At 43.9% G+C, this 72,089-nt stretch overlaps 1 long non-coding RNA gene across 1 annotated transcript; it reads right to left on the reverse strand.

The window, feature by feature from the left end:
• Positions 1–2,686: 2,686 nt before the first annotated feature.
• On the reverse strand, positions 2,687–23,878 carry LOC141584174 (uncharacterized). The gene is made up of 4 exons (XR_012517112.1): positions 23,855–23,878; positions 22,529–22,592; positions 9,511–9,607; positions 2,687–2,792 (listed from the first exon to the last, which is right to left on the reverse strand). It is a non-coding gene; the product is annotated as an uncharacterized LOC141584174 (long non-coding RNA).
• Positions 23,879–72,089: the final 48,211 nt, after the last annotated feature.

Genomic DNA, 72,089 nt, shown 5'->3' on the forward strand with positions numbered 1-72,089 from the left:
TTTAATGTCAACAATGTTAGTAACACTTATATTTGCATAGAGGTTTATAGTACCTGAAAGGGCTTACAGTTTGCAAAATATCTTCACCCCCTATCTATTGTCCCATTTGATTCTTAAAGCAAGTCTGTAAAAAGTAGGTGTTTGTTTTTGTTTTTTGTTTGTCTTGTTTTGTTTTTATCATACTTTAAGTTCTGGGGTACATGTGCAGAACGTGCAGGTTTGTTACATAGGTGTACACGTGCCATGGTGGTTTGCTGCACTCGTCACCCCATCATCTATCCCCCTGCTATGCCTCCCCTAGCCCCAAGAAAATGTGGCACATATGTACCACAGAATACTATGCAGCCATAAGAAAGGATGAGTTCATGTCCTTTACAGGGACACGGATAAAGCTGGAAACCAACATTCTCAGCAAACTGACACAAGAACAGAAAACCAAACACCACATGTTCTCACTCATAAGTGGGTGTTGAACAAAGATTAGGTATTGTTATCCTTATTTTACAGACACAGAATCCTGTGATGCTGGTAGAAATAAGAATAGAATGGGGGTGGCACTGAGCACTCCAGGAATTATAGGCTGTCCACCCCTGAGAGTGGCCTCAGCTCTGCTTCTCACTATTTCCAGCTTCTACCAGCCCTTCTGCCTGTGGGTTCCAGCTCTCTCAGCTACAAAATAAGGAAGATGCATTACTTCCCTTGGCTTTAAAAATCATATCATCTTAAAATCGGTGAGATCTTGAGAGATGATGAATTGCCTAGGAAGTCTTTAACTTTTTGATCCCCCTGGTTTTTTCCAAGAGATGAGATAATAGTTTAAATTTCAAATGCATCCTCTCTTTCTTCACTTCTGCCCAAAGTAGAAATCTCTGAAATATCCTTGTTCTCTCTTTGGGAATGGTAACATAAGCAGAGCTCCACGCATGTTGACTCCGCATTCTTCCGGCTCACCTCTCTTATGAACAGAGGCTGTGGAAACACTGACACCATTATATGCAATGATTTATTACCGTATCTCAGGGACAGGATGCAGGGCCATGATGAAATACACCCTCGTGGACCTGACAGCAGCTCATCAGAGAACCATTCTCCCAGGCTGGCAGCTTCTTCTCTTCCTCCTTCTGTTATCCAAATAATAGAATAGTAAAATCGAAAGACTGGAGGAGCGCTCAATAGGTCAGCTCATCTAGCGCTAGGACTGGGGTAAGGATGGCTCCTAAATCACCCAGCTTTCTCTCCTTATAGAGGTTCTGTTTGGTTGATAATCAATTCCAGAGCCAGAGAAAAAGGCATCAGAATGTAAAGAAAGGTTTCCCTTTCCATATCCCACTTGCATTAGAGTATAAATTATGAAGGGCACTTTAATTCCACGTCCCAGTTTCCAGCAGTACAGAGACTCTATTGGTTTCCTCTGAAATTACATTCACTCCAGCCCCATCATTTTCTCTCTGTCTCACAAGCTTGCCTGGAGGACACTGATAAATGGCATCCTGCCAATCCGATCACTCAATGTCTTCAGAGGAAAGCTCCCAAGTCTTCTCGGAAACCTTGGTGTTCATTCATAAACATTTATTAAGCACTTACTAAGTGCAAAACAAAATCCAGGGTCTTTTGCTTTTCCTCCTTCCCTTCCTTCTTTAATGGAGAAACGTTGTTTGAGCTTCTACTTAGAGCGTGACAGATGCAGTGTGGAGATAATGACGAATTAATCAGTGCCAAGGAGGAGCTCATGGTCAGTGGGAGGGAGGGGGACGTACAAATAAATACGAGGCGGCAAGTGGAACAGGAGAGAACACAGATGCCCAGATGTCGGAGTCAGACCCACTAGGTGTGACTCCCTGCTTGGGTCCTCATTAGCTGCATGACCTTGTGACAGGGCATGTCATTTCTATGAGTTATGCCCTTTTGTGTGAACTAGAGATGATTATACCACTCCCGAAGGTTTGGCATGCAGATGAAGTAATACAACATATGTAAATATCTAATGCAAAACCTGGGTTATACTAGGCGATCAGTAAATATTAGTCTCCTTCCCTCTCAGCTAAATATGGTATATCATTGTAAGTGCTATGCCATAATTATCTGAGTAATGCTACCCAAGGTTGTATATCCTCAGAGCAAGAGAGAAGACTTAGGCTCTGAACTTCCACCTTTTCAGGGGCACTGTGAGGGTGGTGGTGGGGTAGGGGAACCACAGGGCACTAATGTCATGGGTTTTGGGAGTTTGATGAGTTTCCTGGGGCAGACCATGACTCCATGGAGAAATTAAGCTGTGGCTTCAGCTTTTTATTTTATTTTTTTTGAGACTGAGTCTCGCTCTGTTGCCAGGCTGGAGTGCAGTGGCGTGATCTCGGCTCACTGCAACCTCCACCTCCCAGGTTCAAGTAATTCTGGCTCAGCCTCCCGAGTAGCTGGGACTACAGGTGCGTGCCACCACACCCAGCTAATTTTTTTCATATTTTCAGTAGAGATGGGGTTTCACCATGTTGGTCAGGATAGTCTTGATCTCCTGACCTCGTGATCCACCCACCTCAGCCTCCCAAAATGCTGGAATTACAGGCGTGAGCCACCGCGCCTGGCCCTTCAGCTTTATGTTAAGACATATAAGCAATTCACTCACTAGGTGGTGTCCTTGAGAGACAAGGAACTTACCTTGAGGAGAGACTCAAAATGTCCAATTTTGTTTGGGCTGCTGTGGGGGATTGGCAAGGAGGGATGCTTTTGAAGGTAGTGGTCACAGGGTCTTCTGGTCTCACCTCCTGAGTTTGTCAGATTCCTCAAGAGGGGGTGAGCTACGAGGAAGCAAACAAACAAAGGATAAAGTTTGAATCACAAGAGATGCTACTAGAAACCCCCTTTTATGGCCTAACAAAGTTTAAAGCCAGATATGAGTCAGATGAGGACCTTGCATTCTGACACCTTGCATTCTGTGGTTGCAGGCTAACCCCAGTGAGGTTACCGGCTGCTTCCAGGAGCCATGGCCAGGCAGACAAAGGCAGGAACCTGGGGTCCCATCTGTATGAGGAAAGTGCAGTCTGTCTATGCAGTGCCCGGGGAGCCACAGAGCAAACATCCATGTCATGGGGAACGAGAGTAAATGCCACAAAGTGAGGAAGGTGAGGACCATCCTGGCTGCTTGGGGTCACAGTGTGAGCACATGAGGGATTTCTCCAGACAGAAAGAAGGTGCTTGAACCCGACAAGCCATTGTAATACTTGCCATGTCTCTGGCCACTGCTGACGACTCTGCCTTATAGCTTTTGCAACTCTTTTTTTTTTTTTTTTTTTTTTTTGATGGAGTTTCGCTCTTGTTACCCAGGCTGGAGTGCAATGGCGCGATCTCGGCTCGCCGCAACCTCCGCCTCCTGGGTTCAGGCAATTCTCCTGCCTCAGCCTCCCGAGTAGCTGGGATTACAGGCACGTGCCACCATGCCCAGCTAATTTTTTGTATTTTGAGTAGAGACGGGGTTTCACCATGTTGACCAGGATGGTCTCGATCTCTTGACCTCGTGACCCACCCATCTCAGCCTCCCAAAGCGCTGGGATTACAGGCTTGAACCACTGCGCCCAGCCTTATGACCGTAACTGTTTGGAACACCTGACCTAAGAGAGATATATTAAAGGTGTTCCTGGGGCCTCCAAGGTGGTCTGTTTATGAGAATCTCTGTTGTTGAGAGTATGAATATGAGATAGAGATTTGGTGCCTGGTAGAATGGCAGATATGGATAGACCCAGGGAGAAGCAAACACAGAAAGAATAGCTGAGCTCTAGAATGAGATTCATGAACTCCAGCTGCTAATGGGACCATAAGACAACTCAGTTTCTCAGAGCTCCTTTTGATTCCAGAACAAATTCTCAGCCCCAGTCTCCTGATATTTTGCTGTTCCCCTCTTCAGTCCTTCATGGGCTTGGTTCTTTGACCTAAATGTGGCTACGCATCATTGCCATCATTTTCTGACTTAGCTTTCAAAATACCTGCCGGCAGAGGGTTCATTCATTCTATGCAAACCCAAATGCCTGAAACTTTTTGTTGCAAGGAACCGAGGAGAGGGGACTCTCACTCTGATGATCCATATTCTTCTAGAGTATCTCCAGGCTACCAAGACCAAGGAAAGCCTGTGTTCCATATAAAGGTATTTAGTTGCCCAGAGAGAAAGGGATCTGACTGTTTGAGGGTTGGGAAGAAGACTCTGCAATGGAGGTTTCACTTGCGATAAAGCTGACAAGGGATGCTGGTGTGGACGGGCAGAGAGAGAGGGGATGTGTTCTCAGCAAAGGCAGGACTCCAGCACGTGCAGAGGCATGGAGAAATGCAAGTTTGAGTCATGCGGAGGAGTTGCTCTGCGTGTCTCGGAGGCACGGTGGGAGGCGAGGTAGGGAATACCAGTTGGGTCAGACTGAGAAAGGCACTGAAGCCGCTGTAAGGCTTTCTTCCGGACGTGAGTGGTGGCTTCTAGTCAAGGGAGGTACACAGCCAGTGTCCTATTTGACATGGTAACTCTGGCAGTAACTAGGAGTCCTGGTGGGTGGTAGGCAGGAAGACCATTTGGAAGCTAATGGAACAATTCAGGCAGAAGAAAGTGAGGACCTGAACGGAGGTCATGACAGTGGAGGAGAAAGAGGAGCAAGACTGGGAGAGATTTAGAAAGTCGCCACGGCTGGACTGGATGAATGGCTGCATATCACTGCTAAGAGAGATGAGGCAATGCAGGGAGGGTGACTCTGCTTCTGTTTGGGGCAACAGGAGCACGAAGGTGGGATACACTGAAACAGATAACCTCGGGACAAAGGATACACTTTGGGGGAAAGGTTGATCTCTGGTCAGGAAACACTGAGTTTTAGATGCTTCTAGGACACTGTAGTCCAGGTGCTGACAGTAGCTGGAAATAGCATCCCAGAATTCAGGGGAGAGCCAGAGTTGGAAGTGTGGGTTCGTGAGTATTTGGTGTATATGTGGTTTATGTTATGGGCAAGCACGAGATCACCAGGGAAGAGCAGTGTGATGGTGATAGGATGAGAGGTTCAGGCTAAAACTGATGAAGATCAGTGTGAGAGATGGAGGCCTGAATCTAGGAGACCTATCGAGTTGAAGAGAAGTAATGAACACAGTACCCTTCCAGCCTAGGCTTCATGAGGTTGAGCCCTTTGCTCTGCAGATTTAGAAGTTCGTCTATTAGTTCACCTAAGGGATGATCTGACCAAGGTCTTGACCTCTGATTCATCTAACCAAACTCAAGAATCTGCTTTCTTTTTTTTTTTTTTGAGACGGAGTTTCGCTCTTGTTACCCAGGCTGGAGTGCAATGGCACGATCTCGGCTCACCGCAACCTCCGCCTCCTGGGTTCAGGCAATTCTCCTGCCTCAGCCTCCTGAGTAGCTGGGATTACAGGCACGCGCCACCATGCCCTGCTAATTTTTTGTATTTTGAGTAGAGACGGGGTTTCACCATGTTGACCAGGATGGTCTCAATCTCTTGACCTCGTGATCCACCCATCTCGGCCTCCCAAAGTGCTGGGATTACAGGCTTGAGCCACCCGGCCAAGAATCTGCTTTCTAAACTAGAGTGAGGTTCTATTAATCCACAGGTGGAACTACTAAGATACACAAAACTAATCAGGCCCTGATGAAAGTATAGAAACTCCAAACTCATATTGCTTTCTGTGCTATCTCCTTCAAGGTGGAGACATTTCTATTAAAAAACAAATATTGGTTGTCATCAGTAGTATTCAGAGGTCCTATGGAGTATCTCATTTTACTGTGCTTCCCTTAATTGTGCTCGAAATATTGCATTTTTAAAAATAACTTGAAGGTTTGTGGCAACCCTGAGTCAACCAAGTCCATCAGTACCAATTTCCCAACCACACGTGCTGATTTCATGTCTCAGTTTCAGCATTATTTAGCAGTACAGTTTTTCTAAATTGAGGTACATACATTGTTTTTAAAGACATAATGCCATCGCACACATATTAGACTACTGTATCATATAAACATAACTTTTATATGCACTAGGAAGTCAGAAAATTTATGTGACTTGTTTTACCATAATACGTGCTTTATTACAATGGTCTGGAACCAAACCCACAGTATCTCCAAGGTGGATGCCGGTTGTGTGGCTGAAAGCCCCCAAACCAATTGTGCTATAGTTAAATAAATTTGATAAAACTATTTATAGTTTATCAGTGGCTCACACCTGTAATCCCAGCACTTTGGGAGGCCAAGGCGGGCGGATCACAAGGTCCGGAGCTGAAGACCAGCCTGGCCAATATAGTTAAACTCTGTCTCTATTAAAAATACAAAAATTAGCCGGGCGTGGCGGTGCACGCCTGTAATCCCAGCTACTTGGGAGGCTGAGACAGGAGAATCGCTTGACCCAGGAGGCAGAGGTTGTGGTGAGATGAGATTGCGCCATTGCACTCCAGCCTGGGCAACAAGAGTGAGACTCTGTCGCAAAAAAACAAAAACAAAAACAAACTTAAGTCCTTCTCTTGGATGATCACAAAGTACATATGAATTAAAGACTTTAAGGCGTTCCAGAGTAAAGCAACCTGTTATACTTAACCCGGCATTTCCAAACCCCCTGATCATAGAACTCTCTCACCTATGATGCCAGCCCTCCTTTCTGGGCTGGCACAATCTGTCTAATCAATAGCTCCCCTTGGATATATAACAGACATTTCAGCCTTAACATGCCCAGAACCAGATTCTTGAAATCTGCCTCTTCCAGCTAGTTCTCATCCCCCCCATCTTAGTAAATGACACCTTCACTTTCCAGTTCCTTGGTCCCCAAATCTTGGAGGCTCTCTTTTTCTAACACGCCGCATGTAAAAATCAGCAAATCCTATTGGCTCCATGAAAACATATCCCCAATCTGATGACTTCAGTTTCATTTTCACCATCTAGTCCAAACTGCTGCCGTCTGCCTCCTGGACTGTTACGTTAGCTATCGAAGCGGTCTCCCTGCTTCCAAACTTGTTCCCATCGTCTACTCTTCATACGGCAGCTTTGAAAACTCAAGTCAGATTGTGTCACCCTTCTGCTCAAAATCCTCCAGTGGCTTCCCACCTCAGTCCAGTAAAAGCCAAAATTCTTAGGGTGGTTGATGACGCCCCCTACCTGATCTGGCCTTCCATTACTTCTCTGATGTGACCTCCCAGCAGTGTGCCCTTGGTTCCCTCTGCTGCAGGCACACCAGCCTCCTTGCGAATGCTCCTGCCTCAGGACCTTTGCACTTGTGGTTTTCTCTGCCAGGAATGCTCTTCTCTAGACATCAGCACGGCTCACTTCCTCATTTCGTTAGGGTCTCTGCTCCAATGGCCACTCATTTTCTAACCACCTTGTTTAAAATATATCTGCTTTGCGTTTCTTCACGGCTTCTATCAACATATCAGTGTGTGTATATATGTGTATGTGTGCGTATGTTGTTACTATCTGCACCCCCTGCCTCCCCCACAACTAAGGTATAAGCTCCATGAGAAGGACTTTGCCTTATTCACTGCTGTATCCAGTATTTCAAAGAGTGGCTGACATGGCATAAATATTTTGTTAAAGATCTGAATAAACGAATAACTCCATTACTACATCTGCAGAGCACACCTGAGAAACTGCTTTAGACTTTTTCCATGCCTGCTCTGGGCTGTGATATAGCTCCGCCCCTCCCTTTCGCTCTCCTTCCCTTTCCTTCCTTCCCTTTGATGGAGTCTCACTCTCTTGTCCAGGCTGGAGTGCAATGGTACGATCTTGGCTCACTGAAACCTCCACGTCTTGGGTTAAAGCAATTCTCCTGTCTCAGCTTCCCGAGGAGCTGGGACTACAGGCACCCACTACCACGACTGGCTAATTTTTACATTTTTAGTAGAGATGGGGGTTTTGCCATACTGGCTAGGCTGGTCTCACCCTCCTGACCTCAGGTGATCCACCCTCCTCAGCCTCCCAAAGTGCTGGGATTACAGCCATGAGCCACCATGCCCGGCCCCTTTTCCTTTTTCATATTCCTTATCAATCATGTTATCATAGACGTATTTGGAGTTGCAGTGTTTCCAGGCTGTATTTTATGCTGGTTTCATTTGAGATTGTTTGCATTATCAGATAGAAAACAATCTCCAAGTCATAGGGATGGAGAGCCATTCACAGGAATCTGAGAGGTTCCTGGGAATTGCTAATCTCATCTATTTATATTGTTTTAAAGAATAACTCATGATTTTTGAAATTCAGTTTGTTTTCAAGGAGTACGGTTAGAAACTTGGAAAAGGCCTTCATAAAATGGAGGCTCTGAACATTGAAGACACGAGTGACTTCTGTTTAAAGTATGCTGCACTGTGAGAAGTCAAAAATTGGGGGTTTAAAATAGAAGGATGAAAAGGACCAGAGTCAGCTGATCTAGAAGTGAGTCAACACTTATGTTTGGTTTCAGGTGAATGTCTATACTCAACTCAAGCAGAGTGCACAGTTTTGCCTTATACTTGTTTAACTGTTTACTGCTGATTTCCCCAGCTAGAGTGACAGTCCCATGAGAGGAGGGACTTTGTCTTGTACACTGTGCTTCCAGTGCTTAAATAGTACCTGACATGTAGCAGGTGCTGGTTAAATACTTGTCTCTTGGTCCTGCTTTACACATGTTCATTCTAGTCTTTTCCTGCTGCCTACTAAAGACTTATTCTCTGCTTCCTGACTTACTCATTTGGTGTGTTTTACTTATGATGCTTAACGTGTACTTTCACACATATTAACTCAGGAGACTGTTAAGATTTATTGAGTATCTACTATGTGCTTGGAACAAAGGTACAGGAATATGTGAGGTTAGTATTCTAACCCATAAAAAGCTACTTAGTCTCCAGGGATAGTTTGTATTTTGAAGCAGGAAAAGCCTATATAAAACTTTCTCCTGAAAAAATAGACTCAAAAATACCTAAAAGTGCTATCTGATGCTTCCTTGCTGTTTATGGACCGGAGCAATGGAATGTATCAAATAAGTAGAAGAAATGAAGACAGAGGGAGTATTGACATAAGGAAAAGGTCACATACTTACTAAAGGAATTGCAACACAAGCCAGGGAACTCAGAGCGTCACATAAAAGATACTGCGTTGGGCTCAGTGTCTCCCGCCTGTAGTCCCAGCACTTCAGGAGGCCCAGGCGGGTAAATTACTTGAGGTCAGGAGTTCGAGATCAGCCTGGCCAACATGGTGAAACCCCATCTTTACTGAAAATACAAAAATTAGTCAGGTATGGTGGTGGGTGCCTGTAATCCCAGCTACTCGGGAGGCTGAGACAGGAGAATCTCTTGAACCCATGATGCAGAGGTTGTAGTGAGCAGAAATCATGCCATTGCACTCCAGCCTGGGCCACAGAGCGAGACTCCATCTCAAAAAAAAAAAAAAAAAAAAGATGCTGGGTTTCACTTGCCCTCCTCTGGTGATGATTCAAAAGCCCATTGGCTTGTTTGAACTAAGATGTAAGACAGTGGCCCCAAACTCCCATCTTAATAATAGCACAAGTAAGTACTGAAGGCACCTACTCTTTCTCAAGAGTTCCAAATCCCTCTTAATACGGTTTTACATTCCATGCAATATTTTGTTCTTGATGTTTTCTGATCTTCCAATTGTACTACATCCCTAGGAAACAACAAAACAAGTTTCAATTAGTAAAGCTAATTTTCAATTAGTAAAGAAGAAAATCTTACAAACTTTCCTTCATAAGCACATAGCTATACCCTTGAAAGAACCTTAGCTCATCGTGTGATCACGAAAAGAACACAATATCCTATATGAGTCAAACCCGAAGATGCCAGATGATGATACATAAGCTTTTAAAGACGGTCAGAGAACTGAGCCAACACTTTAGTTTTGTTCTTTAAGGATAGAATGCTGGAGGTTCTGGGTACTGCCGTATTATGCAGGAGGGGTGAGGGATGATGTCCTCATTATCCTTGTTTGCTAGATTTGGGCTGGTTGCAAGGTGGGGCTGGAAAGTCCCCTGCTGGTAACAATGTGAAGTGTATTGGTACTTGGGACTCAAAGGCACCTTCAAAATTGATGTGTAAGTGTGAAGGTAAATGCTTTCTTTAAATATGCTTTCTCTTCTTACTTCTCCATAACCCCCATGGGACGTTTTCCATGATTTAAAGCAGAATGATTTACTGTGACTTCAATGTTCTAAAGAACTCTTTTGTCTACGCTTGACCTCATCTCAGCTGCCACTGTTTTAGTAAGGGTTCTGGTTAGAAATCTTTTCTACCAAGGGTAGGAACTTTTCCATTGTAGGGGTTGGCCCTCTGAAGTTTCACTGAAAAATCAGCTCACAGAAGGCAGGTTAATTGGAGAAAAAGTGTACAAGTTTTATGTGTATACACGGAAGACTTCAGAATGAAAGCCTGAAGATATAGGGGAAATTGTCCTTTTTTTTTGTTGTTTGATTTTGTTTGTTTGTTTGTTTTGTTTTGTTTTTTGAGATGGAGTCTCGCTCTGTAGCCCAGGCTGGAGTACAGTGGCACGATCTCAGCTCACTGCAACCTCTCCCTCCTGGGTCTCGGTTCAAGCAATTCTCCTACCTCAGCCATTCAAGTAGCTGGGGTTACAGGCACGGGCCACCATGCCCAGCTAATTTTTGTGTTTTTTAGTAGAGATGATGGAGTTTCACCATGTTGGCCAGTCTGGGTCTTGAATTCTTGACCTTGTGATCTGCCTGCCTTAGCCTCCCAAAGTGCTGGGATTATAGGCGTGAGCCACGAAATTGTCCATTTTTATGCTTACATTCAACAAAGTATGGCAGCCATGTAAAAATGTATTGCAAGCAGCCTGAGCAATGGAGTGAGACCTCGTTTCTACTGAAAAAAAAAAAAAAAAAGTAGCTAGACACGATGGTGTGTGCCTGTAGTCCCAGCTATTCAGGAGGCTGAGGCAAACTGTTCTTGGCTGCTCCCAGTTTCTGGTGATGGTCAGTATTCCTTGACCTGGGGCAGCAACACTCCAGTCTTTTCTCTGTGGCCAAATTACCTTCTCCTGTAATGTCTGTGTAAATTCCTTCTTCCTCACTATTATAAAGTCACCTGTTTAATGGCCTTAGGGCTCAGGCTCACCTGGATCATCCAGGGTGAACTCCTCATCTCAAGAACCTTAACTTCATAGCATCTGCAAAGACTCTTTTCCCACATAAGATCACATTCGTAGATTCCAGGCATGAAGGCACGGACATGTTTTTGGGAAGGAGCACCGTTCAACCCGCTCTATACACCATATTTATTATTCTGTACGTGTAGCTTAAGTTAGTCTTGACAGCAGCTACAAAGGTTTTTAAATTAGCATTCTGACCTGAACCTTCATAAATCATTATTCCTTGAGGACAGCAGCCAAGGACAAGTCTAGATTAAGATTCTGAACAGGAGAATGGTTGATAGAGGGAGTTAGACACTCAGAACCAATAGCCAGAGACAAGGCAGGAAATTCACATGCGTTAAATATCTTTTCCATTCGCTTTCAAATATGGCCTTGTGGCCAGGTGCTGTGGTTCAAACACAAGTTAATAATCAGGACTTTTATTTTTTCTGGAAAGCCTCAGACTGCTCCTAGAATCCTCAATGTCGGCAAGTGAAGAATATGTGCATTCCTAACACTTTGGGAGGCTGAGGCAGGAAGATCGCTTGAGGCCAGGCGCTCATGGCTGCAGCGAGCTATGATCTTGGTATGCAGGGAGCGCCGCTGCACACCAGTCTGTGCATCAGAGAGTGATCTGTCTCAAAAAAAAAAGGGAGGGGGGCTTGTTCAATTCTTATTACAAATTGGATGGACCTAGTCTAATCCATACTTCTGCAAATAGGGAAAGAGGCTCAAGAAGCTAGGTAGCAATGTTCTCAAGTCCCACCAACCAGTAAGGGCAGAGCCAAGATTCTGACCCAAATCTCAGTTCTTGTCTCCAAAGCATACATCCCCTGTCACCACAAGTGGGGATTTCCGGGTGTATCTGGGACCTCCAAACCAGCTGTTACTGCCATATGCCTATGTCCTCCCTCTGCTGGGGTTTCCAATAAGGAGAAGAGGACAGTGCTGTTAAGGCTTTGACAAAAGTTGGGTTCTTGGTCTAGGTCAATAGTTTCTGGATTTGATACACTGTATTAGGAAAGGAGAGGCAAGAACTAATTATGAACGGTGTTCCTGTCTGTGGCGATCATATACGATTACCATTATTGCGTCTCCACAGCTAGAAAACGGAACAGGTAGGACAGGCTTGAAAAATCCAAATGTGATTTTCAGGGTGGGGGATTGAGCAAGGACATATGAAGGTATCAGTGTGATAATTTAGTAATCAGTTTCTTCTTTCTTCAATAAGTTTAAAGAAAAAAACCCAGGGGCAAGAAATTTTTTTGTGTGAAAACTAATTATGACACTTTGAATTTAAAAACATATTTGGAGGAAAGAAAAGCAAATACATGGAAGATAAAACAACTTGATTTTCAAGATTAACACAAGTATAAATTTTGAATGTCTCTTTGGTGGGTAAGGAAACATTTTCATTCTAACTATGAAGAACTGAAGAGAGAATTTCTTCTCTGGTCATATGCACAAACTTCAGATCCTTTTTTGCTTCACCTTAAAAATAGTTGAATAACATCAGCATCCAAGAATTTGAAGAGACCATTGTTAATAGATGGATGATAATAGTTCAACCTGCCTGAGAGAAACTGCATTTAAGGAGAAAGCTCCTGCCAGCGTAGCCTTTGGTAAGAGTGTATTTCTGCTAAAGATGGAGGTTAAATGCTTAGAATTGCTGAACAGTTACCTCCTTTGCAATGGTTATTAAGCAGGGTAGCCAATTTTTAATTAGATTCAAATGTGTGAATTACTAATGGTTTAATGACAAACACTATTTAATAATCAGGCCTTTTATTTTTTCTGGAAAGCCTCAGACTACTCCTAGAATCCTCAATGTGGGCATGTGAAGAATATGGGCATTCATGGGTCTCCAAAGTTTTTCTGTTTTATCTTGTAGACAAGGGCACAAACAGTTAACTTGATTTTATTGAATGTCTCTTCATAGTCAAGATATAGTGTTAATACCTCAGGCAGCTTGGAGAGCCACACCAGGACACAGCCCCACTGGTTGGCTTAATTGCCTGTGCTCTCACCCTCCTGGATCCAGTTCTTGGAAGTGTTTTACTTTTCACTGGAATACTTCCAGAGGATGTCAACTGATTAGCCAATCAAGCTGGGTGCTGTAAGATGTACAACCCTCCAGGCACATTTAAATCCTATTAGTGGATTCTTCCAGAGAGAAAGCCTGTGAGACGTACAGAGATGAAGCTGTGATAGTGGAATAACAGATCTGGGGTTAATACTTCCTGGCAGGGGAGGCTGCCTGGAGTGTCTCATGTCTCTCCAATGATGGCAGATACTTCCTTTCTAACTAGGAGCTGACTGAACTGGCCATTCTGAAAGCAGTAGCTGTGGCTATAGCTGAAACGACAGTTGCACATGCTCAGCGTAAAAAGAACTCTGATCATTTAAGTCATCTTCACACATGATCATCACTGTCTGCAAATTCCAAAAGCTAAGTGTACTTGGTACCATGGACTCTCCATTCCCTGTGGCTTAAGGCTGTCTCTGGCCCCACAAAGTCTGGGGCATGCTCAGTCTTCTGGAATTCATAGCTATTGGCCAGGATGATGGTGTCTTTCTAGGTTGAAAAAATGTCTTTCAGAAGTTACTAAAATTTTAAACAAATACTGTTTTGGCAAAGATGTCACCCAGAGGCTGTTTACATTTATGATAGCAGGTATATTTAGTACTAATAATCTGTAGCATTTACAGAAAACTTACTGGCCATTAACTTTTGTCTTCAAACAACCCTATGAGGGAGGTAGTATTATCATAATTTACAGAAAACAGACAGAGAGGTTAAGTAACTTGCAGAAGGTGATACAGCTGGTAAGTAGCAGAGCTGGTTCCAAAGCCCACACTCTAGTTAACTATAATGCTAAAAGTCACGTATATTATCTAACTGATTCTTACTTTCAGTTGTGTAAATGATCTTGCCACGAGGATGAAGACGACTTGAACAAGGGCAATATGGACAGCAGGGAGGCACTAGAGCATGATAGTCTAAAGCATGAATTTCTGTGTCACCTAGTAATGAGTTGATCCCCCAGGTCTAGCACATACAGCTGTGAAATCTTGGGCAAAATGTCTTAGGACCTCAGTTTCCTCATCTGCAAAATGGGGACAACAAGGGTACATAACTCATAGGATTGTAACAGTTACATGTGACAATTGTGACAATACCTAACATCAATTAAATGCTTCTTTTTGTGCCAATGATGAGAAAGATAAAAGTGATTAGCTTTGCCCTTGGCATGTAAATATTTACATTAGCTATTATTATTATTATTTTATTACTGCCTGTCAAACCCACTTTGACAAACTTCGAGAGATTATCAACTTCTTTTGCCATATCAGAATTCTGACCCCAGAGGTTCGATCCAATGTGGCCAAATAGGAACAGCTCCAGAGTGCAGCTCCCAGCAAGCACGATGCAAAGGGTGACTGCTCACTGCATTTCCAAACAAGTTTTCACTGCCCACAGACCAGGAGATTCCCAGACCGAAAAGCATCCTGAGTTTTCAGCATGGCTGGTGCCATGGGTTGGTGCACAGAAACTCACACAAATCTGGGCAGCCATTTCAACTGGTACTTGGAATGCCTGGGAGACAGAGCCTCCAAGTGAACTGAAAGGGAGGGGGCTGAGACAGGGAGCCAAGCGATCTGGCTCGGCAGGTACCACCCCCACGAAACAAGCAATCTGAAATGCTTCAGATTGAGAGTTTCGCAGAAAGCACAGCTGGATCCGGGATGGTCCAGCTCAGTGGAGGGAAGGGCATCTGCCACTACTGAGGCAGTCTGTCAATAACGAGGCAGTTCACACAGCAGCTGGGTGGAGACTGCAGCAGCTCAGCAACACTTCTGCTGGCAGACTGTGACTAGACTACTCCATGCCAGGCAGGGCATCTTTGAAAAAAGGCAGCAGCATGTCAGGAACTTATAAATAAAGCCAACCTTCCTAGGTCAGAGCAACTGGGAAAAGAGGAGGTTATGAGTTCCACTGCAGCAGACTTAAAGGTACCTGCCCAGCAGCTCTGCATGAAACAGCAGAGCTCCCAGCACAGCACTTGAGCTCCTATAAGGGACAGACTGTCTCCTCAAGCAGCTTCCTGACCCCCATATACCCAAAGAGACACCTCATAAAGGAGTGCTCAGGCCGATATTTGGCAGGTACCCTTCTGGGAAGAAGATAACAGATGAAGAAACCGGCAGCAACCCTTACTGTTCTGCAGCCCCTGTGGGTGATCCCCAGGCAAGCAGGATCTGGAGTGGACCTCCAGTAGTCCTGCAGCAGAGGGGCCTGACTGTTAGAAGGAAAACTAAGAAACAGAAAGAAATAGCTTCTTCATCAACAAAAAGGATGTCCACTCAGAGACCCCACTGGAAAGTCACCAACTACAAAGACCACAGATAGATAAAGCCACTAAGATGGGAAGAAACCGTGCAAAAAGGAGGAAACACCAAAACCCAGAATGCCTCTCCTCCTCTAAGGCATTACAACTCCTCACCAGCTAGGGATCAAAGATGGATGGAGAATGAATCTGACGGATTGACAGAAACAGGCTTCAGAAGGTGGGTAAGAATAAACTTCTCAGAGCTAAAAGAACATGTGTTAACCCAATGCAAAGAAACTAAGAACCTAGAAAAAAGGATAGATGAGACACTAACTAGAATAAACAGCTTAGAGAAGAATATGAACGACCTGATGGAGCTGAAAAATACAGCACAAGAACTTCACGAAGCATACACAAGTTTCAATAGCCAAATCAACTACTCAGAAGAAAGGATATCAGAGATTGAAGATCAACTCAATAAAATAAAATGAGAAGGCAAGAATAAAGAAAAAAATGAAAATAAATGAACAAAGCCTCCAAGAAATATGGGATTATGTGAAAAGACCTAATCTACGTTTGATAGGTGTACCTGAATGTGATGAAAAGAATGGATCCAAGTTGGAAAACACTCTTCAGGATACTATCCAGGAAAACTTCCCCAACCTAGCAAGGCAGGCCACCATTCAAGTCCAGGAAATATAGAGAACACCACAAAGATATTCCTCAAGAAGAGCAACCCCAAGGCACATAATCATCAGATTCACCAGGGTTGAAATGAAGGAGAAAATGCTAAGGGCAGCCAGAGACAAAGGTCGGGTTACCCACAAAGAGAAACCCGTCAGACTCATAGTAGATCTCTCGGCAGAAACCCTACAAGCCAGAAGAGAGTGGGGGCCAATATTTAACATCCTTAAAGAAAAGAACTTTCAACCTAGAATTTCATATCCAGCCAAACTAAGCTTCATAAGTGAAGGAGAAATGAAATCCTTTACGGACAAGCAATTGCTGAGAGATTTCGTCACCACCAGGCCTGCATTACAAGAGCTCCTGGAAGAAGCACTAAACATAGAAAGGAACAACCAGTACCAGCCACTCCAGAAACATACCAAATGGTAAAGAGCATCAACACAATGAAGAAATTGTGTCAACTAATGGTCAAAACAACAGTTGGCATCAAAATGGCAGGATAAAATTCACACATAACAATATTAACCTAAATGTAAATGGGCTAAAAGCCCCAACCAAAAGACACAGACTGGCAAATTGGATAAAAAGTCAAAACCCATCATTGTACTGTACTCAGGAAACCCATCTCACATGGAAGGACACACATAGCCTAAAAATAAAGGGATGGAGAAAGATTTATCAAGCAAATAGAGAGCAAAGAAAAGCAGGAGTTACAATCCTAGCCTCTGATAAAATGGACTTTAAACGAGCAAAGATCAAAAGAGACAAAGAAGTGCATTAAATAATGGTAAAAGGATCAATGCAACAAGAAAAGCTCATGATCCTAAATACATACGCACCCAATACAGGAGCATCCAGGTACATAAAGCAAGTTCTTAATGACCTACAAAGAGACTTAGACTCCCACACAATAATATTGGGAGACTTTAACACCCTGCTCTCAATATTAGACAGATCAATGAGACAGAAAATTAACAAGGATATCTAGGACTTGAACTCATATCTGGACCAAGCAAACCTAATAGACATCTACAGAAATATCTATCCCAAATCCACAGAATATACATTCTTCTCAGCACCTCATTGCACCTACTCTAAAACTGACCACATAATTGGAAGTAAATCACTCCTCAGCAAATGCAAAAGAACAGAAATCATAACAGTCTCTCAGACCATAGGGAAATCAAATTAGAACTCAGAATTAAGAAACTAACTCAGAACTGCACAACTTCATAGAAACTGAACAACTGGCTCTTGATGTTGACTGGATAAACAATGAAATGAAGGTACAAATAAAGATGTTCTTCAAAACCGACAAGAATGAAGACACAATGTACCAGAATCTCTGGGACACATTTAAAGCAGTGTCTAGAGGGAAATTTAAAGGAATAAATGCCCACCAGAGAAGCGAGGAAAGATCTAAAAGGGTTAGAGGAGCAAGATTAAAAAAATTCAAAAGCTAGTAGAAGACAAAAAATAACTAAGATCAGAGCAGAACTGAAGGAGATAGAGACACAAAAAACCCTTCAAAAATTAATAAGCCCAGGAGCTGGTTTTTTGAAAAGATCAACAAAATAGACCACTAGCCAGAATAATAAAAAAGAAAAGGGAGAAGAATCAAATGTATGCAATAAAAAGCAAAAAAGGGGATATCACCACCGATTTCACAGAAATACAAACTACCAACAGAGGTTACTACAAACAACTCTATGCCCATAAACCAGTAAACCTGGAAGAAATGGATACATTCCTGGACACTTGCACCCTCCCAAGCCTAAGCCAGGAAGAAATTGAAACCTTGAACAGACCAATAACAAGAGCTGAAGTTGAGGCAGCAATTAATAGCCTACCAAACAAAAAAAGTCCAGGTCCAGATGGGTTCACAGCTGAATTCTACCAGACGTAGAAAGAGGAGCTGGTACCATTCCTTCTGAAGCTATTCCAAACAATCCCAAAAGAGGGATTCCTTCCCAAATCATTTTATGAGACCAACATCATCCTGATACCAAAGCCTGGCAGAGACTCAACAAAAAAAGAAAGCTTCAGGCCAATATCCATGATGAACATAGATGCAAAAATCTTCAATAACATACTGGCAAACCGATTGCAACAGGCCATCAAAAAGCTTATCCACCATGATCAAGTAGGCTTCATCCCAGGGATGCAAGTCTGCTTCAACATATGCAAGTCCATAAATGTAATTCACCACATAAACAGAACCAAAGACAAAAACCATATGATTATCTCAATAGATGCAGAGAAGGCCTTCAACAAAATTCAACAGTCCTTTATGCTAAAAACTCTCAATAATCTAGGTATCAATGGAATGTATCTCAAAATAATGAAAGCTATTTATGACAAACCAACAGCCGATATTATACTGAATGGGCAAAAACTGGAAACATTCCCCTAGAAATCTGGCACTAGACAAGGATGCCCTCTCTCACCACTTCTATTCAATATAGTGTTGGAAGTTCTAGCCAGAGCAATTAGGCAAGAAAAAGAAAAATAAAGGGTATTCAATTAGGAAAGGAGGAAGTCAAATTGTCACTATTTGCAGACAACATGATCGTATATTTAGAAGACCCTATCATCTCAGCCCAAAATCTCCTGAAACTGATAAGCAACTTCAGCAAAGTCTCAGGATACAAAATCAATGTGCAGAAATCACAAGCATTTCTATACACCAATAGCAGACTAACAGAGAGACAAATCATGAGTGAACTCCCATTCACAATTGCTACAAAGAGAGTAAAATATCTAGGAATACAACTAACAAAGGATGTAAAGGACCTCTTCAAGGAGAACTACAAGCCACTGCTCAAGGAAATAAGAGAGGACACAAACAGATGGAGAAACAGTCCATGCTCACAGTTAGGAAGAATCAGTATCATGAAAATGGCCATACTGCCTGGAGTATTTTACAGATTCAAAGCAATCCCCATCACCTACCAATGACCTTCTTCACAGAACTTGAAAAAACCACCTTAAACTTCATCTGGAACCAAAAGAGAGCCCACATAGCCAAGATAATCCTAAGCAAAAAGAACAAAGCCGGAGGCATCACGCTATCTGATTTCAAGCTGTGCTACAAGGCTACAGTAATCAAAACAGCATGGTACTGGTACCAAAAGAGATATAGACCAATGGAACAGAACAGAGGCCTTGGAGGCAACGCCACACATCTACAACCATCTGATCTTTGACAAACCCAGCAAAAACAAGCAATGGGGAAAGGATTCCCTGTTTAATAAATGGTGTTGGGAAAACTGGCTAGTAGTGTGCAGAAACCAGAAACTGGACCCCTTCCTGACACCTTACACTAAAATTAACTCCAGATGGATTAAAGACTTAAACATAAGACCAAACACCATAAAAACCTTAGAAGAAAAATAAGGCAAAACAATCCAGGACAAAGGCATAGGCAAGGACTTCATGACTAAAACACCAAAGGCATTGGCAACGAAAGCCAAAATAGACAAATGGGATCTAATTAAACTCCAGAGCTTCTGTACAGCAAAAGAAACCATCATTAGAGTGAACCAGCAACCAACAGAATGGGAAAAAATTTTTGCAATCTACCCATCTGACAAAGGGCTACTATCCAGAATCCACAAAGAACTAAAACAGATTTACAAGAAAAAAACAAACAAGCCCATTCAAAAGTGGGCGAAGGATATGAATAGATACTTCACAAAGAAGACATATATGATACCAACAAACATATGAAAAAATGCTCATCATCACTGGTCATTAGAGAAATGCCAATCAAAACCACATTGAGACACCATCTCACACCAGTTAGAATGGCGATCATTAAAAAATCGGGAGACAACAGATGCTGGAGAGGATGTGGAGAAAAAGGAACACTTTTACACTGTTGGTGGGAGTGTAAATTAGTTCAGCCATTGTGGAAGACAGTGTGGCACTTCCTCAAGGACCTAGAAATAGAAATTCCATTTGACCCAGCAATCCCATTACTTGGTATATACCCAAATGATTAGAAATCATTTTATTATAAAGACACATGTGCACATATGTTCATAGTGGCACTGTTTACAATAGCAAAGACCTGGAACCAACCCAAATGCCCACTGATGATAGACTGGACAAGGGAAATGTGGCACATACACACCATGGAATATTATGCAGCCATAATAAATGATAAGTTTGTGCCCTTTGTCGGGACATGGATAAATCTGGAAACTATCATTCTCAGCAAACTGACAGAATAACAGAAAATCGAACACCACATGTTCTCACTCATAGGCAGGTGTTGAACAACGAAGACACAAGGACATGGGGAGGGGAGCATCACACACTGGGGTCTGTTGGGGGGGCAAGGGAGAGACAGTGGGGCTGGGGAGGTCGTGGAGGGTTAACATGGGGAGAAATGCTAGATGTAAGTGACAGGGGGATGGAGACAGGAAACCACATTGCCATGTGTGTACCTTGCAACGATCCTGCATGATCTGCACATGTACCCCAGAATCTAAAGTACAATAAAAAAACAAAAAAGAATTCTGACCCACTGAATATGATTCTTTATAAGTGGGTCAGGAATAGAGCCTGGAAATCTTTTTTGTTATGTACAATTTCACCTATAATTTATTTTCCATTTTAATCTAATGCATAATTGAAGACACTTTTAGAATATCACATTATACGTTGCTTCTGTTACTCTCAGAAATACTTCATCTTTGTCATAGGATATTACTAAATCTAGCTGAGTTTCCAACTTCCCAAGAACCTGATAAACAGGTTCATTTTTCTTCACAGATTAATAAGAAGGAAATTAACTCTGAATCCTGATTCTTATCTACAGTTTAAGGGGGAAAATACAGTTAAAATGACTTGAAAACATAGTCACAGTCAAAATGATGGGGTTATTCTGCATCTGTCAGAGGTACTCAGGAGCTGCAAAGTAGCACCTGCAATAACAGCCCTGATTTTCTAACCCATTTCACAATCCACTCTTGGCAAGAAGCTCTTTTTACCTTTTGAACTGTCAGATGCTTGGGCCTAGCAAATTGGGTACAGTTTTTCGATTACACAATGAGTTCCTTCCCAGCTTAAAAACTGATTTCACATTACCAGCATGATTTATCAAGGAGAGAGCCGTCTTAAGGCACAAGTCTAAATTATAGAGGTGGCCCTGGGGTATAAGCAAAAGCACTGCAAAATTTCAGATATAATAAAACATAGTGAACCTGCTATTACCTATGTCCTAGATACAAAAGACGCTTAACTGATAGCCTGGGAGAGCTGGCACCAACACCCCACTTTATTAGGGGGCTACTGTTTCATATTTCCAGGCCAGGAAGCCCTATTTCTTGGTAGCTAGAAGCATTCATTAAAAAAACTAAACAAAGTTTGGATCACTCTTACCAAGCAATCAAGCATAGTCTCTTGATTGGGGCCAGCTGGAAGCCAGCTAGTTGGGTCAAGTTAGCTGACTTCTTTCCAATTAATGCTTTTTGCCCCTCCTCCATAGGCCTGCCCAAGGTGTTCAGTGCCTATGTTTCCCTCTTCCTTCAAGCAAAACCAACTGTCACACCCTTTACAGTATATATATATATTTTTGAGATGGAGTCTCGCACTGTTGCCCAGGCTGGAGTGCAGTGGCGTGATCTTGGCTCACTGCAACTTCTGCCTCCTGGGTTCAAGCGATTCTCCTGCTTCAGCATCCCAAGGAGCTGGGACTACAGGTGCCCGCCACCACACCCAGCTAACTTTTTGTATTTTTAGTGGAGACCGGGTTTCATCATGTTGGCCAGGCTGGTCTCAAACTCCTGACCTGGTGATTTGCCCACCTCAGCCTTCCAAAGTGCTAGGATTACAAGCCTGAGCCAACGCGCCCAGCCGCTTTCACACCCTTTAATCAAGCATCAGTACAGCTGACCCTTGATCAATGCAGGCATTAGAGGCACTGACCTAGTGCACAGCAAAAAACCTGTGTAAGTTTTGACTTCTCCAAAACTTTAATAATAGCCTCCTTGGACCAGAAGCCTCACCAAAAACATAAACCAATAGTATATGTGATTAACACATATTTTATATAGATATTAGATACTATATTTGTTGATAAACTAGAGAAGACATTCTTTAGAAATTCATGAAGGGCCAAGTGTGATGGCTCATGCCTGTAATCCCAACACTTTGGGAGGCTGAGGGGGGTGAATTGCTTGAGCCCGGGAGTTTAAGACCAGCCTGAGAAACATAGCAAATACAAAAAATACAAAAATTCGCTGGGAATGATAGCACATGCCTGTTTTCAGCTACTTGGGAGGTTGAGGTGGGAGGATCACTTGGGATGGGAGGTTGAGGCTGCAGTGAGCTATGATTGTGTCACTGCACTCCACCTGGGGCAACTGAGCAAGACCCTGTATCAAAAAAAATCATAACGAAGAGAAAATATATTTACCATTTATTAAAGGGAAGTGGACCATCATAAAGTCTTCATCCTCGTCATCTTCACGTTGAGTAGGCTGAGGAGGAGGAGGAGGGAGAGGCTGAGCTGGTCTTGCTGTCTCAGGTGTGGCAGAGACAGAAGAAAATCCACAATTCACATGTAAGTGGACTTGCACAGTACAAACCCATGTTGTTCAAGAGTCAACAGTACTGTAAGGTGCTTGTATCTTCTTAAGGCTTTTACTTTTGCTCTTTCAATTCATTATACTGTCAGGGGCCAAATCCCTAATTGAAGGGTTGGGGGACAGTGTGGCAGAGGAACAATTGAATGAGAAGATTGGATGTTCAAAGTCTGGGTGTTAGATCTGCTATCTAGCAGGCTTTTCATCCGCCCATTCATCTTGGCCCTTAGTTTCTTTATCTGTCAAATGGCTAGGTTGGAGAATCTGAATTTTTATAACTCTTAGACTCATGGATCATTTGTGATGCTCATTCCAGAGAAGAAGAAACAAAATACAGTGTTCTTTTTTTCTGCTCTGATCTGCAATTCTAACAGAGTTAGAATCTAAACTCATGGGGGAACATTTTCAGGATGTTAACACATTATCCCTGAATGTTCACCTCATCACGGGAGTGGAAATGAGTGAGAACTGGCATGAATTCAGTGTCTTGTGAAGTGCATGCTGTGGCCTATAGGATTCTTACCGCTGCTCTTTGAAGTATATCATGTTATTGTCAAAGTGGAGGTGACGATACTGAGATTTAGGACTTACCCAAGGCTATTCCACCAGAAAATGGCAAGGTCTATCAGTTTTCCCAGTGTCTACCACAAGACTGGCCCCATGCATAATATCTGACTTGAAAGACAATTCTGGGCAAATTCCTGTGATCCCAGGTGGGAAGTCCCAGCTGCTCTGCTTCTTTGCCCATCCCCAACATTCCTGTGTTCAAAGAATCTGGATTTCCTTAGACTCAGGAATCCAGCATAAGATGTGTAGTTGTACCTGAGACAGTGCCAAAGAACACACTTTTCTTGGGCCAGCTTCAACCATGGGTGGTGGGCAGATGACCAGCTAATGTTCTTGGAAGAGGATCAAAGGTCTCATGTTACGCCTCATGGCTTATCTGTTAGGGTGGTCAACTTGTCTCAATCTCCCAGGGATGTTCTCAGTTTTAAAACTGAGACTCCCGGGTCCACAGAATGCCCTCTGTCTCAAGAAAACAGAATGGTTGGTCATTCTGTAGTTTCCAGAGCTCTGAATGTCTGTAATTGGGAGAATATACCTTATACTCTACATTCAGTACAAATAAAAAAAATTTCTGCCTATTGGCACGTTACCTTATCAGACTTGGAGGTTTTGTTTGAGATGGCCTGCTGCAAATAGAGACTTCTACGGAGTATGTAAAGTTTATTTTGAGGCAGGGAGACTCTCAAATCAGCCAAAACCTGGATACAGTGAGAAAACTCGAGATTATTGGTTGGGAAAGCAATGTCACAGGTGTGTTCTCACGAGCACGAGCCACGCTCCCAATTGATGCTCCCAATTGCAGGGTTGATTTGCAATCAAGCTGCTTCCCACCTGAGTAAGTCTGTTGCTTAAGAAGCAGGTGAGTGGCCACAGAGAATTGTTTGTTTAACCAGGAACTACAGTTACTGGTTCTCTTCAGCCAACCTGGGAAAACTGGGTAATTACAATTGCAAGGGGCCGACTCAAACTTAAAGGTACATACACAGGCTCAGATGTGGATATTCTTAGTTTAAATGTGTGTCCCCCTCCCTCCCCAGCCAAATCTCATATTGAAATGTAATTCCCAATGTCGGAGGTGGGGCCTGGTGGGAGGTGATTGGATTGTGGAGCCAGATTTCTCAGAAATGTACACGGAATGAGTTGCCCACCCTTGTTCTAATTGAAGGGAGAAAGTGATTCCTAAAATTCATGAAATGAATGAATTGGGAATGTTCCAGGGAGAAATGGGCACCTTCCAGGCAAAGAAAAGAGCATTGGCATTTGTTGAATACCATGCCAGGCATTTAAGACATATCATTTAATTTGATTCTTTTGGTACATTCCTTGTTCATCATCACCCCTCTACACTGGGTCCATTGCACAGACGAGGAGGCTCAGGCCCAGGGAGAGGGTAAGGGCTTGCGTAAGTTCACATGGCTGGCTGACCTCCATGCTCTATCCAGTCTACACATTTAAACTATGAGAGTGTCCACATCCGAGCCCGTATATGTACCTTTAAGTTAGAGTCGGCCCCTTGCAATTGTAATTACCCAGTTTTCCCAGGCTGGCTGAAGAGAACCAGTAACTGTAGTTCCTGGTTAAACAAACAACTCTGTGGCCACTCACCTGCTTCTTAAGCAACAGACTTACTTAGGTGGGGCAGGGTACAGAGAATGGACTTCATCAGTTTGCCCCAGGAGGCCCTGAGTGCACAGGAATTACCTGCTAATTTTTGAGACTAGGGAAGCCACTGTGGGACAGTTCTTTAGCACAGCTTCATGTGCCAGTGCCAGGAGGCAACAGAGGCTCAGATGTGGATGCTGACATCGTTTGGATGTGTGTTCCCACCCCAATCTCACATTGAAATGTAATCCCCAGTGTTGGAGGTGAGGCCTGATGGGAAGTGATTGGATCACGGGGCCAGATTTCTCATGAATGATTTAGCACCATTGCTCTTGGTGTTGTCCTTGAGACAGCGAGTTCTTGTGAGAGCTGGTTGTTTAAGGGTATGTAGCAGCTCTACCTTCACTCTCTCGATCCTGCTTTGGCTATGTGAAGTGCTGCTCTCACTCTGCCTTCTGCCATGATTGTAAGCATCCCCAGAAGAGGCCTCCCCAGAAGCCAAGTGATGTTGGTGCCATGCTTGCAAAACCTGCAGAATCCTAAGCCAATTAAACCTCTTTCTTATAAATTACCCAGTCTCAGGTATTTCTTTATAGTGATGCAAGAATTGCCTAATACAGATACCAAAGACCAAATGTACCCAGACAGCAAACAGAACTACTGGAAGGCACAGGAACCAGTAGAGGTAGCCAAGCAAAGTTCCCAGGTGGCCCACAGCTGGGGGCTGGAGAGTGGTGTCCCAGATACGCCTGAGCATTGGGATGGGGCATGCAGCTCAACACCACCCTGGCCCTACTCCCTGGAGATTCTGATTCAGGGAATCTGAGGCAGGATGGAAATTCTGATTCAGGGAATTTGAGGCAGGTGCACTTTAAACAAGCCGACTTAGGCACTGCCAGTTTGGGAGCTACTGATTTACAAGGAACCCAGAACCCAGAAAATGAGGCCTGCCTCCTGTTCCTTTCTCAGCTACAGACTAACTTTGAAGAACAATTTTAAATCTTAGGTGCCTTCTGTGATGGTATGAACAAGTAAGTTGCCTTGTGGGTGGTCAAAACATGGCACGGCTTCCCTGAATGCATGATGAAGCAATATCTGAAAGCACTTTTCTGAAATCTCGTGAGGATAAGTTCAAGGCAAACATGGAGTAATATGAGCTCTTTGGAGAAGAGGAATTCCATGTCTATTACAATAGGACTTAATTGAAGTAGCCAAATGAAGTACCATTTTAAAATTCTTGATCATCTTGAAGATACAGTTCTTGAGTCATGAAGCTCATAACAATCTCTTAATTATTCAGGTGAAAATCAGTTGGAACTACGTGCATCATTTTTCTGTACTTGGAGGGGAAAGCAGCTATCAAGGGCCCTTCTCTTCTTTCTTCTCCTGACCACAAGCACTTTATGTAAACCTACTGGTCTGTGTTCATGGGTAGACGGACCACTCCACAACCAGTTCACTTGAGTTCCTATTTCATTGGATAGCTAATACAGGAAACCTTAACAGTCTCTGGTGTGCAGATGGGCTTTGTTTCAAAAGCTCATTTGGAACTTGGAAACCAACAATGTATCTAAACTGCGGTGAGTTAACCTCCCTTCCCTCCCGTCCATAAAAATATCATTTAACAGTTACCCGAAGTCCTGAACAAAGGAGGTGAGAGAACTTGGTGATTACATTTAGCACTGTGTTTGTGGGGTAACACACAGAGCAAAGAAAAAACAGTTTCCCGACACGGTGACATCTGGGATTGGGGACACCTGTCTTCCCCTAGGAAAAAGGACAGTCTCCCTCTTCAGCTGGCCAAGGGGAGAACAGTCAGCTGCACGTCGAAGTTGGCGGTGGCTCCTGTGACCTGGCTGGGCTGGGTTGTGTTTGGGTTTTAAGGTGTAAGAAGAAGATTGTTGGGTCTTCAGTTGTGGGATGGAGATACTCAGAATCAACCCGTGTCCATCAACAGATGAATGGATAAAGAAGCTGGCATATGAATACAGTGGGATACTATGCAACCTTTAAAAAGAAGGAAATTCTATCGCGTGTGACACAAGGATGGACTTAGAGAACATTATGCTAAATGAAATGAGTCAGACACAGAAAGATAAATACTGCATGTTCTCACTTTGTGTGGGATCTAAAACTCATAGAAGCAGAGAGTAGAATGGCAATTACTAGAGGTGGGGGGTGGAGGGGAAGATGAGGAGATGATGGTTAAAAGGTACAAAGTCTCCGTCAAACAGGAGGAATATGGGTTTTTTTCTGAATTCTGTTGAACAGCATGGTGAATATAGTTAATAACAGAGCATTGCACATGTCAAATTGCCAAGAGAACAAATTTCAAATGTTCTCACTGCAAAAAGTGATAAGTATTTGAGGTGATAGAGATGCGAATTAGCTTAATTATCCCACACTGTATTCATAAATCATGTTATAGTCTAATATATATATATATAATTACAGTCAATTTACAATAAAACAAAAAATCCCAAATATTTGGGGAGTTCAGCAATTCACCTGCCAAACCACATCTTCCAAACTTCCTCACACCCGGAGTGGACAAAAAGACTTTAGCACGTTGCAAAACCCATGTTTATAGAAAATATGGGTACAAAAGGCCAAGACTTGCCATCACTTGAAAGGTTTGTGCTTATCTGGCAGCAATTTTTACAAAACAAAACACCCACTCAAGCTTCTAAAGATGCTAGTTCCCAGACATTGCAGAAGAAGGAGCCAGTGAGTTGCCGCAGCAAAGCTGTGTCTGCCTCTGAGGCAGCCTGGCCACTCACTGCAGACGAAAGGGTCAGAGCTCCACGCCAGTGCTCTGATGGACTCAGGGCCAAGGCCTTGTGTTCACTGGGTGTGCTGGTTTCTCTCCATTTGCCCCTCTCCCTCCCCCAAATCCATTCTCTTCCCTTTTCTGCTTTGCTCCGGGCCTGGACAGGCTGAGCCCTAAGAATCGCCCCAGCTGGGCTGCCTTGCCCTCCAGCTTCCTGATGTGTTCGGCCAATGGAAAGCACGCAGAAGAAGAGATAAGTTGGGATGTTTCTTCTCTGTCCATCCTGCATTGGCACCACAGTGGAGACACTGGCTGTGCTTCTTGGTGACAGCAGCTGTTCCGTCACTGTCCTGTCTTCAAGCCCGGGTACATTATGACGTCCTGTTGCTAGTCTCTGGGTGCCTCAACACCTCCTGTTGATTTCTTAGCTCCGCCCATTCCTTCTTTAAATGGAACCACCATTTATCCGTTCTTCAGTGGAACCGCCTGAAAGGAATTCTCTTTCCATGATCTCGACTGACAACATGGAAATACATTATGTTCAAACGACTTTGGTTCAGTAGAATTGAATTCATAGCCATAGCACTTTGCTCCTGCCACGTGCTGTCCCCACCAAGATCACTTTGCTCATCTTTCCGGGCCAAGAGGCAGGAAACAGAGATGATCCTCTGAGACTGTTCTACCCCACCCCACCTCCAGTTCTTTCTTCTTCAGCTGCCTTTCCCTCCCAACTCCACCCGCTCCTCTTGCCCCACACCCCACCCTAGCACCTGTTTCGTTTCTCATTCCTGCAGGGCTTTCCTCTCTCATTGAGCTCTCACCTTAGAAGCCAGATTTGTCAGTAAAAGCCCCAAAGGGTTTTGCCACCACACCTTTATTCTTTCTTGGTTCTGTTGTATGAGGTGGGGTCCAGTGTGGGCAGAATTCCATCACCCAGAAGGGTTTGATTTTTGTCTCCCACACCTCTCCAGCTCCATGCTTTTTAGCTAGAGCATTGAACTTGAGCCAGTGTGTAATTTTTATATGCTTCAGTTTCCATTTATACAATGGAGATCACACTTTCCCTCATTTTCATCTTCTTCCCCATTGAGCTCTTTGCTCTTCTCTCTCCCATGCCCTCCCGATTCTCTCCTCTTCCCATGACTTCAGCTGACGGACATTCAGGCCTTCATCACCTTGAAAGGGATGAATTCGATGACTTGTCCCCAGCCCCGGTCACTGTCCACAGTGGCCTGGCCTGTGCCACTGGGCCACGTTATTTCAGAAGTGCCTCACCCACCACAGCAGTCAAGGTCCCACTGTGTTTGAGCTCAGGGACAGCCCTCAGATGGGGCTCTGGCTTCCCGGCCTTGTCTCCCATTTCTTCTCCTCACATGCTCCCTCTGCTCAAGACAATTCACGCTAGCCTGTTTCCAGAAAAAAACTCACCACTTCTGGCCTGATACGGTTTGGCTGTGTCCCCGGACAAATCTCATCTTGAATTATAGCTCCCATAATTCCCACATGTCATGAAAGGGACCCAGTGGGAGGTAACTGAATCATGGGGGAGGGTCTTTCCTGTGCTGTTCTTGTGATAGTGAAAGTCTCACGAGATCTGATGATTTTATAAAGAGGAGTTCCCTGTATACGTTTTCTCTTGCCTGCTGCCATGTGAGATGTGACTTTGCGTCTCCTTGCTTTCTGCCTTGATTGTGAGACCTTCTCAACCAGGTGAAACTGTGAGTCAGTAAAACCTCTTTCCTTTATAAATTACCCAGTCATGTCTTTATTAGCAGCATGAGAACAAACTAATACGTGGCCTTTGCTGACACTATTTCCTCCTCATGAAATATTCTTTCAGCTCAGCAAATTGAGAGCCTGTCTAATTTCAGCTCAAATTAAATGCCACCTCCTTCATGACATTTTCCTTCATTGTAGCAGCCACAAGTAAGCCCCTCTGCTGCTGTGCTCCCCATCTACAGCGCTCACGTGTGCCAGCTGCCAATGCTGTTTGCAGATCCACTGTCTCCTCTCCGCTGCTAGATAACAACGTGAGCCTAAGGAGTGCAGGGGAAAATGCTGCTTGGAATTAGAAGATGGGGCCCGACATCAACCTGGTTGTTAACACTGGAAGGTGACTTAGCTTTTCTGGCCTTCAGTTTCCTCATCTATTAAATGAAGTGTTTGGCCCAGGTGCCCTTGAAGGTCTCCACCTGTACTAAGTCTCTGTGAACTCATTAGCAGAACTTGAGAGTCCACCCAACAATACGTATCTTCTCTCTGTGCCTCTGCCTCTTCCTGGAAGGGGATGAGAATTAGCTGAGCATTTTCTCAGCGGCCAATGGGCTACCCAGGAATGCAGAGGGCACTGACATGGTAGTTAAGAGAATGGGCCTTGGGTCATTCAGGTTGGAGTTTGAATCCAGCTCTATGCTTTTTAGCTAGAGCATTGAACTTGAACAAATGTGCAACCTTTGTATACTTCAGTTTTTATTTACAAAACGGAGGTCATAACAACTTCTACCCCAGAGGGCTGCTGACAGGTCAGGAAGATCACTCAATGAAGGTCTCATAATACACAGTAAATAGGTGTATGAGTGGTGAAGACCCACCTTCTATCAAGACAGTTGCGGGAGTTCACTTAACCAGGTCTGGGTCTCAGCCATGGATGCATATTAAAATCATCTGGGAAGTTTTTTAAAAAAAATACCGTCACCTGGGCCCTAGTCCAAATTGAATCAGAATCTCTAGGGGTAGCACTCTGGCACTGGTATTGTTCAAGCAGCTCTCCAAGTTTTTGTAATTTACAGCCAAGGTTGTTAAACCGTCATTCTAATGATAATTTAATTGACCCCAAGTGAGGAAAATCCACAGGTTGAATAACAAATTCCTAAGACATGCTTTAGAGAAGCTTGAGATACCTGGGCAAAGAAAGGCCTGCTTTCCCAATGCAGGGGTCATGAAATTCTCTAAATTCATCTCTGTCTCCTGGACTCTCCCTGGTCGGCCTAGATAAAAAGCAACCTGCCCGAGCTAGGAATGGCACTTAGGAAATGTCTTGTGACTCTGAGTCCCAACATTTGAAGTCATTCCGGAGGCCTGCAAATCTCCCAACCCTTTAACTGATTATGTAGATTTAAAATTCAAAATCTCGAGTCAACTACTTTTTCCAGTTCTCTGTTCCAAATGTAACTTAATAGGCTGTCACCATGGAAACAGGTATTTCTCCTTGAGGAGCTATCCTCCCCTTGAAAAATCCGTCTCCTCTATCATTCGATTATAATCAAGGAGGGGTCATGAAAAGCGAGATTTATATCCATGGAATATGTGTAAAGGATCTGGATTTAGACTTTTCTGAGGGATGGTGCAGCACTTTCTCTGAATCTGTTAAGGTTCCATTTTTGATAATAAGATACTCCTGCCCTTCTGGGAAGGAGGCAAAAAAATCCTGTTTCAAGAATATCACTCAGTGCTAGCTAGATGCGTTTCCAAATGCGAGAAAGTAAAATTATCATTTTAATCTGCCTCATTCTCACTTTTCGGGATCCAAAGGGTAGAATAAAAAACCAGTTTCGGATGGGTAGGTACCTGTTTCAGACTGGTACAGGGGGAGCCAGCAGCTCTGGGTGAAGGGTCTGCACCCCAGGTTTCCCACCTACCGAAGGGTAGTGATCCACACAGCCCTGCTGAGGGTCTGCAGGGCTCTTGTGGGCCCTTCTTTTTTTTTTTTTTTTTTTTTTTTGAGACGGAGTTTCGCTCTTGTTACCCAGGCTGGAGTGCAGTGGCATGATCTCTGCTCACTGCAACTTCCCGCTCCCGGTTTCAAGCAATTCTCCTGCCTCAGCCTCCTGAGTAGCTGGGATTACAGGCACGCGCCACCATGCCTGGCTAATTTTTGTATTTTAGTAGAGACGGGGTTTCACCGTGTTGACCAGGATGGTCTCGATCTCTTGACCTCATGGTCCACCCCCCTCGGCCTCCCAAAGTGCTGGGATTACAGGCTTGAGCCACCGCGCCCGGCCTTATGGGCCCTTCTTAATCCTAACAGTTTCTGAAACATGCCCAGTCATTTGGAACTTTGGCCTTGATGGATAATGGAGAAAATGGGAAGGCAGTGAGGGGGGAACCAGGTGGGATGCAGAATGTGAGAAAAGGAAAGAGCAGGAGGCAGAGGCCTCTGGTGAAGAACCACGCAGGTCTGCAGGGAGGAGCCTCGTTGTTCATGGACCGAACGGAGGCTTGGGCTGCTATTTCTCGTGGCCCAATAATGAGATGCAGATGAACTGGGGAGGAAGAGAGTTTTTATTTCTGTAACCGGCTATAGGGAGTAAGGCCTGGAAATTGTTGCCAGACCAACTCAAAATTACAAAGTTTTCCAGAGCTTACCTTCAAGCTATTTATCTATGTGTGAGTGTGCCTTCATCTAAAAACGTAAGTGATTAACTTCTTTCTATCTATAACAAAGTCCTGAAGACCTTCCTCTGGAGCCTTAGTAAATTTACTTAATCTAAATGGATACAGGTGCTGGGGTGATTACCCTTATCCTGTCTCCTGCTAAATCATGGAGATTTGGAGAGTTCCTTCAGACCCTCAGTAAACTGGTTTGTGGAGACCAGGGGAATTTCTTCAGACCCACAATGAAATTTGTTTAATCATAAATGGGTCCTGTTAAGAATTCCTTCGTTATTTTGTCATGCTTTAAGGTTCAGGAAATGCCTAGGCAAAACTCTTGGTGAGCTTGTTACATTCCAGCCTTTGCATAAGGACACCGGCTTTTTTCTGTTTTAGCTTTTAATATTTAACTTAACCACTCAGTCAGTACTGAAACAATTGTTACGGAGGCCTGTATTAGAAAGACCTGGCCTGCCACATTATCACATGTCACCATGGTGAGGCCGAACTGCGCTCTCCAGAATTCCCTTTTCTGCATAATTCCAGTTAGGGCGGGCTGCAAGAGACGTCTTGCTCAAGACCAGAGTGCGTCATATTGTCTGTGCGTTCTGTGCACTCGGCACCGTGGCAGCCGTGCACGTGTTGTCGTGTGTCTGCCGGCTCACGTTGCTGGTGTGAGACGGCAGCAGGCCTGCAGCTACTACACTTCTTCAGGATCCTCTCTCATCTTTTGCAAATCCTGGGCCAGATGGGTGTTTAGCTCCATAAAAAAGAGGCCTGGCTCTGAGTCCTGCTGGGCACCCCATCCTGGAGGTTGGAGGCAGAGAGGGAATGGCATGGATTCAGTCCATCCCGCAGGTTTTGGCTTGTCCTTACTGTCTCCTCTGTCTTAATCAGCTTAGGCTGCTGTGACGGAATGGGGAGTGGGTGGCTTAAACCACAAACATTTATTTCTCACTGTTCTGGAGTCTGGAAGTCAGACCAGGATGCCAGCATGGTCACGTTCTCAGTGAGGGCCCTCTTCCTGGTTTACAGATGCCTGCTTTTTGCTTTTCCTTCCAGGATCATCTCTCTGTGTCTCTTTTTACAAGGACATTAATCCCATTCATGAGAGCTTCATGCTTATGACCTAATCATCTCCCAAATACCTCACTTTCAAAAACCACCAAATGGAGGATTAGGCTTCAACATATGAATTTCAGAGAGTGTACAAAATGCAGTCCGCAGACTCCCCTTTGCATTTATCTTTCCTTCTAGGCTATCTAACTTGCAAATTTCAACTCCCAGCATCGGACACAGAGAAACAGCCTGGTAGAAATTAACTAGTGCCTACAATTGTATAAGGTGAAATCCTTCTGCTAAATTCATACAGGTGTGTGCATGTAAGGCTATCCTAATGGTTCTGTGTTTCTGATCAAATTCTGACTGCGTCAGCAGAAACACATGGAGGGGAGAATGCCGTGAAGGACCAGCACACTTGCTCTGTGTGTGCAGTCACGGGTCCTTCGCCATGTCCAAGGGTGGACCTGACTGAGACCGGCCAGTCCTCCCAGGGTACCTGAAGAACTGGAACTGAGAGAGTCACTTTCTTTCTGTGTGGAGGCTGTAAACAGCAAAATTGGGGTGCTAGGGGGAGGTGTATTTGGCCGTGATGGCTGCTGTAAGAAAATACCAAAAGCTGGGAAGCTTAAGCAACAGAAACTGATTTTCTTAGTTCTGGAGGCCCTAAGTCCAAGATCAAGGTGCTAGCTGGGTTGCTTGCTCCTGAGGTCCTTATCTTTTGCGTACAGATTGCTGCCTTCTCTCCGTGTCCTCGTGTGGCCTGTCCTCTGTGCACGCACATCCCTGGCATCTCTTCCTCCTCTTATGAGGACACTAGTCATATTGGATTAGGATCACCATAACAACCTCATTTCAACTGGCCTCTTTAAAGGTCTTCTCTCCAAATGCAGTCACGTTCTGAGGTACTGAGGGGTAGGACTTCTACCATATGACTATCTGGGGACACAGTTCAGCCCATAACACTGGCTATTCGTGGGTAAGTGTGGTGGATATACTTTTTGTCATCTGGAGAAAGCCTGATTGCAGAGAAAGAGAGGAAACTAGCAGACATTCAGAGAGCCATGGAACTAATATACTGTATAGAGAAGACCACTGCCTTTGGGACGTAAGAAATCCAACTTTGTAAGGAGAGTCATTCACAAACTGCCTCTGCAGATGACTCATGACACAGCTTATAAGGAATGTATCATTCCCAGCATGCAAAGTGTCTGACAGTTTGTCTTGTAGCCTGGTGAGGCCTCTAGGCTGTTTTCCCAGCTGCAGAGCTCTGCAGGTGTCTGTGCGTGAGTCTATTGCAGCTAGAGCATCTCCACGGCCATGAGATAGGGGCTGATGTCAGGATCAGTAAAAACAACTCTACTAGCAACAGCAAGGCACCCTTTTCCCTATGATTATTTAAAATTATCTATGACTTTTTCTCCCTTTTCATGGTATAAACTGAAAAATATTTTTCTAGAAAGTTCTCTGGATGTTTCAGATATTCTTTTTGAAACCTACAAGCTAACTGTATATTAATAAAATATTACCTCCATTCAATCACGTGCCAAACTCGCAGAAGCCCAATTGCTTTTCAGTAACATGTGCCAATGAACCAGTCCACGTTAACTGAGCTCTGATTATAAATGAAACTCAGCAGTAGGGAATGCAGGAGATTCAAAGATGGTGAAGACAAGCTCCTCATTCTCAACAATCTTACCATCTGGATGAGCTCCGGGAGCAAGGCACTGAACCAGCCATGTACACCTCAGAGTCAAGGTCAAAGCATCATTTTAGTTTTGATTCAGTCCCTTGGCCAGAGGAGCAGAAGTGCCAAATTATAACCGGGAACAAGCACTGAAATAGCTTAGCTTTGTCTATAAGAGGATGTCTGGACAGGTGGGCAAATTCATAGCCTTACGAATTTTAGAAGAAAACTCTTCTAGTGTTTACATCTTCATGCTTTTTTTTTAATGAATTCCAAAACAATGTGGCTATGTCACAGAAATGGAAGTCACAAGTCTCTGTTTCCTAATGTACTGCTTGTATACAAGTTGCTTTGGATTCTCTTTATGTCTCGGCCCTGGGTGACCTCTCAGCTGTGACCATGGCAGAGGCTGATACTGCTCTGAGGCTGTAGGAATATTTAGAAGGAGTCAAAAGAGGTACAGATGCAATGAGTAGCACTTGTCTAGTGGGTTGACTGCCAATGTAGTTCAGTGTCTGGTTACTGCTTTGAACATTTAGGTTAAAAAATATCATGCTGATCAGCGCAGCCTGCTGCATGAAGAACACAGAGTAGCGAAGTACAAACGTGCAATTATTATATATGACAACACAGGCCCTATTGGTTCTGTTTCTATGAAGAACCTTAATACATCATCTAAGGAAATTTCTCAAGTGTCCCATCTGAGAAGTGTTCCTAGATAAAATCTAGGATGCCCCGTTAAATTGAAATTGCAGATATACCACAAATAATGTCTTATTAGAAATATGTCTCCTGCAATATTTGGGACATATTTATAATAAAAAGTTGTTTATTTTTTTTTTTTGTCAGGAGGGAAATACTAGAGAGACAAAGAAATTTATGATGCTGTGAGGTATTCTTAGTATCTTCATTTCAGCCTTATTTTAAAGGCATAATTCACATAGAGATTTCTGATCCCTCTCTGGATACCAGGGTCATTTATCATCACTAGGCATTCATTCAGCAAGTATTTACCAAGCAATTTCTAGTCTGAGTGCTGGAGAGATAACTAGAAATCATAAACGACATAAATAAGACTTAGTTTTTTCTAAACCTAATAAATGAATAGTCTACTGATAGAACAGGAACCTTTCTTCTTTCTTTCCTTTCTTCCCTTCCTTCTTCCCTTCTCCCTCCCCTTCCCTCCCCTCCCCTCCCCTCTGCTCCCCTTCCCTTTCTTTCTTTCTTTTCTTTCTCTCTTTCTCTTTCTTTCTCTTTCTTTCTTCCTTCCTTTCCTTTCCTTCGTTCTTCCCTTCTCCCTCCCCTTCCCTCCCCTCCCCTCCCTTTCCCTCTTTCTTTCTCTTTCTCTTTCTTTCTTTCTTTCTTCCTTCCTCTCTTTCCCTTCCTTCTTCCCCTTCCCCTTCCCTTCCCTTTCCTTCCCTTTTTCCTTCCCTTCCCTCTTTCCTTCTTTCTCTCTCTCTCTGTTTCTTTCTTTCTTTCTTTGTTTCTTTGTTTCTTTCTTTCTTTCTTTCTTCTTTTTCTTTTTTTGAGACTGAGTCTTGCTCTGTTGCCCAGGCTGGAGTGCAGTGGCACCATCTTGGCTCACTGCAACCTTCGCCCCCTGGGTTCAAGTGATTCTCCTGCCTCAGCCTCCCAAGTAGCTGGGACTACAGGTGCATGCCACTACGCCTGGCTAACTTTTTTTTTTTTTTTTGTATTTTCAGTAGAGATGGGGTTTCACTTTGTTAGCCAGGATGGTGGCCATCTCCAGACCTCGTGATCTGCCCACCTTGACCTCACTAAGTGTTGGGATTACAGGCATGAGCCACCACACCCAGCCAAGAATGCCTTTCTTTAATGTTAGAAGTCACCTTAGAAGCACCCATGCTGGCTCTGTAATAAATCACTTTTGTGTGCCTGATATTTTTTTGTTTAACTAAGAGCATGGTTTTTGGAGTTATCTGGTTCCTGGGTTTGAATTCTTACTCTGTGATGTACAAGTCAATTATTTACTTGATCTTGAGCAAGTTGAGCATGATAATACCTACATATTAAGGTTGCTGTAAGAATTAAGTGGATAATGAATGAACAATATGGAACTTAGAATCTGATATAACAGTGGCTTTCGATGAATATTAGCTATTTTGATGAAAATGATGATGGTGATAATGATGATTCCTTGGGTTCCTGGTTCAGCCTTTCCTTCCTGATTCTTCTTTCCCATTAATATGACATGGCAAAAACAACAGAGAGATAGAGTTAGGAAGGCATTAGAAGCAAATTGTTAATTGATATGAAGTTGATGGGTTCATAGCAAATAGATGTGGCAAGTCCCACACAGTGTTGGCATGATGTCTTCCAAGCAGTCATGGCTTTTGCAGAGAGAACTTGGTTTTATTGAAAAAGCCATGAACTGTGTCGTTAGTCTTGAATTTTAATTTGCGTTCATTTATTAAAGTAAAATGCCTAAAACGGTGCCTGGTACACAGAAAGCACTCAATAAATGTTTGTGTCATTGCAGGCTATTACCATTTATTCATTTATTCTTTTTTTTAAATTTATTTATTTATTTTACTTTAGGTGCATACTATATCTGGCATTTATCCCCATGTTATCCCTTCCCACCCCCCGCTGTCTCTCCCCTACCCCCCAACTGCCCTCAGTGTGTGATGCTCCTCTCCCTGAGTCCACATGTTCTCGTTGTTCAACACCCACCTATGAGTGAGAACATACGGTGCTTGGCTTTCTGTTCTTGCGTCTGTTTGCTGAGAATGATGGTTTCCAGATTCATCCAAGTCTCTACAAAGGACACGAACTCATCGTTTTTTATGGCTGCTTAATATTCCATGGTGTATATGTACCACATTTTCTTTGTCCAGTCTATTATTGATGGGCATTTGGGTTGGTTCCAGGTCTTTGCTATTGTACACAGGGCTGCAATAAACATAGGTGTGCATGTGTCTTTATAGTAGAACGATTTATAGTTTTTCGGGTATACACCCAATAGTGGGATTGCTGGGTCAAACGGAATTTCTATTTCTAGATCCTTGAGAAATTGTCACACTGTCTTCCACAATGGTTGAACTAATTTACACTCCCACCAACTGTGTAAGAGTGTTCCTATTTCTCCACATCCTCTCCAGCATCTGTTGTCTCCTGATTTTTTAATGATTGCCATTCTAACCTCCGTGTGTGAGATGATATCTCAGTGTGGTGTTGATTTGCATTTCTCTAATGGCCAGTGATGATGAGCATTTTTTCATGTGTTTGTTGGCCTCATATATGTCCTCTTTTGAAAAGTGTCTGTTCATATCCTTCGCCCACTTTTGAATGGGGTTGTTTGTCTTTTCTTGTGTATTTGCTTTAGTTCTTTGTAGATTCTGGATATTAGCCCTTTGTCAGATGGGTAGATTGCAAAAATTTTTTCCCATTCTGTTGGTTGCCAATTCACTCTAATGATGGTTTCTTTTGCTGTGAAGAAGCTCTGGAGTTTAATTAGATCCCATTTGTCTATCCTGGCTTTTGTTGCCAATGCTTTTGGTGTTTTAGTCATGAAGCCCTTGCCTATGTCTATGTCCTGGATGGTTTTGCCTACGTTTTCTTCTAGTGTTTTTATGGTGTTAGGTTTTATGTTTAAATCTTGGATCCATCTGGAGTTAATTTTAGTGTAAGATGACAGGTAGGGGTCCAGTTTCTGCTTTCTGCACATTGCTGGCCAGTTTTCCCAACACCATTTATTAAACATGGAGTCCTTTCCCCATTGCTTGTTTTTGCTGGGTTTGTCAAAGATCAGATGGTTGTAGATGTTTGGTGTTTCTTCTGGGGTCTCTGTTCTGTTCCATTGGTCTATGTCTCTGTTTTGGTACCAGTACCATGCTGTTTTGATTACCATAGCCTTGTAGTATAGTTTGAAGTCTGGCAGTGTGATGCTTCCAGCTTAGGAATGTCTTGGCTATGCGGGGTCTCTTGTGATTTCATATGAGGTTTAAAGTGGTTTCTTCCAGTTCTGTGAAGAAGGTCATTGGTAGCTTGATGGGGATAGCATTGAATCTATAGATTACTTTGGGCAGTATGGCCATTTTCACGATAATGATTCTCCCTAACCATGAGCGTGGAATGTTTCTCCATCTGTTTGTGTCCTCTCTTATTTTGTTGAGCAGTGGTTTGTGTTTATTTTTTATCTCAAATTCAGATTTAGCTGTGGGTCTTGAATTTTTATTTGCTAATCTGGCAATCTGACATCTAGGTACTGCTGTTTTTGTAACATCTGCCAGAGCTACATGCCACAGCCATCACTACCTGCAAGGGAGGCTGGGAAATGTAGTGCTGTTAACAAGAACATGGCTGCAGTCAAGAACATAGGAGTTGTGGTAATAAGGGAGATGGAGGTGATGGATAATGGATATCAGGTAGGTAACTCCTATAAAGTCCAGGTGACCCTTTTACCACATGTGAGATGGGTATAAGTCTGTATTGATTATGTTATTAGCATCTATCACATATTAGGTTATTTGTATCATGAACCATACTAAGATCTTTACATACATTTTCTCATTTAATCTCCAGTACACTATTGCCACCCCCATTTTGCGGATTAGAAGCTTTATCTCATGGTTCTGGCTAAGAGAAATTTAGTCATTTGAAGTCACACAGCAAGTAAGTTGCTGAGTTAGAGCTAGAATCCACATTGATGTGATTCCAAAGCTGATGTTTTTGATATTTTTTTACCAACAACAATTCTGCGTGCTTACCATGGGCCAAGCACTAGAACAAAGCATGGAGTTATTAGAGTAAACAAGAAGACAACATCTTTGCCATCAGGGAGCTTACTTCCCATTATCAAGGCCTTTGGGAGGAGATCATAAGGGTGGGGACCTAATTTAATGAAGTAGTATTTTTATAAAGAGGAGAAGAGACACCATAGGCCTCCTTCTCTCTCTCTACATGTACAACTTAACTTTTCCTTCTAGGATCTGATACAGGGAGTGTCAGCAGCTCTGAGTGAGGGGTCTGTACTCCAGGTTTCCCACCTATCAAAGGGCAGTGAGTTGGATAGATAAGTTGCACAAGTAGAGAGAGAAAGGGAGGTCTCTGGTGTCTCTTCCTTTCTTTATAAAAATACTACTTCACTGAATTAGGGCCCCGCCTTATGACCTCCTCACAAAGGCCATGTGGAGACACGGCAAGAAGGCCACTGTCTACAAACCAGGAAGAGAGCCCTCATTAGAAACCAACCCTCAGAGCACCTTGATCATAGAATTCCGGCTTCCAGAACTGTGAGAAAATAAATGTCTCTTGTGGAAGCCACTCAGCCCATGGTATTTTGTTATGGGAGCCCAGAAGATTAATATACCCGTTTATTAATAGAGAGAAACATAAATAAAATCAGTAAATATAGAATAAATAGGTAGTGAAAAGAATCAGAGGTCATGGGGTACTAAGGATGGTGTCAGCTCTTTAGAAAGGAATCTCAACACTCTTTAGAAAGGAATCTCAACACACTCTGCCCAAATGTGGCATTTGGGCAGAGACTTGAGGGGTGCAAGGGAATGAGACATGATGTCTGGGCAGGAGTGCTCCAGGCACAGGGAGTTCAGAGTCCTCCAGCAGGAGGCTGCACTGTGCCTGGAGAGGGAGAGCACAGGACAGTGGTGGGAAATGAGGATGGAGAGTCAGGGCCAGGTCACGTGTGAAAGCCTGGGGTTCTAATTGTGATGGGAGGCCGCAGGGGAATGGCATGCTCCACACTTCATTTCTGTAAGATCAATAACTCTGACTGCTGTGTAAAAAACCGAACCATAAGCAGAGGATAGTGGGAGTCGGGAGACCAGTCAGGAGGCCACTTCAGTAGTGCAGATGAGAGAGGATGTAGCTCAGAATAGCCTGATAGACTATCAGGGGGTGGTGGAAAGTAGCCAGATTTCAGGATATATTTAGAGAAAGAACCGTCACTAATGAATCTGAGCAACTGGAAGGAATGAATTGTCATCTACTTAGATGGATGCATGTTCAGTGATAGAAATCAAGGGCTCTGGGCATTGGTGGGGGACCTTAAAGGGACCCCTCATAAGTGTCACCCCTCTTCTCTGCCTGAGAAATAAAAGAAAGACTAGAGGTAGACACTGAAATATTACTTTGACTACTGATAGAGAACAATTGGGGTTAGTGACTTAGAGTGAGAAAAAGAAAACCCCGAGCCAAACTCCAGCATTAGGCAAACTTACCTCTCAGCCCCAGGCAGTGCTGTGCAGGTCGAGCTCCTCAGTGAATCTTACAGCACAGAAGAGAACATGTGTTCTCTGCTCTCAAGTGAGTATATACCCTGAGTTTACTCATCAGAACCCCCGAGGCAGTGGAGTGAGTCACGGACAGAGTGAGGCCTAGAGTTCCATGAAGTGAATTCCTTTCACAGAAAGAGAACACCAGGAATGGACATGTCACATTTCCTGCTAATAGATGTGTTAAATTTGAGGCCCTTCAGATGTCCAGGTGGAGTAAGGAGTTGGATGGCTAAGTCTGGTGCTCAGGGCAGTGACTGGATTGATAATAAAGATTTGGGGTCATCAGTGTACTTTTGTTGATTAAGAGCATGAGTCTGGGTGTAAGAACATACAAAGAAGAGGCCTGGGCACTCTGAGACTTACAGGCCAGACAGATGCTTAGGAAAGAATCTAGTGAAGAAGGAGACATAGCCAGCGGGGTAGGAGGACAGCCAAGAACTCAGCAAAGAAACTTTCAAGAAACAGAAAGCAATTCACTGTGTTGAATCCTGCTGAGAGGTACAACTCTGGTCGTTGGATCTGCAAGAGGGGGTTGTTGCATAATAAAGAATTTGTCTGGTCATTATCCCTGTTCCTTGGAGGCAGATTCTAAATTTTTGGAATTTCCCAAGCAATAGGAGTGCCTTTGCTAGTCACAGTGGGCCCTGATAGTTTTTGCTAATGAAATGACTCCAGATTACTGACAAGAGGAAGGGGGCCAGCATGGTGGCTCATGCCTATAATTCCAGCACTCTGGGAGGCCGGGGTGGGTGGATCGCTTTGAGTTCAGGAGTTGGAGACCAGCCTGGCAAATGTGGTAAAACCCCGTCTCTACTAAAAACACAAGAATTATCCAGGCATCATGGCACACACCTATAATCCCAGCTACTCAAAAGACTGAGGCTGGATAATCTCTTGAGCCTAGGAGGCGGAGGTCGTAGTGAGCTGAGATTGTACCACTGCACTCCAGCCTGAGTGACAGAGTGAAACCCTGTCTCAAAAAGAAGAAAAAGAGGGGGGATGGGACTGATCATGCCAGGAAAACCAACCATGTGATTAGCAGGATTGGGCTTTGAGCCATGTGGTATTGGGCTGATCTCCTGACATGTGGAATGTGAAGAGGGGCTTGAGTTGAGATTGATTTCAATCATATAACCAGGATTCAATCAATCATGCCTCTGTAATAAAACCTCAGTAAAAACTCTGGCCACTGAAGTGTGAGGGAGCTTCCTGGTTGGTAAACACATCTATGTGCTGGGAGAGTGGGGGACCCTGATTCCATGGGGATGGAAGCTTGTGTTCAGGATCCTCCTGTATCTCACCCTCTGTGTCTCTTCATTTGACTAGCCCTGTTTTGTATCCTTGATAACAAAACATACCCATAAATATAGTACTCTGTGGAAATCTGTTGAGTTGTTCTAGTGAATCATCAAACCTGAGGGTCATGGGAATCTCTGAATTTGTAACCAGTTTGTCAGAAGTGTAGATGGCCTGGAGATCCCCCAACTTGTGCCTAGTGTTTGAAGAGAGGGCAGTCTTATGAAGGACTGAGCCCTTAACTTGTGGGGCATCAGTGCCAACTCTGGGTGGTCAGTGTCAGGATGCATTGTAAGGCCTTCTAGTATTTTAGAGGCCCACTAGCAGCATTGATGAGTGTGATTTCAGTGGTGTGGTAGAAATGGAAGCTTGATTACAGTTGATTTCGAAGAGAATATGAGGAAGTAAGCGGAGCCACAAGCATAGACAACTGCTTTGGGAGTTTTTCTGGAAAGGGGAACGGAAAAATACGATGATAGAATGACGCCAAACTGCCCTCTAACATTGATTATTGATTTATAAGGGTGTAAGACCCTAGAGAGGCATTTGTAAAAGTTATTTTGAAAGAGCAGGTATGTATTATGTGGTATGGTTTGAATACGGTCCCTCCAAAATGCGGCTATTGCCATTGTATTAAGAGGTGGAGCCTTTCAGAGGTGATTAGGCCATGAGGACTCTTCTCTTGCAAATGGGATTAAGGTCCTTATAAAAGAGGTGTCACACAGCATTCAGTCTCTTGCTCGTCTGACTTCTGCCACGTGAAGATGAAGCATTTGTCCTCTCCAGAGGAGGCAGCTCTCACAAGACAACTGAACCTGTAGCACCTGTATGTTGGACTTTTCATCTTTCAGAACTATGGGAAATGAATTTCTGCTCTTTGTCAATTGCGCCATCTGCGGTATTCTGTTATAGCAGCACAAAATGCATTAAGATGTGGACACGACTAACAAGTTGTATGGAAAGAGTATCCCGTAGTAGGCAGGTAAGTAATGTTGAAATATTTGAATGGCACAGTTGGTCTGAGGACAAAAAAAGCAAGGAACATGGCAGGGAAAGCAAAGGGAAGAAACTGAGCCAAAGGCGGGGGGTGCCTAGAGAGGTGGGGGCCTGGATGACTGGCCAGTGGGGCCACCTCTGCCCTGATGGATTTCAAGTATCACAAAGCCCCCAGCGAGAGAATCATTTGACAAACGGATTGACGGGGCTTCTCAGCATTGACTGCCTCTACAGTGACCGAGAGCAGGCAATGTGTACTCTGTGAACTGTGAGTCTATGCCTTATTTTATTTTATTTTTTGAGATGGAGTCTCGCTCTGTCACCCAGGCTGGAGTACAATGGCATAATCACAGCTCGCTGCAACCTCTGTCTCCTGGGTTCAAGCAATTCTCTTGCCTCAGCGTCCCGACTAGCTGGGACTACAGGCATGCGCCACCATGCCCCGGTAATTTTTGTATTTGTCATAGAGATGGGGTTTTGCCATGTTGGCCGGGCTGGTCTTGAACTCCTGACCTCAGGGTGATCCACCTGCCTTGGCCTCCCAAAGTGCTGGGATTACAGGCATGAGACACCACACCCAGCCTGAGTTTATGCCTCTCTACTTAGTATTCCCAGCACAATATTTGGCATAGAGTACATGTTCAATAAGTGTTTGCTGAATGAATGAAACTTTCCTGAGGATACCCACTTTGTCTAGCTTGAACCCCAAATTCTTCCAAATTGTGCTTTCAGATTGCCTAAATATCAACTGGGCAGGGAAAGTGCTGGTGAGACAGAACTGGACAGACACATGCTAGGGACTTTTGAAAAGGAACTCCTGAATGTAGATGGTGCCTCTTGTCCTTATCAACATAAGATTCTTTGACTTTATGACCTCTAGAGAGGTTAAGAGAATAATGACGACAATAATCAGAATATCAATAATTAACACATAATTATTACAGTGTCTTAGGCACTGAGGTAAACAACTGGCATCCTTATTTCATTTAATAATACCTATGAGGTGGGTGCCATTACTGTCTCCACTTAACAGATGAGGAAACTGAGGTATAGAAAGAAGTGACTTGCTTAAGGTTGTCCATGTGTATGTGATTGTCTTGACCTGTAGCTTGTCTTAGCCACTAAGTCAGTGGTTTCCCAGACTTCTCTGCAATGTGGAATCACTTGGGGAGCTCTGAAACCTCTCCATACCCAGGTTCTGCCCAGGATCAATAAACTGGAATGGCCAGGGTGGTAGCGAGCATCAGTATTGTTTAAAGATTCCCAGCTGATTCCAATGAGCAGTAAAATTTTGGAACCACTGATGAGTCTATGTTGTCTCTTAAAGGAAGGTAAAAGGGGCCAGTTGCTGAGCTGGGGTACCCAGAGGTGACCACTCATTCTTTCCTGCCCTGAGGCACCAGGGCAGAGTATCTCAGTTGGCAGCCATGTGAACAGAGAGAATGAGATTCTTTACTCGGGACTTTTAATTATAAGTTCTCATTCCTACCCCACAGACTCAGGTGAGAGGGCAAGCTGAACCATTAGAGAAAAAGAGGATTAAGTGGCTGTAAGATTTATTATTGTTATTTTTGTCACCATTCTGTAATTTAGACCAGCCAGAACAGTTGTGTTCATTTTAATAAGCTAATGAGTACCATGGGAAAGACGCCTCCAATGAGTCGTGATGATGTATTACTTTCAATGTTAACTGGCTAGGCCCCCCCAGAAAAGACACCGTCCTCACTTTCCTAGTCATCACCCCAACAGGGAAATTCCTCAGCCTTAAGCTCAATATTCTTGTTGAGTATTTAGCCTATAAACTCAAAAGCCTGGTAATTTACAGAGAGTCTAGCAGGAGAGATCATAAATGACTCTCCCTTTCCAACGCGCATGTGTGTGGAGGAATTTGAAGAATAGGGCCTGTCTTGATTTTGTGGTGTAGCAAGGCCAGGCCATCAATTACAGCCAATAAAACAAAGCAGACAGCCCAAGGGTTGTGGAAGGCACAGAGCAGTTGGCACCATCTGCAATATTTCAGGGCATGAGTGCAGAGGGACTTTGGAGTGAGGGTGAGAGGTTGCATTCTAGATGATGGGGTGCATAGAAATAATGCATTGTTTGCAAAAAGCACATGACAGCCATGCTCAGGGGCAGGGCAGGGAATGAAGGCATGACACAGCCTGTCGCAGAACAGGGTGGCCTTTTCCTCTCCTGGCACCTGTGTCTGCCTTCTTTTATAGTGCGGGGAGGGTGCTGTTATGTTTCTGGAACCTTCTCTAGCAAAGTTAAGAACGGCAGCAGGGGCAAGGGAAAGGGTGGAGTGTATGGGGCATATATGTGGAGGGAAGACTTACCTTTTAGGATGAAGGTGGGGGGAAGTTACCTATTAGCATTTACATTTGTTTCCAATTGCTGCCTGACAATTATCACACATTTAGCAACTGACAACACCTGTTTATGAAGTCACTGCTCTGAGGTCAAAAGGTTGGGGGCAGCATGCCTGGGTTCTCTATTCAGAATTTTGTAAGGTTGCAATTGAGGTGTTGACCAGATACTGGTCTTGTTAGGAGGCATGACTAAAAAAGAATCTACTTCCAAAGCTCATTTGTGTTGTTGGCAGAATTCAGTTGCTTATAGTTGTGGGACTGAGGTCCCATTTCCTGGTTAGCCATCAGCCAATGGCCACCTGCATTCCTTGCCTGTAACCTCCTCATCTACAATGGCAGAAATGGGGAATGTACCTCACAGTTCAATCTCTCTTGCTGAGAATTGTCCTGGATCTTAAGAGTTCACTTGGGGTGGGGAGGTAGGGAGAGAGAGCATGGGGAGAAATGACAGATATAGGTGAGGGGAAGGAAGGCAGCAAATCACACTGCCATGTGTGTACCTATGCAACAATCTTGCATGTTCTTCACATGTACCCCAAAACCTAAAATGCAATTAAAAAAAAAAAAAGAGTTCACTTGATTAGGTCAGGTCCACTGACAGTGATAGCCTTTTCTTTGGAACCTTGGTTACATTGACAAATTCGCATCGCAGCAGCACTTAGATTCATGTTTGTTTAAATAACTGGGAGAAAGTGGGTATACACCAGGGGACAGAGCAATCTTGGGCACCATCTTAAAATTCTAACCTCATCTCTACTAAAAATACAAAAATTGGCCAGGTGTGGTGGTGGGTGCCTGTAGGCTCAGCTACTCAGGAGGCTGAGGCAGGAGAATCACTTGAACCTGGGAGACGGAGGTGCGGTGAGCTGAGACTGTGCCATTGCCCTCCAGCCTGGGCGACAAGAGCGAAACTCCATCTCAAAAAAAAAATTCTGCCTACAGCAGCATCTTAAGCAACGTTCCTTAAAACATACAAGTGGGTATGAGCAGGGTATGTGCCCAATTTCTGGGCATATCCACAGCCCTAATTGTTCACTACAATGCTTGGTCTGTGAGGTTAGCCTTAGAATGGTAATAAAGGCTTCACACAGTGAATGTTTGTTTTATCGATAGCTAATGGAAACGGTAACATCAACTCGTCAAGGAGACCTAAGGCTGAACTTTCCACCGATTTGCTGCAGGCTCAGTGAGAAAGGAGAGCTGGTGCTGTTGGAGGAGGGGAAATACAGGAGCATCTTGATGAAAGTAGCTTTATTATACTGTCTGTTTAGATGCTGCACATCATATGTTAAAACAATGAGCAAAATGTACCTGTTAGAGGACAATTTATAAATACATCTTTGTAAAGGGAAATAACTATTAATTCTTTCTCTGATGAGGTAAAGACAGAGCCGACCAAGAGCTGCAGAGGGTAGACCCTGCTGAGGAATGTGGCTCAGGTGATATGAAAGGCCACAGCAGAGAGTTTTGTGGGAAAGAAGCATAAAAACAAATCAAGGAGCCGGGCGCGGTGGCTCAAGCCTATAATCCCAGCACTTTGGGAGGCTGAGGCGGGTGGATCACGAGGTCGAGAGTTCGAGACCATCCTGGCCGACATGGTGAAACCCCGTCTCTACTAAAAATAAAAAAAATCAGCTGGGCATGGTGGCGTGTGCCTGTAATCCCAGCTACTCAGGAGGCTGAGGCAGGAGAATTGCCTGAACCCAGGAGGCGGAGGTTGCGGTGAGCCGAGATCGCACCATTGCACTCCAGCCTGGGTAACAAGAGCAAAACTCCGTCTCAAAAAAAAAAAAAAAAAAAAAAAAAAAAAAAAATCAAGGGTGGCTCAGATGCCTAGAGAAGAGGAGGTAAGAATTGAAGAGGCTCCAAGGACATAACCCTGCCAATGCCTATGGGATTTCTGAGCAGAGTGAAGATTATTGATACGAACGTTTATGTATGTTTGAGTCACTCACATACTAAGTGCCAGTCATTTGGTTGGATGCTGGAATATAAGCATGTCTCCTTTGCTCCAAGAGCTCAGTGGGAGAGGCTAGGACAAGGGTGGAAAGTTGTAACATCCAGGGCTGAGTGCAGAGAGGGCAATGCACTGGAGAGGTGGCATAGCCCAGAGCGTGCACCCAACGCCACCAAGTTGGGTGTGTCAGAAAAGCCTGAGCCCAGTGTCACAAGGGGACCAGAACAATTTGATACTTGTCCACCTTCAAGTATGTGCATCTCCTAGATAACCAGAATGCTTGACCTAGTGCTGGACTTCTAGGGAGCACTCCGGAAACATTCATGATCATCATCATCAGCAGCAGCAGCAGCAGCAGCAGCAGCAGCATCTCATACTGTGGCCCCTTCTCTCTCCTCCACATACCCTCTTAGAATTTTGGATCTGGAAGGGGCTGTAGGGATGATCAAGTCAGATCTGCTCATTTTCGAGTGTGAAAATTAAGTGCTGCTGTGAGGTGGACAGCCCAACAAAAGGCACATGGTTTGTTCATCATTGGTGCAGTTAGCCCTCCTGTTTCCCACCCAGAGTGCTTTTTCAGTGGCTCTCAAATTTAAGCATGCATCAGAAGCACGTGGAGAGCTTGAGAAACCAGAGACTGCTGGGCCCTCCCCCCAGAGATTCTGATTATTCATTTGGTCTGGGTGGGGCCTGAGAATCTGTATTTCTTTTCTCCTTTTTCTTTTTTTGAGATGGGATCTTGCTCTGTTGTCCTGGTCAGAGTGCAGTGGTGCAATCATGGCCCACTGCAACCTTAAACTCTTAGGCTCAAGCAATCCTCCTGACTCAGCTTCCTGAGTGGCTGGGACTACTGGGGTGCACTGCCATGCCTGACTAATTAATTTTTTTAAAATAGTGACTGGGTCTCATTATGTGGCCCAGGCTGGTCTCAAACTCCTGGTCTCAAGCAATCCTCCCTCCTATGGCTCCCAAATTCCTGGGACTACAAGCATGAGCCACCACGTCCTGGCCGAGAATCTGGTCCAGGTGCTGCTGATGCTGCAGGTGCTTTGAAAGCAACTGATCTTTATTATGCTCTCTTGTTCACCACTGTACAAGGTGCTTGCAAAGGGTTAATAAAACATCAAAATGGTTGGTAATTTTACAATGGACATGGACAAATGTGGCCTTGAAGGAAACTCACTAGAGTGAGGAATGGCTCCCCAGAGGAAAGGACCAGAAGGTTTTCACCAGGGCAGTGAGCGGCGAGGATTTCAGGAGGTTGGGACTGAGGAGGAAGCCATTTGCCTGCCTTCACCCTCTTGTATCCTCATGTTGGTGACAGAACAAAAGATAAAGCAGTCAGCATTACCCGAAGTGACTTGAAGGTGATTAATACTCAGAGCTCCTGGAGCAGAAAGGTGGGCATGCAAGTTGCAATTAAGATGATAAAGAACGCTGCTTAGCAGCGAGCTGGGGTGTGAGGCTGGTGAGTAGGAGAGCTACTGCCTGTCTCTTGATCTGCAGAGACCGCTTCTGAGATACAGGGCTGGGGTTTATGATGCTGCCAGGCTCATCAGGGGAAAGAAGAAAGATAATTAGAAAGGTTATTTTCAAGACACGGGAGTTTTTCTGTCTCCCTCCCTGGAAGGAAGGACGGAGACTCCAGCAGTTACTGATAACCATGTTGATGAGGATTTCAATGGGTGGTGGGTGGAAAAAGTGATCGTGATTTGGTTTAAATTCAGACTGTGTCTAGCCTAGCTAGTAATTGATGGCAGGAAGTAAATGACCCGAAGGAGGCTCTCAGTGTGATTCATAAGTCTTCTGTGCAATTCGAAGGCAGCACAGGTTACACACACAGGGCCAGCCCTACCATATGGGAGAAAATCATTTCCAGTGCCACTTTGCATCCTATTTCTGTGCTCCTACTGCTTTTCTGAGCACCCGAGCTCTCTTCAGGGCTAGACTCAGCTAAGCTCCGAGGCACCATACACATTCTCATTCCCCAAGCAGACTGCTGTAGGATGCGTTAACTAAATTCACACCAAGTCACCAAATGGTGACTTAATGCCTCTAGGTCACTGTCTGACTCCGATAAATAACCCTATAAAGGTGGAAGGGAGGGAGAGAGGGGCAGAGGTTAGGAGCAGACATGTGTATCCACCTGCCCACTCAACATTTCTGCTGGAATGTCTGATTCGCATCTCACCTGACACGGCCGAACCTGAACCCTACCTTTGCTGCCCCCCTTGCTCCAACACGCTCCTCTTATTCCTCTCCACTGCACAAAATAGTGCTGGGTTTCATCTTTGAATTCTCAGCGAAATCCATCAGCAGATCTTTTTAGATGTGTCTTCAAAACACACCTTGAATTCAACCTCCATGCTCCCACCTTAATTTAAGCCTAAGCCACCCGCCTCTCTTGCTTCAAATATGGCAGCCTCGACACCTTGCGTCCACATTCTCTCATTACAAGTAGTTGTGCACAGAGCAGCTGGAATAATCTTTAAAACAAAAACAAGCAAAAGGAGGCGATCAGACTCTGTTGCCTCCTCTGACCTCATCTTCCTGATGACTTCCCTTAACAATCAGCCTAAAATCCCCCATTCTGACTGTGCCTGTCTGGCCCTACCTGACCTGGCCCCACCCAGCCCCTTCATTTCATCTTCCTCTCCTTCTGACTCCCCCACCCTGCCCTGGCCACATTCTTGCTCTCTTTGAACACCCCTCTCTCATTTCTATCCCAGAGACTTGGTACCTGTTTTCCCCTCTGACTGGAATTCTCTTTCTTTGTACAGCCTATTCCTCACTTCCCTGGGCCTCTGCTCAGATGTCACCTCCCCAAGGAGGACATCCCTGGCCACCCTACTCACCACTACTGCCCTGAACTCCCAACTCCTTCACCCTGCTGAATTTTTTTTTTTATGGAGTTGTGTACTTTGGTTTGTCTATATATTTCTTGTCTACCTACCCCCGAGAACATAAGCTCTTTGAGGGCAGGAACTTTGTCATGTTCATGACTGTACTGCACAGCGAGAATAGTGCCTGGCCTATGGTGGGTACCCAGAAGTATTTGTTGGAGAAGGGAGTTCTATTTATTCAGTGTCTCCTGGGTACTAGGGGTTGTGTGTGCACGGGGTTATTTATGCCAGCCACAACCCCTGAAGTGGGGACCATTGCCATTCTTTTACACGTGAAGAAATGGGAACTCAGAGAGCTTACGTAATGTTTCCAGGATGACACAGTTGGGAAATGGTGGCACTGGAATCTAACTTTTGGGCCTTCTAAGGTCCCCTGGCAGATGAATGAATCTGATGTGTTAGGGCTGACATGGTTTGACTCTTACCTGGTGGTAAGCTAGGTGGGAGGTAACTGGATACTGAGTGAGTTCTCATGAGAACTGATGCTTTTAAAGTGTGGGACTTCCTCATTCTTGCTCACACTCTCTCCCTCCTCCTTGTGAAGAAAGTACTTGCTTCTCTTTTGCCTTCTGCGATGACTGTAAGTTTCCTGAGGCCTCCACAGCCATGTGGAGCTGTGAGTCAACTAAATCTCCTTTCTTTGTAAATTACTCAGTCTTAGGTAGTATCTTTATAGCAGTGTGAGAAGACTAATACAGGACAAATGAGTCCTCCAAGCACATTTCTAATGATGATGTTAACAAGAACCAGTACTTACCAAGTGCCTATACTGTGCCAAGGACTGTTTTATTTTCTTCTTAACCTTCTTAGTAATCCTTTGAATCTTTATTTTGTAACAAGAGAAAACAGGAAGCATAGAAAAGTTTAGGAAGTTTCCCAAGGTCATTTGGCGGTAAGTAGTGCAGGCAGGATTTGAACCCAGGTGGCTGGACTCTAGAGCCTTCCCACACAGGCTGGCAGACTCTGTCCTCGGTCTCTGCATATAAACCACCCCCCATCCCTGATCCCTCTGTCATTCTTACCACGAGGGCTGTGCCTCTGTCTGTCTTGTTCTTTTTGTACCTGAAACATCCAGAAGACTGTCTGGTGCTGAGTGGAAAATTACTTATGTTGAATAAATGAAAGAAGCAGTGAAAGTTTCAAGAGGGAATTTTTATATCATCTAATTAAAATTTCCCCTTTGAGCCAGTAAGTCGTTAACAAATGTTACCACCACAAATGTCTAATGTGAAAAAGAGTTGGCCTGTAAGTTTTTGACTGTATAGAAAGAAGCATGAAACAGATGCTTATATTTATACAAGGGAAAATTTGTTGCATCTAGAACTCTGTAATATTCTTTCTGATACATTTTAGAATCTAGAAAGGATAGAGCATTAATGAGGGCCAGTGGAGCAGATGCAGGGCTGAAACACACTGAGGAAAGTGCTATGAATATTCATGTGTAACACACATGTAAATGTTGGTGTGTATACACAAGTGTCAATATCCAGGTACACCGTTTGTACGTAAGTGTGTGTATTACTCAGGGTCTAGTCAGGAAGCAGCATCCATGCTAGTTACTTTAACAGTGAGAATTTACTCTAGGCGATTTATTAAACAGCTGTTGAAAGGAGAAGCAAAAGTGTTAATGAATGAACACAGAGATACTCCCTGAAGGAAGCCACCGGAACCTCTAGGACTGGGAGAATGAAAGGAAGAGTTTGGGTTTATTGGAAACTAAAAGCTTGGATGGAGGTTTCACATGAATGATAGATCTCCAGGGAGAGGACCCTGTCTAATTGCTGCTGGTACCCCCAGAGCTTGGAGGAGGGGGCCCCTGGAGCTGGGACTTAGAGAAGGCACTGCTACACATGTGCCTCCCAGGACGGTGCCATGAACCAGGCTCCAGGACAGTGAAAAGCAGCTGGAAATCAGAGCCACCTGTCACTGGAACCTCCATGCAGGTGCTGGGATTGAGGGCAGTTCTTTAGGTGCTGCTAACAAGAACAGCAGTGAGTCCCTGTTCTGCTGCCACCTTCTAGTCCTCTTCCTGGGCCTGCTACTGGTTGCTTGAGAGGGAAACAGGGAGGCAGCTGGCAAAGGAAAGAGGGAGTTTGCCAAGTTCTGCACCCAAGACCACTAAACAGATTGAGGAAGAGAATTTAGAACTGAGAGACAACATTTAGTAACAGACAAGCAAAGGTCCTTTTCCCATGCTGATCATCCTCACATAGGCTTTACGGCAGAGAGAACATTTATTTAGACCTAAATCGTGCACCAAGCTGTTCGTCACCCATCTCACTGGAAGCTTCCATGTCAAATAATAGCTTTTCCTACTGCAGCCCTCACAAAGGTGTGGCTATCTATTCTCTATTTTCAACAACATAACAACTCTTAAATAACAGCAAAATAGCCAGTATTTATTGTTTATTTACTGTGTGCTAGGTACATAATATTTATACACATTATCTCATATAATCCTCACTATAACCCTATCAGATAGGTATTATATTTATCTCCAGCTTACAGATGAGAAACTGTAAGTTGGAGAAACACTTTAAAATTAAGCAACGGATCCAATTTTTCAAGTTAACACGTGGCCAAGGCCCAGGACACATGTTCTCATCTTGTCCACGTTACTGCCTCTAGCCAGCTACTGAATAGCTCTGACCTCAGCTCACTTGGGCGCTAGAATAGAGTCGTGGCTAGACTAAGTGCTTTAGAACCAGATAAAGCTGGTTTTAAGTCTGAGCTACTGTTCTTGCTTGCTCAATGACATTGGAGAAATTGGTTAAACTTATTAAGCCCCCACTCCCTTATCATGAACAAGGGAATAAAGACTGTGTCTGCTATAGAGATTATTCTTAAGAATTAAATGAGATAAACCACATAGTGCAATTCATTACATATAACAAACGCTAATAACAGGTGGTTACTTATAGTGGATAAGTATCCATTATTTTGCAATGTAAAATTGAGAAATTCTTTGTACTTCAGTTGTATTACCTGAGAAAGGTGGTAGTTTGTGGCCCACCTCTAAGGAGACTTCTTGACAATTTTTGGAGGGGACCATTCAGCAGCTCCAGTCTAACAGGCTCCCCTGGGTGCAGTATAAAGGAGCTGGAGGAGGAAGCCACCTCCAAGGGAAAGAGAGAAGCAGTGTGGTGATAGCAGGTGGAGGGTGGTGCTGTGGCAGGTCAGGTCTGCAAGATGCAGAGTGACAAGAACTAGTGAGGACACAGCAGATGGCTCTACTATGCTTTCTCACAGGGAAGAAGCTTCACAGAACTCCCCTCCACCATTCTGCAGTGGTAGGCTGAATGCTGAAGTCCGAATTCATCGAACCTGTGATGTGTTACCTTAGCTGGTAAAAGGGATTTTGAAGATAGGATTAAGTCAAAGATCTTGAGATAAGGTGGTGATTCTGGATTATCTGGGTGGATTCAATGTCATTATAGGCTACATATAAGATGAGGCAGGAGAGTGGAGGAAGACAAGGGAATGTGATGATGGAATCATAAATTGGAGTGATGAGGTCACAGGCAAGGCCAGTAACACAGGCCGCCTCTAGAAGAGGCAAAGGAATGGGTATTTCCCTGGAATCCTCAGAAGGAATTAGCCCTGTCAATTATTATTATTATTATTATTTTTTGAGACAGAGTCTTGCTCTGTCACCAGGCTGGAGTTCAGTGGTAACTATCTCGACTCACTGCAACCTACACCTCCTGGGTTCAAGCAATTCTCCTTCCTCGGCCTCCCAAGTAGCTGGGACTACAGGTGCACATCACCACACTCAGCTAATTTTCATATTTTTAGTAAAAACGGAGTTTCTCTATGTTGGCCAGGATGGTCTCAATCTCTTGACCTCGTGATCCACCTGCCTCAACCTCCCAAAGTACTAGGATTACAGGTGTAAGCCACGGTGCCCAATCAATTCTTTATTTGATGGTATCTCCCTATATTTCCCAGGCTGGCCTCAAATTTCTGGACTCAAGGGATCCTCCTACCTCAGCCTCCCATGTAGCTGGCACAATAGGCATGAATCACTGCCCCTGGCTCTCAATACTTTTATTTTAGCTCCATAAGACTCATTTTGGACCTCTAAGCTCTGGAATTGTGGAAGAATAAATTAGTGTTGTTTCAAGCCACTAAGCTAGTGGCAATTTATTACAGTAGCCGTAAGAAACTGATACACTTCCCAACTGGCTTAGTAACTCTCTCTTTGATAGTTTCTGTCTCTGTAGTTTTTTCATACCTATATTATAGGACAGATCACATCTAGTTGGTTTATTTGCCTATTTCCCCTACTAGATAGACAGTGAAGAGGAGGGGCCTAAGAGCCTCAGGCCTATCAGAGGACTTAGTTCATAACATGCTGAATAAATGTGAGTGAACTGAATTAATGTACAGATGGACAAGAGTATCCCAAATTGCCTTATATCTGTGAAGGTAACAGAGGCCTTCTTAAACTCCCTGCATTTGTTTAAAAGAATTAAAGATGGTTGAAAAAAAGAAAGGCGTACTCTAAATTTATAGTCATGGAAGGGATCCCTGATTCCTCTGGTGTCTATCTATCTGACTCTGGCCAATGTTAAGATCAAAGCAATAATCTTCCACTGATGAGCTAAGACTACAGAGGGCAGGAAGGAGAGAGAAAACACAGAAAGCTATTTAGAAGAGGAAGGTTCAGTACAAATATAATTGAAGCAAGAAGTGATCAGAATATGCAGCAACTGTTATTTTAAGGAAAATGAATTCATGAGATTCAAACTTCAGCATGATGGAGAAAAAAAGCAATGTTTTTTTACATTTTCCACAAGATGTTCAGCAAGATGAATCTGTCAAGAAAAGGGGGGAAAGGTCACACAGAAGCCAGTGGAAAGTTGTGGATGGAATTCATTCTGTCACATGGCATCATCTCAATTAAAATATAACTGGGAGATTGTCAATTAGGCTCACATCTTTTCAGAATCTTCTATATAGAACATTGACAGGGGTTGTTTATTTGATAGGAGAACATCTCAAGTCTTCCCATTAGGTTTGCAGTCTGAGATAATTAATGTGTGAAATGGTCTATTGACTTTATTTTGACAGGAGCTGTCTCAGATATGTGGGAATTGGATGGTAAACAAAGCGTTGAGTTCCCTGGGGATGTCCAGGGTTTGTATTATTTTCTTGGATGGTGTCAGATCTGGGGTGCTGTCCATGCTACACTGGGGAACAATCACTTGGAGACCAGAGTCCTATGAAAGGACTCACCAGGATGAGGGCTTTGTAATGGATGATGGGCAGGTGGGAGGAGCATGATACTAGGAGTGGGACCCAGAAAAATTATGTTCAGGAGGAAGTGTTGGGTATGGTGGTGAGCTAATAAATCAGCTAATAAATCCGTGGTGAGCTAATAAATTAGGTTGGTGCAAAAGCAAGTGTGGTTTTTGACATTGCTTTTTAATGGCAAAAACTGTAATTACTTTTGCACCAACCTATTTGTGAAGGAGTTGCCAATTTCTATGGTCTGAATACTTCTGTTGTGGCTGATTTCAGCTGATGAGCAAAATTCTTAAAAATTAATAACCAGCTCTTGTGAGCCAGCACAAACCAGTTTCAGCATGCCATGGGATGAGCGTATGGTTTTTTAATTGATTTTTTATTAAGATAAAATACGTATATATAAGTTATCATCTGTATTAGTCTGTTCTTGCAGTGCTCTAAAGAAATACCGGAGACTAGGTAAGATATAAAGAAAAGAGGTTTAATTGGCTGGCAGTTCCACAGACTGCACAGGAAGCATGGTTGGGGAGGTCTCAGGAACCAGACAATCATGGTGGAAGGCAAAGGGACGCAGCCACATCTTACTTGGCTGGAGCAGGAGGAAGAGAGAAAGGAGGGAGGTGCTACACACTTTTAAACAACTAGATCTTGTGAGAACGCTATCACTAGAGTGGCACTAGGGGATGGTGCTACACCATTAGAAACTGCCCCCATGATCCAGTCACCTCCCACCGGGTGCCACCTCTAACACTGGGAATTACAATTGAGTATGAGATTTGGGTGGGAAGACAGATCCAAACCATGTCACCATCTTTACCATTTTTAAGTGTACAATTCAATAGTAATAAATATATTTATATTTTTCCTCCTTCAGCTCTCTACTTTACCTTCTCCTTCCTAGCCTCTGGTAACCACCAGTCTACTCTTTTGTCTTCATGAGAGCCACATTTTTAGCTCCCAGTATGAATGAGAACATGCAATATTTGTCTTTCTGTGCTTGGCTTACTTCACTTAGTAGAATGACCTCCAGTTCCACCTATCTTTCTGTAAATGACAGAATTTGTCTTTTTATGGCTGAATAATATTTCATTGTGTGCATATGTACCATTTATCCATTCATCTATTCATGGGCACTTAGGGTGACTCGATTGTTTTGCTGCGTTGTTTTGAGATGGAGTCTCCCTCTGTTGCCCAGGCTGAAGTGCAGTGGTGCAATTTCCGCTCATTGCAACCTCTGCATCCCAGGAAGCGATTCTCCTGCCTCGGCCTGCAGAGTTGCTGCAATTACAGTCACCACCACCAAGCCTGGCTAACTTTTGTATTTTTAGTAGAGATGGGGTTTCACCAGTTGGCTAGGCTGGTTTCTAACTGACCTCAAGTGATCTGCCTGCCTTGGCCTCCCAAAGTGCTGGGATTATAGGCATGAGTTACCACGCCCAGACCAATTCCATATTTTGACTGTTGTAAATAGTACTGCAATAAACATGGAAGGGTAGATATCTCTTTGATATATTGATTTCTTTTCTTTTGGACAGCTATCTCAGTAGTGGAGTTGCTGGATCAAATGGTAGTTCTCATTTTAGTTTTTTGAGGAATGTCCATACCGTTCTCCATAGTGGCTGCACTAATTTACATTCCCATCAGCAGTGTGTGAGGGTTCCCCTTCCTTCACATTGTTGCCAGGAGATGCTATTGCCTGTATTTTTGATACAAGCCATTTTAACTGGGATGAGATGATATTGCAAACTAGTTTTGATTTGCGTTTCTCTATGATTAGTGACGTTGAACAATTTTTTCATAGACCTCTTGGCCATTTGTATCTCACTGTTGAGAAGTGTCTGTTCACATCTTTTGCCCATTTTTAATTAGATTTTGTTGTTGTTGTTGTTGCTTTTGTTTGAGCTCCTTACTTATTCTGGTTATTAATCACTTGTCAGATGGAAGGTTTTCCAATATTTTCTTCCTTTCTGTGGGTTGTCCCTTCAATGTGTTGATTATTCATTGGCAGAAGAAGCCTTTCAGTTCGTTATGATCCAAGGTCTATATTTTCACTTTGGTTGCCTGTGCTTTTGAGGTCTTACAAAAAAAAAAAATAATAATAATAATAATAATAATTTGCCCAGACCAATGTCCTGGAACATTTCCCCAATGTTTTCTTCTACTAGTTTCATGTCTCAGATTCAAGTCTTTAATTCATTTTGATCTGATTTTGTGTGTGTGTGTATGGTGAGAGATTCGGGGTCTACTTTCATTCTTGTGGATATAGTTCTCTAGTTTTTCTTTTTTTTTTTTTTTTTTTTGAGACGGAGTTTCGCTCTTGTTACCCAGGCTGGAGTGCAATGGCGCGATCTCGGCTCACCGCAACCTCCGCCTCCCGGGTTCAGGCGATTCTCCTGCCTCAGCCTCCTGAGTAGCTGGGATTACAGGCACCCGCCACCATGCCCAGCTAATTTTTTGTATTTTTAGTAGAGACGGGGTTTCACCATGTTGACCAGGATGGTCTCGATCTCTTGACCTCGTGATCCACCCGCCTCGGCCTCCCAAAGTGCTGGGATTACAGGCTTGAGCCACCGTGCCCGGCCAAGTTCTCTAGTTTTTCTAGCACTGTTTCTTGAAAAGGTTGTCTTTGCCCCACTGTAAGTTCTTGTATCTTTGTCAAAGACAAATTGCTTGTAAATGCATAGATTTAAATCAGAGGTCTCTATTCTGTTCCATAGGTCTATGTGTCTGTTTTTAATGCCAGTACCATACTGTTTTGGTTACTATGTCTTTGTAGTAAATTTTGAAGTCAGGTAAGTGTGATACCTCCAGCTTTGTTCTTTTTGCTCGGGATTGCTTTGGCTATTTGAGGTTTTTTTTTTGTGGTTTCATATACATTTTAGAATTTTTTTCTATTTCTGTGAAGAATATCATTGGTATTCTGATAAGAATCGCATTGAATCTGTAAAGTGCTTTGGGTAGTATTAATGGCTGCATCCAGACCTATACTGGGTCCTTATGTCCAGGAAAGAGAAGGGAATGGAGAGGCTTTTGAACTGGAACATCTTACTCCAAAGGGATGTTTGCAAGCTTCAAGCTTGGCGTGCTTTAATTATTCTCTGCTGGAGAAACATAGGCTTAGCTCAGTGGAAGGCAGTCTCAGGGAGGGTGGAGAGGGACAGGACACTTTCTGCAGTGCTCAGCCCCTGCCCTCTGGGCTGCCACCCCACAGAGGTTGCCAGGCCCACTCCCCAGTGGATCTGGGGTTCTGGATGGGACAGAGGCTCACTGCAAAGTTCAACCAGCTGCATTCCTCTATGCTGCACTGAAATTTTACCTAAACGTTTTACTTGTTCTTCTGTGATAAGATTGAATGTAAAAAATGGAGGATAAATATACTTAAATTAATTTAGTTAAAAATTTTTTTTAAGATTTTGTTTTAAATTCATTAAGCAAAAAAATACATACTTAAATCCCCTATTTACATGAATGCAGACACATGAAAGAACTAATATTTCAATTTTACATTAAAACTGCATATCCCTTCAGGGGAAAATTTTGCAACAAATGAAGCCATTTAGCATGAAACTAATCATCTCTTTTAAATCCTAGAGAAATGTACCAAGTGCTTACAAAGAGATACAGCTTTAAAATAGCCTGCTTCAGAATGCAATCATCTTAGGTATTGTCTTGCAGATTGATTAACAGAGGAGAATGTGGTGGTGGTGAATCCGTTCTCCCTCTGGACATAACCTCTACCACTTTTTGCTCTATTCTTCTTCTTTCTCTTAAAATTATATGCTTTGAAATATCAGATTTGGAATAGTTTCCAAATTCATTAGCATAGAGTTCTTATAACTTTATAAAAACTTGTTATTGCTTAAAAAAGTCACATTCATGGTAAAATAATCGCAAAACATACAAAATAAAAAATCCCCCCCCCCTGCCAAAATAATAAAAAGTAAAATCTTGCATCTAGAATTAGTGTGAAAATTTGGGGTACATAACCTTCTAATCTTGCTTTTTTTATTTTTATTTTTTTGAAATGGAGTTTCACTCTTGTTGCCCAGTCTGGAGTGCAATGGCACGAACTCTGCTCACTGCAGCCTCTGCCTCCTGGGTTCAAGCAATTCTCCTGCCTCAGTAGCTGGGATTATAGGTGCCTGTCACCACAGCCGGCTAATTTTTTTTTTTTTTTTGTATTTTTAGTAAAGACAGGATTTTATCATGTTGGTCAGGCTAGTCTTGAACTCCTGACTTCAGGTGATCTGCCCGCCTGGGCTTCACAAAGTGCTGGGATTACAGGCTTGAACCATTGCACCCAGCACCAAACTGTCTTCTATACTTAAAAAGCAAAAGAAAATGAAGATAGGAACATGCTTTGAGTTTGTTCTTGTATTAGGTTTTTCCTTAGTTAATTTTGAACATGTTTCCACGTTGCTAAGTACTTTTTCAGAAACATAATTGTTAATGAGGATACCATCAATTCCTTAGTCCTTCCCCCATTCTTGAACATTGTGGTTGTTCAGTATTTTGCTATTATGAAAATACTACGATGAATATTCTGTTCAAAGACTTTGAGTGAATCTTGATTATTTTCTTAGGCTAAGTTTCTAGAAGCAGAATTACTGGGTCAAATACTATGAAGAGATTTCAGTCTTCTGATGTAGCAAATGTTACTGACATCTTTGCAGCCTGTGGACACAATAAAGTCTCGGTGGAACATGTGGCTTTGTTGTAGGGAGTAGGGGTGTGTGATGGCTATCCGGGCTAGTGGTATGGGGTGAAAGAATTTACTTTTCTTTATAGGTAAAGAAAGTCACAGTTATTAGAAGAAGTAGGAAAATAAGTTTGAAAGGGGGCAGTGGACAGCCTGGGTGAGAAAAGCAGACTGCAAAGAAACAAAGGCATGCAGGGGATTTTATAGGATGTTGTTTATGCTGTGTGCTGAAGAGGGCTTTGTGCAGTACTGATAACGCCAAGGTTGCAGGGAGCTAACTTGAAGTTGTCGGTGATAGTTGGGTGTGGGAAGATTGTAAGTTATTGGTGCAGGAGGCGCTGCGTGTCTCTCCTGGACCATGAAGACAGGTGGGCTGGTAGCTTCTCTGCTTCCCTTTGGTCCCACCAGCTCGACTCCTTTTGCCTCATTAGGATGCTACAGCATTTACTAGCTTGAGTGCCCCTCTTTTTAAATTTTTATTTTTTTGAGACAGGGTCTTGCTCTGTCACCCAGGCTGGAGAGCAGTGGCGTGATCTCGTCTCACTGCAGGCAAGCTCCATCTCCTGGGTTCAAGTGATTCTCATGCCTCAGCCTCCCAAGTAGCTGGGATTACAGGCATGTGTCACCACATCTGGCTATTTTTTTTTAAATTTTGTTTTGTATTTTTTGTAGAGACAGGGTTTCATCGTGTTGGCCAGGGTGATCTCCAACTCCTAGCCTCAAGTGATCCGCCCTCCTTGGCCTCCCAAAATGCTGGGATTACAGGCATGAGCCACCGCTCCTGGCCAAGTGCCCCAATTTTGACCAGAGGAGAAAGAGTAGGAGAAAGAATGACAGAAAGAAAAGAGAGAGAGAATGAGAGAGAAGTAAAACAGAGCTTGGCCGCTGGACAACGTGGAAGGCTACTTAAACCCCCTTTTTAGCTCCCTTTTCCCCTCTAGCAGGCCAGGGAGCTCCCAGAGATGCCCCACATTGTTTGGTGGTCCCTCAGGACACCCAGGTGCCCTTCCTGCTGATGTGTACCTGAGCCACCGCTGAGCTGCTCCTCGCTGCCCTGGCTGCTGGTGGCAGCTCTCTTCTCTCCATTCTGCACCTTCAGAGGTTCCCAGGACTCAGATTCTTGGTCTGTGAGGTGTGATGGCCTTTATACTAATGCATCTCTGGGTTCAAGTGCAGTGTTTGCTCTCTAGAACATCCCAGGCGGCTGGAGCTAGGCAGGTTCAAGCGCCTGTGCGCTTGCCAGTGGGATCTGGTTGCCTGAGGAAGAGTCGTACCTGCCTCTTCTTCCCCGAGGAAGATTTCCTCCAGGGATACCATATTTCCTCCTGGATCTTAATATGAGGTAACCCTAACTAAGTTTACTAGACACATCTGAATTTCACATGGATACATAGTTCTGCATAGTTCCAGGACAGCTTCTAGCTCTCCAGCAAATAAATGAGTTTAAATAGAGAACAGAGGAGAAGGGTGCTGCCTGGACTATTCAAATCTCTGATCCAGCTAGCAGACATCTCTATAACAGGCGTGACTAAATTGTCCTTCAGAGAGGTTGTGTCTATTTACCTTTCCAATAGAAAGTGTACACTTCGCTAAGCCACCAATGATATAGATAGCATCTTTTTTAAAAAAAGACTTTGTCCATTTAGAGGCAAGAGGGTCTGGTTATTTTTGCTGGCATTTGCTTACCTATTAGTAAATTTGAAGGCTTTTTTCACATGTTTACCATTTTTCTTCATTTGAGAATGATCTGTTCTTCTGCTTAATTAAAAAAAATCTTGAAATAGGCATCTTTTTCTCCTAACTTTTATGTTTTAAGGATGTTAATTAACCATCTGTTCATCAGGTGGGATACTTTTAGTTGCAACTAACAGAAAATTCAAGGGATTTGTAGTGTCATAAATAAAAAGACCTAAGTAGGCAAGCTCTGGAATTGGTTAATTCAGGGGTCTTCTGACATCATTGGGATGCCCGATGCCTTTCCACTCTGCCATCCCTGACATGTGGCCTTGCTCTCAGTGTCATGCCTTCATGTTCTGGAGTTGGTGGCTCATAACTCCAGAAATCACTGCTCATCACAGCAGCATTCAGAGGCAGAAAGAGGCCATTCTCTTCCATGAATTTCTTCACATTTGAGGGAAACTTATTCCAGAAGCCCTCAAGCCAACTTCCCTTCAGAGCTCATTGGTCAGAACTGTATCTCATGCCCATGGCAATACCAGTCACAGGTAAAGGCTACTCGTGACTGGGGTGACTGGCTTAGATCAGTCTCCACGTGACCCTGAATCTCATGGAGAAGTGTAGATACCTCAACAAAATAGATGCTCTCTTAGCAAAAAAAAAAAAAAGTGGAGAATGACCTTTGACTGGCTACCAATAGTACCTGCTATACTGTGACTTTCATATATGAAATTCTAGTTTTAAAACAAAATACAGGAGCCAGACACAGTGGCTTGTGCCTGTGGTCCCAGCTGCTTGAGAGGCTGAGGCTGAGCTCGGGAGATTGACGCTGCAGTGAGCCATGATTGTACCACTGCACTCCAACCCGGGCAACAGAGCAAGAGCTTGTCTCTAAAATAAAACAAACAAAAACCAAAATAGTAGCACATCTCAGCTCTTTCTCTGAGCAGAGGCCTTGTGTGTTAGGGAAGTCTCTTGAGTGCTAATACACAATCCTTAGCAGAGATGTTCATGCGTCACTGGAGGTCAGAAGGTCTATTCCCCAGCTGTGTTAGAGTGCTCCCTCTGCATAGCAGAGGAGTGGAAAATCAATGAGTCTGAAAACATTTTCTTCTAAGAACTGCTTAGAATTTCTCAAAGATTCTGCATGTTTTTGAGGAGAGCATGATACATACATCCAGTGCTCATCAAGACCAATTCAGACATCCATAATATTCCACTCCTAACTTGGTGGGTATGTCAATTTCCCATTGCTACTTAAGCAAATTACGTAACCTCCGTGGCATGAAACAGCACACGTTTATCGTCTTACAATTTGGAAGGGTAGAAATGCATTTAATACGGCCCTCAGGGAGCTAACATCAAGTTATCCACTGGGCTGTGTTCCCTCTGGAGACTCAAGGGGAGAATCTGTTTCCTTTCCATTTCCAGCTGCTAGAGGCTGTCCACATTCCTCAGATCGTGGCCCCTTCCTCTGCCATCCGTGTTGCTTATTACATCACATCACTCTGACCTTCTCTTCTGCTTCCCTCTCGCACTTATTTTTTAAGAGATGGGGTCTTGCTGTGTTGCCCAGGCTGGAGTGCAGTGGTGCCATCGTGTCTCAAACTCCAGGGCTCAAGTAACTCTCCCATCTCAGCCTCCTGAGTATCTGGGACTGCAGTTCCATGCTACCATGCTCGGCTCCCTCTGACACTTCAAAAGGCTTTTGTGATTACCTAGGGCCCACCGAGATAATAAGGACAACCTCCCCATCTCAAGGTCATCTGATTAGCAATCTTAATTTCATCTGCATCTTTACTTTTCCTTTAACATGTAACCTAACTTAACATAATCATAGATTCTGTGCATGAGAATGCAGAAATCTTTGTGCAGATATTTTTCTATCTACCATATCCCATAGGAAAATAATTCCCTTTTCCTTCTCTGTAATATTTACGTAATGTTACCATTGTAGAGTATTTAGGATACTTCTGGCCTCTAAATACACTGCTTTGGTTTTCTAGAGTCCGTTTCATTATTTTCGCCTTGGGCCCATAAGGGTTCTGCCTCTGGCTTTTTGCTGAGGACACAAAATTTGGCATCAGATCAAACAGCACAAGTATCTCTTTTTCCAGGCTTGCTAAGCTTCTCTGCTCCTTAGCATGGATGTTTCTATTTGGTTGCCCATAATAGACTCATCATTCCACTTGCTTCTATTTAGGATTGTACTATATGTATTCATTCCTCTTTAGTATGGTTCCCTTGTCAGAGTAAGTCCATCTTGGAGCAGAGAGCTGCTTGCCCCCCTTTGACTTTCTTTCTCACGAGTCCACGGAAGCCACACACTAGGATACGTTTAGCTCAGCTCTTGACCCTGACAGGTCATGCAAGCTGTCCTTTATGCTCCAAATTGCCTTAGGTCATTTCGATAGGTAAGAAATGATTTTTTAAAAATCTTTTCCCCCTTTGCTTTTCGATCCCATTTGTTATACAACGTGCTTTCTTGTTCTTCCATGATCAGAACTAATCACAATAGGAAAACATAAGACTTGCCCAAGAAACACCAGGGCAGCTGAGAGGTCATAAAGAAATTGAAAACAGAATGAAATTGTGCATAGCCTGCCTTTCACACACAGACTTTGCATTTGGTAGATTATTGGTGATCCAGTAAATGAACTTAAACATGGAAGTTATTTCTCTAAGTTTGATTGGTTCCATAGTAGTATTTAGGTCTCAGTAACCTCAAAATGCCCAAATAGAAAGTTCAATGAACTCTGACCTCAAAAATCAGTGTAAAAATTCTGGATCTTGGCCGGGCATGGTGGCTCATGCCTGTAATCTCAGCACTTTGGGAGGCTGAGGCTGGTACATCTCCTGAGGTCAGGAGTTCGAGACCAGCCTGGCCAATATGGTGAAACTCCATCTCTACTAAAAATACAAAAATTTGCCAGGCAGAGTGGTGGTTACCTGTAACCCTAGATACTTGGGAGGCTGAGGCAGGAGAATTGCTTGAACCTGGGAGGTGGAGGTTGCAGTGAGCCAAGACCATGCCACTGTACTCCAGCCTGGGTGACAGAGCAAGACTCTGTCTAAAAAAACAAAAAGTCTGGATCTTTAAGTGATCTGTATTTAGCCAAATATGGATTTTTTTGAGGTTGAAAGTGTTGCAGGAAACCCTTATAAGCCCTTTGGCCATGTGTGAAACAATAAAAAGAATAAAATTTTTAAATCATGCTGATTTAATTTTCTTTACAAAGCTGTCTGGAATCAATTGCAGCATAATATGTTTGAGGTGTCTAGAACCCAGGGATGCCACTGAATAACCAGTTCCTGACTTCTGAAGATGCTCTGCATAGATGCTGTGCGACGTGTTTAGTGAAACACAGCTAAACAAATTTCTTAGTTTTGGCTGCTGTAACAAAGTGCTATATACTGAGTATATATAAATGACAGAAATTTACCTCTCACATTTCTGGAGGCTGAATGTCTGAGACTGGTGAACAACACAGTCAAGTGCTGGTAAGAGCTCTCTTCTGTGTTGCCTTCTCATATCCTCACATGGTGGAGAGCAGAGATGGGAAGAAAGCTCTCTCTTAACTCACATAAGAACACCAACTCCATTCACGAGGACTCTATCCTATGGCCTCATCTAATCCTAATTACCTCCCAAAGACCCACCTCCTGACACCATCTCATTGTGGGATATGGTTGCGAGACATGAATTTTGAGGGCACACAGACATTCAGTCTGTAACAGGATCTATGTCGTTTTTTAAAAAGCTGAATCCAACCAAAGAATTTGTTTTTCTTTCCTTTTTTTTAAATTTTTTATTTTTTGGAAGGAGTCTTGCTCTGTCACCTGGCTGGAGTGCAGTGGCATGATCTTGGCTCACCGCAACCTCTGCCTTCTGGGTTCAAGCGATTCTCCTGCCTCAGCCTCCTGAGTAGCTGGGGTTACAGGCACATGCCACCATGCCCAGCTAATTTTTATGTTTTTAGTAGAGACAGGATCTCACTATGTTGGCCAGGAAGGATTTTTTTTTTTAAAGCATTTCTGCTTCTTAAACAATGCCTGGTTTTCACAAAACCCCAGGCCTCTAAGTTTTCTTTCCAGTTAAACACTAAAGACAGCACCTGAGGTTCCCTCCAAAACAGATGAAAATTCGGAACAAGGGCTTGAAAGGAAACAACTAGAACAAACAGGGGTAAGGTTCCTTCAGTTTCTTCCCTTGGCATGCGCAGGCAGGATGCTACAGCTCTCATTGTCAACGTGTCAACGCTGTTACCAGGTGTCACGTGCTTACGGTTTACACGCTGCTCTTCCCATCGTGTCACTTCTTAGAGCTCTGTAATCACACAGCCGTGTGCATCCATCCCCCACTGTCAACAGGATCTTCTGAGAAAAACACAGCGAAATCAATTTCTGTAATGAGGAAGGACCACAATCAAAGGTGGGTCTGTTCCAATCTCTGCCAGGGTTCTGGTCTGCCTCGCTCTCCCTATCCTGTGTGCTTATTCATCGCAATGCTAATAAGACTTTCTTCTAACTGGGAGAGCCTCTCACCTTGCATTTCAAATGAAACCCATACTCCTAGGAACCCCTGGGTTCACGTTATGTCCGGAATCAGCATTGACAATATGGAGGAGGCTCTCGTCTTCATCAGAGGCTGATTGGAGGCCTGTCATCTTGATTCCTTCCCATTTTCAAGCATTTAAAATGTGGGCAGCGCTTCTCTAGCTGATGCATCATTTGGTGGACGTCTGTGAAGGCTCAGTACTTTGCTGTTGTTGGGGGAATTATCCCTTGTTCCCTGTGGTAGTCAGAATATTGGCCCCCTCAGTTGCCCGTGTGCTAATCCCCAGAACCTGTGAATACGTTACCTGACATGGCCAAAGGGACTTTGCAGATGTGATGTAGGTCAAAGACCTGGAGATGAGGAAATTCTGCTGGATTAGCCGGGTGGGCTCAAGGTCATCATGAGATTCCTTATAAGGGAGAGAGGAGGCAGGAGAGTTGGAGATGGAGAAGCAATGATGGAGGCAGAGGCAGGAGTGATGCAGATGGGGTCTGGAGTCTTTGAAATTAAAAAAGGCAAAATAAACAACAACAACAACAAAAAACTCAAACCACCCAAATTCTTTTCTGGAGGTTCCCGAAGGAACATGGCACTTCTGACATCTTGAAATAGCCCAGTGAGATCTATTTCAGGATTCTGACCTCTAACACTGTGAGATCAGAAATTTGTGCTGTTTTAGGTCATAAAATTGATGGGAATTTGTAACTTCCACAACAGGAAATGAATGCATTCCCCTAATTAGAACCTGCTTTGGTGGCAGGAATTAACCACGAACCTCAGACAGTGAGGTGTTTACCCGAAGGTGACATGTGTTTAGAAGCCCGACCACTAGCAGGAACAGGACATGGGGCAGCTCTTTCAACTCTGCAGACCTGGTGGCTCTTGGCCTCACCAGCCTCCTCTTGATGTGTCTGTTTCTCCCTTCCAGCTGGCTCATTTTTTCCATCTTCCCTGTGTTCTGTATTTTATTCCTGGTCTTCATTTCTTTTCAGTTCCTGCTCCTTCTTAATTTTGCCCTGAAAATGGTCCTTCATGGTCTCTCTCTACCCCAGAACCTTCACTTCAGCCTCTGGTCACTGTTATCTACTCTGTTCTTTCCATCTTAGTTCTGTTCTTGCAGGTGAACATGACTGTCCCTGCTGAATCTACCATGCTGGGTCACAGCACGGGTTGCTGGCCAGACCCTCAGTGAGCTGTCCTTAGATCACGTTCCTCCCTGAGTCCAGTCAGCGGCAGCCAGGACTTAGAGTGATGGGGTAAGAAGTGCGGCCACCCAAGAGCCACCTCCTTACTAGGGTGTGGTGGATGGGGGGCTGGTGGTTATTGAAGTCAATCTAGGGCATGAATAATGGACCTAGGAAGTTGACTTGCTTTCTGAATTAAAACATGTCCACATGGAATCTGTCCCTGGTAAGTAGTAAAGAGCCTGTTGTCACTTTCCTCCACCCCTGCTACTTTGCTGATGCTCCAAGCAAGAATGGATATCCATTTTCTGTCCCCAGAGAGATGGAGATTTGTTATTTTATTATTTTAATAATTATTATTTTTTTTCTGAGACAGAATCTCTCTCTGTTGCATAGGCTGGAGTGCAATGGCGCCATCTCAGCTCACCAATCTCTGCCGCCTGGGTTCGAGTGATTCTGCCTCAGCCTCCCAAATAGCTGGGATTACAGGCACATGCCCACGCCCAGCTAATTTTTGTATTTATAGTTGAGATGGGGTTTCACCATGTTGGTCAGGCTGGCCTTGAACTCTTGACCTCAGGTGATCCACCCACCCCAGCCTCCCAAAGTGTTGGGATTACAGGTGTGAGCCACTGGATGGCCGAGCTGGGGATTTGTAAAGCAGGTATGTAACGAGGTAACATTAGCTGTGGGATTTGGTCCATGGCATAAAAGGTCGAATCTGGAAGGACTGGTACCAAGGAACTGAAATAAACCAACAGTCTCTCTCAAGTATCCACTCTGTGCCAGGCTCTGTTTTAGGCACTTCGACTATACCTATGAACAAAACAGATCTCCGTTGGATCTGACATTCTGAGAAGAAGAGAAAGACATACAATAATAGTCTCTCGGTGAGGCTGGCCACTCATTAGACATCCAGTCACAGGTTCCCAGAGGAAGTCTTGGCAAGCATGTGAAGTATAAGAAGGGCCAGGCAGCAGCTCCCGGGCAGGGGCCCAGACTTGGGGCAGGGAAGGGGAGGTCAAGGAGACGTGGCACTAGGGGCTGTCAGAAGGTATGGGAGTGCCATCCTGAGGACTTCATGTCACAGCCATTCTGGAGAAGACCGAGATAGCTGGGGGCTATGGCGAAAGGGACTTGGCAGAGAGGATTAAAGATCCGAAATGAAACCTCTGTCTTCTGAGAACTGGTTGCAGTACCGAGAAGTTTGTAAAGCTGGGGGGTGTGGGGACAATGCCGACACTGGGATGTGGTGTAGGGGCTTGGTTTCTGACAAATGGGACAACCGCGCCTCGGGTCAGAGTGGAGTCAGCAGCAAGACTTCTTTGGCAGCAGGATTCTGCGCCCCTGACTTCAGTCCTTTTCAGTCCCTTCTCAGAGTCTGGAGTGGGGCAGAACTTGGAGACATGCTAACCAGGCCCTTGGGCCTGAATGGCCCCAGCTGTGCCACGTGGACTACAGAGGGCGGGTGGGAATCAGGCAGGTCCTTGCAATCAGGGCTGATCCCTGCTTGTCACTCTTGTGTGTGACCTGAGACCTGCCTTGTGTTACTAGTTCTGACCACTAGGGCCACGAATTCTCAATCTTTCAAACAGCAGCCTTCCAATTATTTAAAGTTTGATTTTTCAAACTTTATTAGCAAGAGAAGCCCCGTCTCTCTGCTGCCCAGCACTCTTTGATGTGAATCTTGTGCTACAGCCCAAAGGAAAAGCAGATAAAAGCGGAGCTGCTCCTTCTGTACTTGGGTTAGGGACCTGTGGACCCCTTCTCCCTCTGCTCCCTATATCTTGGCAGTTCCTTGGGTATTCTGTGAAATTTTCAATGCACTTTGAAAACCACTCCCTGATACGTGGTGGCATGTGCCTGTAATCCCAGCTACTCAGGAGGCTGAGGCTGGAGAATTGCTTGAATCTGGGAGGCAGAGGTTGCAGTGAACGGTGATCGTGCGATTGTATTCCAGCCTGGGCAACAGAGCGAGACTGTTTCAAAAAAGAAAGAAAGAAAATCACTCCCGGAGACTTCTCTTTTTTAGACTAAATGCCTCTATTTCCCTCCATGACTCCTCCATGTATTTATAAGCTTCCAGAACTTTCACCAACCTGGTTAGCCCTTCCTAGGTGAACTGTAATTTTGTCAGCATGTACTTGGTGACCGTAAGTGGTCTGACCAGCACAGCTCAGACCTTCCGTGAGTTGGACTCCCTGACACCCTGGGTGCCTTCCTTTTATGTGAATGTATCTGCCCATCATCTACGTTTTTGGTGGTCAGTAGTTTATTTCATAAACACTTAACGGAGCTGATGAAAGAAAAACTTCAGCTGAATTAAATTTAAAGGAGTTTCATTTAGCAATGAATGACTCACTAATTGAGCAGCCTTCTAAGCCAGAGATGGCTCAGAGACTCCAGCGCAGCTACATGGTGGAAGGAGATTTACGGACAGGAAAAGAAAAGTGACATACAGAAAACAGAAGTGAGATACAGAAACGACAGGGTTGGTCATAGATTGGTGTTTGCCTTATTTGAATACAGTTCGAACAGTTGGCTACATTTGATTGGCCAAGACTTGGAGATTGGCACAAGTGTAGGCTGTGGTCTGTTTACACCTCCACTTGCTGTAGTTCACGACGTACAGAAAAACCTTTAGGCCAAACTTAAAATACGCAAGGAGGCAGCTTTACACTAAAGTTGATTTAACAGATCCCAACTATGAGGCTTAATATTAAGCATTCTAGGTTAAGAACTGGAGTTAAAGAGACAAATTAAATATGGTCCTTATGTTGAAGGGGGTTGAGGCAGGTTGGGGAGAGGTTTGCTTGGCTCTAGTTGGTAAGTGCTGTGGTAGCTAACCGTCAAGGTGCAGGACAGAGGCTAGTGGTTCTCCCTGGGGGGCTGGAGAGGGTCTTCTCCCAACCAGCTGGCTTTGCCAGCCTCTCTTCTGGCCCTGGGTTCCAGTCCCTAGCTGTGTGACCTGGGGTAGATCACAGACCTCTACCTGTCCCCACCTCTATTTTGTCTTGTTTAATATGAGAAAATTTGACCCCAATATTTGGAAGGTCCTTCCACATTCCATCCCATGTGCCAGTTGTGCTAGTTCGCAGCTTCTCATTTGGTAACCCCAGCTGGAGCTTGGGATGCATTTTTCTCATTTAAACACGTTCTCCAGTAGTGGTTAGTAGTTTGTTAGAAGCTCAACAGTATCCTGAAATCTGACAGTAGCTCAGAGGAATATTCATGATCCTCGGGATGAAGGCCTTATTTTTCCAGAATTCAGAAAATCCTCTGAACTCCTCATTTAGAGCCTCACATGGCCTCTGCCTGCCAGCTCTTATTCCATGCTGCGGCCCTTACGCTTAGGCACTAATTCTGACAGCGCGCCTACCCTTGGATCCTGGATTAGCACAAGTATTTGCTTTCATTCTGGCCTAAATCTCCATCCCATCCCCATTTCTGATTTTGATCTTTTCAGGCCTCAGCCAGTGTATTGTGCAGATAGACTCTTGGTGCTGTGGGTAAGCAGAACCTAACTACCATGATAGCACTCCCTGTGCTCAGTCAAGTTTGTGGCGTAGGACAACTTCCAAACAAATTCGGAAATGGCCCCTTTAGAGGTCGAGGACTTTGTATTAACTTTTGCTTATTTTTCTTATTTTTCAGTCTTAAAATATATTCCTTCTGGCCAGTCATTCACGGATCACTTACATCAAACTTAACATGAAAAGATTTTTTAAGTTGAAAATGTATGTCAATTTTAAGAGAATTGATTTTTCTGTTCACCTAAACTATGCTTAATATTCTCTTCTTGGTAAAGGTGATATCTTTTTTCTCTAATAATAGACATTCAAATTTTTTACCAGTAAACATGGCTTGTCTTGTTTATTTTGAATACACACTCTAAAGGTGCTTACTTGCTGTTGTTAATGCCATATGACTTTGAATTCCTTAGCCCTTCTTCTCTGGATATGATTTGTACTCCTCTGGGGCTCTGGGATTTTTTTTTTTTTTTGAGACAGAGTTTCACTCTTGTTGCCCAGGCTGGAGTGCAATGGCACGATCTCGGCTCACCGCAACCTCCGCCTCCTGGGTTCAGGAAATTCTCCTGCCTCAGCCTCCTGAGTAGCTGGGATTACAGGCACGTACCACCATGCCCAGCTAAATTTTTTTTGTATTTTTAGTAGAGACGGGGTTTC

This window comes from Saimiri boliviensis, chromosome 4 (assembly GCF_048565385.1).
Source record: "Saimiri boliviensis isolate mSaiBol1 chromosome 4, mSaiBol1.pri, whole genome shotgun sequence".
Taxonomy (NCBI): Eukaryota; Metazoa; Chordata; class Mammalia; order Primates; family Cebidae; genus Saimiri; species Saimiri boliviensis.